The sequence below is a fragment of the Euleptes europaea genome, chromosome 9 (assembly GCF_029931775.1).
Source record: "Euleptes europaea isolate rEulEur1 chromosome 9, rEulEur1.hap1, whole genome shotgun sequence".
NCBI lineage: Eukaryota > Metazoa > Chordata > Lepidosauria > Squamata > Sphaerodactylidae > Euleptes > Euleptes europaea.
The window spans coordinates 45,380,056-45,448,246 of NC_079320.1; the positions used below are offsets into that span (position 1 = coordinate 45,380,056).

General features: G+C 42.2%; 1 protein-coding gene across 2 annotated transcripts; it reads left to right on the forward strand.

Moving 5' to 3' along the window:
• Positions 1–9,794: 9,794 nt before the first annotated feature.
• On the forward strand, positions 9,795–47,830 carry ARFIP1 (ADP ribosylation factor interacting protein 1). Of its 2 annotated transcripts, XM_056855615.1 has the most exons (9): positions 9,795–9,872; positions 16,047–16,148; positions 20,340–20,448; positions 23,088–23,183; positions 25,518–25,630; positions 30,245–30,466; positions 31,009–31,166; positions 32,879–33,053; positions 47,607–47,830. In XM_056855615.1, the coding sequence occupies exons 1-9, from the start codon at positions 9,795–9,797 to the stop codon at positions 47,763–47,765; spliced, it is 1,212 nt and encodes a 403-aa protein (XP_056711593.1). In that variant the 3' UTR covers positions 47,766–47,830. The 2 variants fall into 2 exon arrangements, with proteins under 2 accessions (XP_056711593.1, XP_056711594.1); XM_056855616.1 differs by lacking the exon at positions 23,088–23,183.
• The last annotated feature ends 20,361 nt before the right edge of the window (positions 47,831–68,191 follow it).

Genomic DNA, 68,191 nt, shown 5'->3' on the forward strand with positions numbered 1-68,191 from the left:
TCCTGCTTCCCAAACACTGACCATTTGCCTGTATCTGAATGAGATTATTTCACTGATAAGCTTTCTCTTCTACAAACAATTTCCTTCCTTTGTCACTAAATGAAACTGGTGCTTTAGGACTTCATGGTATTTAACACTTGTATAAGTAAGTGGCTGTATCATGAAGAAAGTTAACATTGAGTCTGTTCTTAAATTTCCTTAAGGTGTTAAAAATGCTGTAACTTTTACATGCATAGTCAGTCTCGTTGATGTCCAACTTACCTATGAACTGGTCATATTACTATTACATATAAAATTTGTACCCCATCTTTCTGCCATCATCAGGGCCACCAACAATGCTAATGAATTAAAAAGATGCATCACAAAAATACACCTTAAAAACATTAAAACCAAACAAAAACACGTGCCTCTTTGCTGATTGTCCTTGTGTCAAGCCCTTCTCAAAATGGAGCGGTTTCTGCATGGTTGAAAAATACACTTTGATCTTTTCTTGTACACAACAGGAGGAAGGTGATTTGCGTATGAATAGTAGTACACCTTGCTTGGGGGCATGTGGTGTTTCTGATTTCAGTGAAGCCACTCAAAAATGTATTGCCTGCAAGCCCCCTCCCCGCTCCAAGCTGTTAGTGTTAGATGTGAGTACACAGGTCGTCCTTCCCAAATTCAGCGTTATTCTTTTACCAAGTTATGTTTTAGTGTGTTTGCCTGGAGAATTGCATAACGACATCACTGTTATATTGTATGGTGTGGTTTTTTTGTATCTCTACTGTGCAACATGCCATTTTGATGCATAAAGACCTCATAGCTTCATGCTTATTACAAAATGTAAGGAACAGTAGTTCCCTTGCATTAGAACTCCCTTGCATTAGAACTTGTTCCTAGCCCGAATACTTGGCATAACTGTTCTGTTTTTTGGAAGACTGAGTTAGGTTGAGCTTGGCAATGCGTACAGGCAAACCATGTATCCTCCCCAAATTCTATAAATGAAGTATTATTGTACTTGCAGTCTTTAATAATAGAATGTGTTCAGCATTGGAATTTTCCTAGTACTAATATGAACAGTGTTAAACACTATTGTGTCATTGGTTCTTGTAGGTTATCCGGGCTGTGTAACCGTGGTCTTGGAATTTTCTTTCCTGACGTTTCGCCAGCAACTGTGGCAGGCATCTTCAGAGTAGTAACACTGAAGGATAGTGTCTCTCAGTGTCAAGGGTGTAGGAAGAGTAATATATAGTCAGAAAGGGGTTGGGTTTGAGCTGAGTATTGTCCTGCACAAGTAATGTGCTAATCATTGTCCTGTAAGTATCAAGATAATGTGCTAATGATGGTATGGTATGTTAATATGGAACCATTGTATCCTGAAGTGATCTGTTAATGTGTATAATCCAAAGCTAATCTGCATGGCTATTGTTGAATGTTGTCTTTGTTAGTCTGGAGGTTTTTTAGAACAGGAAGCCAAGCCTTATTCATTCTTAAACTCTCCTCTTTTCTGTTAAAGTTGTGCTGATGTTTATGAATTTCAATGGCTTCTCTGTGCAATCTGACAAAATAGTTGGTAGAATTGTCCAGTCTTTCAGTGTCTTGGAATAAGACCCTGTGTCCTGTTTGTGTCAGTCCATGTTCAGCCCTGCTGATTTCTCAGGTTGGCCAAGTCTGCAGTATCTTTCATGTTCTTTTATCCTTGTTTGTATGCTGCGTTTTGTGGTCCCGATGTAAACTTCTCCGCAGCTGCAAGGTATACGATATACTCCTGCAGAGGTGAGGGGGTCTCTTTTGTCTTTTGCTGATCGTAGCATTTGTTGTATTTTCTTGGTGGGTTTAAACACTGTTTGTAGGTTATGTTTTTTCAAAAGTTTCTCCATCCTATCAGTGACTCCTTTAATAAATGGCAAGAATACCTTTCCTATGGGAGACTGTTTTTCCTGAGTTTTCTGATTTTTGTTTGGTTTAATGGCCCTTCTGATTTCATTCTTGGAGTAGCCGTTTGCTAGCAGTGCGTGATTTAGATGATTAGTTTCTTCCTTGAGAAACTGTGGTTCACAGATCCGTCTTGCACGGTCCATTAATGTTTTGATTATTCCTCTTTTCTGTCGGGGGTGGTGGTTGGAGTTTTTGTGTAAGTAGCGATCTGTGTGAGTTGGTTTCCGGTAGACCCTTGACACTGAGAGACACTATCCTTCAGTGTTACTACTCTGAAGATGCCTGCCACAGTTGCTGGCGAAACATCAGGAAAGAAAATTCCAAGACCACGGTTACACAGCCCGGATAACCTACAAGAACCAATGAACTCTGACCGTAAAAGCCTTCGACAATACTATTGTGTCACTTTGTTCATAGAGTTGAGAGCAGTGTACATGTGGCTTATCTCATTTTATCCTCACATCAACCTGGTGAAATAGATTAGACTGAGAGATTATGGCTTGACCTGAGTAACTCAGCTGAGACAAATGAAGTTGAACCAAATCTCCTAGATCCATTTCTCAATTTTTGGCATGACATTAGATCTACTAAAGATTGTGTGTGTTAAGTACCTTTCCCCCAGAAATGAGCTAACAAGCTTATACTTGGCAATGGTTAGCCCCTCATTGAGTCTGCGCTTCTTCACCCATGCTTCTATTGTTCTGCTGTGGAACCCAGCTGCTGCTTTCTCAGTATCAACAAATAGGTACTAGGTGGCAGATGTTCTTTCAGTATAATCTCCCTAGTCTTCATGTTTGTCCTGCCACCCCTACTCTAGTTGCTGATGGTCTGTTGGGGTACAGCAGCATGGGATAAATACTTACGGTCATGTGCAGATGCATTTCTTTCCATCATCCAGGTCCATGAACTCTAGCATCAGTGTTTTGCACATCTTGGAGCTACTGTTGGAAGGAGGGGTGGGTGGGAAAGACCAATATCCATATGTGCACACTCCATAGGCTCTAAGCCTCTCTCTTCTTCCCACCTACATCCCCATGGCATAAACTGCCAAAGCTTATGATGGTCCCTCTTTTAGGCCTTGAGGTATATTTATTCATTTAATTGTATGCCTGCTTCTGCTAGATAACTGGGACCCAAAGCAGGTGACAAATAAAACAAGAGAACTATAAAAACATCAAATAAATAACAACAATTTAACAGACCACTACCCCCAAAGTCCCAACAGGCTGCAAGTCTCAAACCTTCTGCAATATTGGGGGTTCTAGTCATTCCTTCTCTGCCCCCCCCCCACCAGATCTGTCACTTTTGTAGCACCGTTTTGTATTTACCCAAGTGGAAAGGTTGCAGAAGTCTACATGACCGAGGCATATAGTTGAAGGCTTCAGTAACAGTGAAGAAAGGATCGATACTAGAGTGGAAAGGTGCAGAATTTACAGTAGCTTTCAGATTTAAAGATGGGTGCCTATATTTCAGACAGTGCCAGAAATATATATGAGCAGCTCTGATTGCATGCCCTATTCAGAAGGTTGCCTTGAGCAAAATAGAAGTGACCCATAGAACTGGTTTTTAAAAAGTGATTATATGGATATCTTTGTTGTAGGGTGAGTTGGTGTGGAGACATTGTGTATAAGTACACAGGGAAAGCAGTCTGGAGTTAAACCTTGACCTCCTATTTTCACTGTTCTAAATATCTATTCTAACTTCCTGCTGTTGGACTAGGAGATAGTACATTATCTAATATCCCCTTATTATATGTTTATTTACTGTATTTGTAGTCCATCTTTCTTTGAGGCTTTAGAAGTAATGGTGACTTCTCAGGGTTTATAAATATCTGGAAGAGGTACTCATTCCTTTTGTGAATGCCGGATAGCAATATTTAGCTCAAGGTAATGTAATCCACATAGTTCAGTTTCACCATCTTCTTTGTACTGTTTGTCTACCGGATGACAGGCCATGTGATGGAATTTCTCTTAATTAAATTCAGTATAAGGAAACATTTTAAACTGGTTTAAGTTTTTGTGTAGTTGATACTGTCTTCTGCAAGAGGCTCTTATTTATTTTTGCTATTTATAATTTGCCTTTCTCACTGAGACTCAAGGTGGATTATGCAGTTAAATCCAAATAACCAACAGGATGAGACATCAAATAAACAGTACAATAAGATTTGGATTGCAGAAATCTGAAACAGAACTGGAAACAAGGTGTAATCATTAACATGATACAGCAACAGAAAGTACATACTATGTGCAGTAGTATAGTCTACAGTCCAAAGTGTCTTTCTGAAGCATTTTGGTTCAGTGCAGCCCTTTTTTTTCCGGCCATCAAGTCACAGCTGTCTTATGGTGATCCCATAGGATTTTTAAGGCGAGAGACTTCAGAGGTAGTTTGCTATTGCCTTCCTTGGCGGTCTCTCATCAAAGTACCAATCAAGGCTTGCCCTTCTTGGCTTCTGAGATATGATGAGATCAGACTAGCCAGGTTAGAGCACAGCCCTATTACCAATGTAGAAATACCCTCCTGAATAATTCTGTTTTGCTTAGTTTTGTGGAATGCCAAGAGGGTGGGGCAACTTCTTGAACTCCTCAGGCAAATCATTCCATAGGGTGGGAGCCACGACAGAGAATGCAGATGTATGGGCAGTTGGTGGTTTTTCCGATTTCCAGGGTGGCACCTGCAGGAGGCCCTGCTCAGATAAGCAAAGGTTTTGTGCTGGATCATGGGGGATATGTGGTTCTGCACATATGGGGGAATCAAGGCCATGAATGGTTTTGTATGTGATAGCCAGTACCTTGTATTGAGCCTTGTAACTGATGGGCAGTCAATTTAGTGACTGAAGAATGGGAGTAATAAGCACGCTTCACCTAGTTCCTGATAATAACCGAGCTGCAACATTCTGTACCAGATAGAGTCTGTGGGTTGACATCTAGGGGAACCCTATGTACAGTGAGTGACAGTAGTCTAAATGTTACTGTGGCATGGATCCAGGTGGCCAGATCAGCCATGTCAAGGTAGGGGGCCATCTTCCAGGCTAGACAGCATTGGAAGAAGGTTTTTCTTTAGAGACATTCAATTGCTTCTCTAGCAGTAACATTGCATCCAGTATAACCCCAGTGCTCTTGACCAAGTCAGCATGGGTCAGCTTTAAAGGTTGGAAGTCAAAGGTCCTTCAAGATCTCCATCTTCCCAATAGCATTGCCTCTGTCTTGTCAGGATTTAGTTTGTCCATTCATAGCCATTTATCATAGCAGACAGGCAGCAATTCCAGGAGATACAGAGCTGGGTGTCATCAGAATATTGATGATGCCCAACCCCAAAACTATGAATGATTTGTCCTGAGGGCTTTGCATAGTGATTGAAAAGTATGGGAATCACACCATGTAAAATCTCACAGAATAGGTCTCACACTGATGACATCTGGTCTCCAACAACAACTCTTTGAGTTCAGACCATGAGGAATGATTTGAGCCAGTCCAGTACGCATCTGATACCCACTTCTGTTTCCAAATGGCTCAACAAGATGGCATGGTCTGCTATATCAGAGGCTGAAGATAGATCCAGTAAGAGCAACAGAGAGCCATGGCCTTTGTCTACATTCAGACGGAGGACATCAGCTAAAGCTACTAGGGCTGTCTCTGTCCCGTGTGTGTGTATAAAGTGCCGTCAAGTCGCAGCCCCCTTTTGGGGTTTTCATGGCAAGAGACTAACTGAGGTAGTTTGCCAGTGCCTTCCTCTGCACAGCAACCCTGGTATTCCTTGGTGGTCTCCCATCCAAATACTAAGCAGGGCTGACCCTGCTTAGCTTCTGAGATCTGACGAGATCAGGCTAGCCTGGGCCATCCAGGTCATAGCCCAGCCTAAAGCCACACTAAAAAGGTCCAGAGCAGATGAGTTATTCAGGAACAGCTGAAGTTGGTCCACTACTACTTTCTCAGTCATTTTGTCCAGAAAGGATAGAATAGAGACTGGGAAATAATTGGCCACGCTGTTATTCAGTAGAGATTTCTTTTTAAGTATTGGACAGATAACCACTTCTTTGAGTAGCTGAGGGAAGGTGCCCTGAGTTAGTGATTGATTTATGATAGACACTATGGGCTTGTTGATGTGGTCCTTACATGATTTTAGTAGTCAGGATGGGCATAAGTAGTGGGCTTCACATATCCCTAAATCCTGTCAACATCCATCATGGTAACTGGGTCAAAATGGTCCATAAATAGACCAAGTGATGTATTAGGCATTTATTCTAACGGATCTGTGTTACAACCAGCATCCAGCTCAGAGTGTATTTCTGATATTTTATTAGCAAAAAATTTGGCATCACAACTAATTATCTGTTCCTGAAACATTAAAGGCTCAGATTTGGGATTAAGCAGATGTCAAGCTACCTTAAACAGTTTGGATGGTCATGAACTAGCTGATCGGTTTTAATTGATGCTCTAGCCTATTTATATATTGTACTGATTTTAAATAGTATAACTAATGTAAGCTGCTCTGAGCCTGGCTTGTCAGGATACAGTGGCCTAAAAATCCAATACATTATTGTTGTTATTTAGCAATCCAGGGCTACAGTCTTTATGTGCGATCAGTAGTGCTGACAAATAGGTGTCAATACTGTTCCTGATCTGCAGGTACCTAACTGTTGTAGCTGCCCCTCTCCCGTACTGGCAGACCTTCTTCTGCTCACTCTGAAATGTCTGGGCATCAGGCTGTTTGCTCTTGCCCTTCAGTGTGTGCCAAGAGGCTTGCACCTTTGGCGTAGGGCTTCTTTTAAATGCAGCAACTCCGTACCTGTTAAAAACATGGAGGCACACCCAATGGGAGTGGTTTTCATCTCAGCATCCCATTCAAGAATACAGAGAAACTCCACACAGTGTGTTTGGCCTAATTGTTCCTAGCTAGGTCTTCTCTGGCATAGGGCTCCTTTTAAATGCATAGCAACCCTGTATCATTTGTATTTTATCTTTTTTCTGCTTCATAATATATTGTTAAACATCTATGATTTTAGTGCTGTATTTAGACCTAGAGAGAAATTCCAGCTTATGGGGGTCTTTGAGATTCATTTATTAAAGGGTGCTGAAAGACTGAAAGGTCACAGTTTTCCCTGTCCTCCTCGTGTTCCACTATAGGAAATTCTGGGCAGATATTTCCCCCAAAGGGAACATTTTAACCAGCTAGAGTAAATTATTGTACTCTGCTTTATCTAGGGTGTAACATAGCTTACCAATTTTCAGAAGTATTGGGAAGAAAAGGAAAAACTAAGGTTAAACTAGTTTGCCATGCATGCAAATTGTTTTCTGAGTTGAACTAGTCCCAGTGGTGAATTAGACGTAGACATTTTAATGCAAATAACTTGTTACATGGAGAGTTTTGAATATAATCCTCAAGGTAAATTGACAAGATAAAATAGATGATTCCCAGCTGTCATGCAATGTCATACAAATAAATACTGACAGGTTTAATAATCCTAATACTGTTTCGTCTGTTATTAAAGAGGTTAATTCCTACTCTTTTAAGATGATAAATTGATCAGTAATTATTTTTAAATGGCCCATACAACAGTTCCTAGAACACAGATATATTAAAATGCATAAAAGTAGACTTCCTATTTTAAAGATACAAATAAATATTGTTGACTATTTTTTGTACAACATGTGCAACTTGCAATAAATTGAAGCATCCTGCAATTAGGATTCGTTTATATTAAAACAGACGAGAAATTATAAAATATACAGCATATTTGGATGTTTTTTTAAGTGCCTAAAATCATGATGTGAGTCATGTGGCATTTTGACATCTAAAGTTGTAGTAGTGTAAGGTTTTGTGACTAGAGTTTGCTTCTTGGGATAGAGTCAGTCCTCCAACCCGAAGAAATTGCTCATCAGAATGGAGTTTGCAGTAGAGGGACATACCCAGACATGAACCTTCAACAATTCCTTACACCAACTCTTTCCCCATATCTACTTGAGTGACATTTTCCCAGGACTGAACAAATCTAGGGCTCATTCACTTGCACTTCTTCTAATGCAATGCCTCAACTAGACTGTACCTGAAGCTGCTGAGTTAGACTTAAGATGCTGACATTGAGTCGTAGTAGTAGTACATTTATTGCAGCATTGCTCCAATAAAGATTAAGAACATAACAGCAATGTTACCACGGGTACATTGATATTACTTAAAAGTTATGTCATATTAAATTGAAAGAGTATATATAATTAAAATAATTTACAGTTAGGTAAAAAATAAACTTTTTGACACATAAAAAAAAAACCTTTCCCCCCCCCCTCTCTTCTTCGTTTTTCGTAATTTCTTTGGATTTTATCGTAAAAGACTTTGGCGAAGTTTATAAATTGGTGCACAGAATTTGGCGACCTCACTAATTTGGTGGGGATTTTCCTCCAAGAGGAGCTTCCTAACCTGAAATTTATCAGAATATCCTGAAATTTTCTCAGACATGGATCGATTCAGCTTAGAACGGGCAACCTTGTAGAATGGGCCTCCAAGAAACATGTGATCCAGTGTTTCAACTTCCCCAGAATTGCATGGACAAAATCTCTCTGAGCTTGGGATCTCATTATACCTTCCCTGTAAGACCGCAGAAGGTAGGGCTGAACATCTGGCTAGAGTGAATGCCCTTCTATGAGTGTGGCTTTCCAAAATGGAAAGGTAGGCAGCTGGGGCCGGAATGTATCTGGTCATAGGGGCGGACATAAATCCGGGTGCCCTCAGCAAGTCAGACTGCCTTTCAATATCATTAACTCTCTAGGTTATAATTTTCTTTGCTTGGTCTCTACCCATCTTCAGCAAAGCCTGGGGGGAGAGACCCAGGCTCTCCAACTTGCTTTTCACGGCCTTTTGCCATTTGGATTCAAAGTTGCCAATTAGAATCAGGGGAAGAAGACCATGGGGATTGAGTTTTATTTTTAACCATAGGAGGAAGGATGATATGCACACTCTTGCTTCTACTCTTAGCATCCCTGTTTCTAGGCGTGCCAAGGGGTTTGATACACATCTAGGGACCTGGAAAACCAGTCTAAGAAACTTACACTGGACTCGTTCCAGTGGTGCAAAACAAGAAGAGGGGGGTCCGAGATGTGTTCCGTAAAGCAGTTGTGCCAGTGTTTTGGCCTGATATAGTTTGAGAGCTGCTGGGATGAAGTGCGCCCCCTTTGTGCAGAGGAATTTGGTTATAGTGTAGATTGATCTATCCCCCAGGCTGGCCACATAGTTACTGTGGGCCTGCTTGCAGCCTGAAGCCTGTAGGACTACTCCCAAATACTTAAAAGATGTTCACCTGCTCCAGCCTATGCCCTTTTAAGTTCCAGACTCTAAGTTTTGGGCTTTTGCCAAAAGCCATTAACTTTGTTTTTTGAAAACTGATGGTTAGTTTTTCATTGTCGCAATATAAGGCGAATCTGGCAAGAGCTCTTTTAAGTCCTATAGGGGTTCTGGATAATATAACTGTGTCATCTGCATACAAAGAACCTGACATTGAGTCATAGCAGCAGAACCTGAGGAGTGAATAACTTGGCAGAAAGCAATCATCCCTCTATAACGGGTGGCTTGGCTATTGAGGCCACTGGGAAGAGCCTTGGGGTCACCCTCCACTGGGACCACCTGGTCCTGGGGCCACCCCAGTGCAAAAAGAGGGATTGATCAAAGCTAGATGGTAATCCTTCTCGTGGAGCCTGTACCTACTGTTTTATTGTACAGTCATGAATGTTGTGAAAGAGTTTCAGGTAGCTTATATTGTGAGGATAATATTTGCTAATTGGTAAATGTACTGAACGTAGGTACATTTGTGAAGAGTCCTAAATGAACTTCCTTAAATAAGCCACTTAGAAAATTTTATTCATGCTTAACTTATTTTATTTTCAGGTATGTCAGAACACATCAAGGATCCCACAACTATTGATGAACCTCACCAGGCTCCAGAAGAAATCCAGTCTGATTCTGAGGTGATTGGTGGTATATAATTGGGGTTCTCCAAAAATCAGCCAATCCAGTAACAGACTCAGACTGGAAGACAACCTTTAAGTGATCTTTTTTAAACTTCATTGTGTAACTGGAAAAAGAAGCAAAAATCAGACTTTGATTAATGGCAAGCTATTTTTCAGTTAACTTGTTTTGCTCACTGTAGTTCTGTTGCCTGAGTTTATATTACATCAGAAAGCAACTTGGAACATGGAGGTGGTGAGGATTTTGTAGATGCCACAGGAAGTATATAGATTCTCCCATAATTTTTTTTTAAAGTTGGCAGACCTGACAATTTTTCAAGTTTAGGTGCATATGTGATTCTATTATGCGCAGAATCCAAGAATCCCTTTGCAAAATCGAAAACTAAGCAGGGCTGGCCCTGGTTAGTATTGGGATGGGAGTGTGTGTATGTGTGTTAAGTGCTGTCAAGTCACTTCCAACCTATGACAACCCTATGAATTAACAACCTCCAAAATATCCTGTCATCAACAGCCTTGCTCAGATCTTGCAAACTGAGGGCTGAGGCTTCCTTTATTGAGTCAATCCATCTCATGTTCTGCTGATGTGGCCTTTGATCCCTGAAGTGGGTGGACGCATCTTAGTCTGGATAGAGTCCTTATGGTATTGCTCTCAGCTTTGCTGACACACACAAACCCCTCACCATGTTAAGGTGTGTGTCCAAGGGGAAGACACCAAGGAGTACGAAGGTTTCTACGCAAAGGCAGGCAATGACAAACCATCTCTGAACTTCTCTTGCTTTGAAAACCCTATGCCATCGCCATAAATCTGCTATGACATGACAGCAACCCCCCCCCCCAAACCGGTACTAACTGGCATATTTATGGAATTTAAAAATATAAATGCCTTAGTTTTCTACAAGCAAAACTGAAAATATACCTAATAATAGAGACAAAGCTACAAACAGCTGTTCCCTATGCAGTGTTTGCACAGGTATCCTAATTTTGAAATCTGATTGAGAAAAAAAATCATAGTTGAAATTAGAAAACAATATTTGACGAAAGGAAATAAAGTGTATTTGGATAGACCATCTCATACAGTCACAATAGGTAAGGCTGCCAGCATGCCTGGAAAGCAAGTTAAACTTTGCAACGTTGAAAGCCCTGAATGCTATTAATTTATTATCAAACACATAGCATGCTAATTGCTAAAATTATTCACACGTAAACGTATGCTTGAAAAATCTGTTGTCTATTTTTATGATATACATAGGAATTATCATTACCTAATGTAGATGGTCTTGCATAATATTTTTCATGTTATACATTTTGAGTGAGCAGAACCTTGTCTTAGAAAGCATTTCACTTGTTCTTCTAAAAGAGAGAAAAATATTTTATAGGCATTTTTCTGAGTGGTCCCCAACACTTCCCAGTTTTGCCATGTGAAAAACTGAAGAAAAATCTTCAGCAAAAAAAAAAAAAAGAAGTCCTGAATTTTTCCAGCCTTCACATGCACATCTTGTTATCTTATATCAGTGTATACAAAGTAGGGCCTGATTTGAAGGATACAACTGGTGTTGGGTTGATACAGGGAGGCGTAGTTTCTAAGATATGTTACTCCCTGTTTTTGCAATGGTTTGAAAAGTATGGATCAGTGTGACAAAATCCTCTGTATCCAGAAAGAGGCAGAACTTGTGAAATAAGTGTTGATAGTTTGAAGTCTGGCTTGTTGGTCTGGGAGTATAATTCTCCCTTTGGGTAAAAGAAGTCTTGGATTCACTTATCAGGCAAGTCCTTGTTCAGAGGAAAGAGAGGGGGTGTATCTTCCAGGTCATCTCAACAGATAACAGGATGCTGGGTTATATTGGCCTGATCTAGCAGGGCTCTCTTGATGGTTTTAAGATAAAAGGTTCAGGATTCTTACAGTAAAATCAACTAAAGACAAATAAAACAACGAATTCCACATAGTGCAAATGCATGCAACTCTTTACCCTGTTCTGTCAGTGCCATCTATGTGGGATCAAAGCTGTTGGGTTTTTTTCCCACTTGTGACTCTCAGGATGATTTAACTGCCACTGGTTTGCGCAAATACAGGTGTAGTTGAGAAGCTGATGCTTAATACCTAATTGCTCTTTCATAGTGAAAGATTAATTCACTACCCTTTTCCTCCTCACTTAATTCTGCTGAGATTGCATCTGCCCATCTGGTTTTTGTCTGCCTTGCTACTCTCTTGGGAGCTGAAAATGCATCGCTAATCTGCATCTAGAGATGGAAAGTGAAAAGTAGTTTCAGGTGTTATGAATAATTGCTCTGCAACGACTGTGAGAAAAACATAAGCAAGCACAACAAGGACACTGTGAGCCAGTGTGGCATGATTAGAGTCTTGGGCTATGGTTAGGTAAAAGGTAAAGGTCCCCTGTGCAAGCACCGGGTCATTCCTGACCCATGGGGTAATGTCACATCCCGACGTTTACTAGGCAACTTTGTTTGCGGGGTGGTTTGCCAGTGCCTTCCCTGGTCATCTTCCCTTTACCCCAGCAAGCCAGTACTCATTTTGCCGACCTCGGAAGGATGGAAGGCTGAGTCAACCTTGAGCCGGCTACCTGAAACCGACTTCCGAACTCAGGTCATGAGCAGAGCTTGGACAGCAGTACTGCAGCTTACCACTCTGCGCCACGGGGCTCTGTAGGTAACCAGGTCCAAATCCCCACTCAGCCATGGAGCTCACTGGATGACCTCGGGCCAGTGACTCTTTCTCAGCCTGACCCTTATTGATGGGATAAAACGAGGGGACACATAGGGAGCTCTGAGCTCCTGGGAGGAGGAGCATGATAAAAATGCAGAGATAAATTTTAATGTGGATTAGCAGTTTGAGGCCCCGTCTGATGCACACAGTGTAATTGTTTATTGTCCAGGGAGCTGTGGTGGGGGGTAATTCAAGCTTATTTGCAGCCCATCTGCCATCACTGTGATTGCATCAGATCTCTTGAACATAATGTGTAAACCAAACCATTGTCCAGTACAACAGGTTCCAGCCTGGAAACAGTATTGAAAAATATTATTAAATATTCAGTAGTATTGAACTAATTTGGTAGATTGACTAGGTCACTTACCATAAAACCTCTTAAAGGTTAAATAGAATACAGTAAAAGAGAAGATACCTTGAGTCTCAGTGAGATAGGTGCACTGTAGATGAAGTTAATAAATGTATGTGAGATTGACTTCTCTGTATGAAATTACATGTCTTTTAGTGAAAGTTGGATAAGGGTTTTAAGTCTCTTCATGATCCTGTCGGTATACAGGAAGAACTGCAAAAGCCTTATTAGTGAATGATACTTTTTTTCTACTTATGGCTGCACACTTTACCACCATCAAAGATTGCTTTGTGCCTACACCCATAGAAAACAGTCTTGTCATCATGCAGCACTGTTTTGTTCAAGTTCAGCAACCCTATTGGGACAGAGTCGCTGCATTAAAAATCAGTTCAGGCAAATGATTAAATAATGGCTGCCACACGAGGGCACTCGAACACTAACTTGTGTAAACCCGTAGTGTAATTTGAACTTCACAAAACTCAAAGTTTTTGCATTTAAACTTTCCAGATGTGCTCTTTCAAATTGTCTAGTGGTAATAATTTAAAATCTCTTGAACATTTCGTGGCATGCAGATTAAATGCTTTCATAAATGCTTGTGGAGGTATTCTTCTCAACTAAATAACTGACAAATTTATGGGTACAAACATTAAACAAGTGCAGCCTTGCAGTTAGCTACTTGTCAAATATTTCCTTCTGGGGGAACAACTTTCCAGACTTGCTGTTTCGAGTTACCCTGTAACTGGTAAACTTTTTTTACCCGTATCTGCAAGACTAGGCAAACATCTAGCTTTTAGTATCATTTTCAACAACTCAAGCATGTCTTTTCTATGAGCTTATGCCACTGTTAGGCACAAAACTAATTTTATCATACTTGTTGAGGTTACTGCAAGTAAAACAGGAGAGAACGATATCTACAGGGGTGGTATATTTAGTGATTTCTAATTTGCAATCCATTCCATTCTGCTTTCAGTTTCCTGAAACTGAACTTCCTTCTTCCATTTTAAAGGGAAGGTGAATGCCCTTGTTGGTTGCAGGATGTAGTGACATGCCGTTCTCTCAAATAGATAGCTGCTGCATTTAGTGTGTTAATCTATATTCAAGGCAAAGAAGGGATAACACTTTTAATTTTGTAGCGTTGGAATACTCATGGCTGTATCTGAGCAGGCTCCTACAGTAGGAAGTCTGAGTGCCCTTTACTTGAGTCTTAGCCTCCTTGCTCTCTCCCACGGCACAAGGCAGAGCAGGCTGCTGCACCTGCTGGCCAGATCTGAGTGAGCAGGCTCTGCGGAGAAAGGACAGGTGCTTTGCCCACTTTCTCCTGTAGTGCCTGCTGAGCACTTAGCCAACCAGTAGTGCAGTGAGCTTCAGATGTCTTCTGAATAGCTACACATTTTCAAAGTGCAATCCTCAGCGTGGTGTTGTGGTTAAGAGCGGTGGTTTGGAGCGGTGGACTCTAATCTGGAGAACCGGGTTTGATTCCCCACTCCTCCACAGGAGCGGCGGAGACTAATCTGGTGAACCGGCTTGGTTTCCCCACTCCTTCACATGAAGCCAGTTGGGTGACCTTGGGCTAGTCACAGCTCTCTCAGCCTCACCTACCTCACAGGGTGTCTGTTGTGGGGAGGGGAAGGCGATTGTAAGCTGGTTTGATTCTTCCTTAAGTGGTAGAGAAAGTTGGCATATAAAAACCAACTCTTCTTCTTCTTCCTATGCACATTTACCAGAGAGTAAGTCCCATTTAAGAAAGTGGGACTTATGCCTGAGTAAACATGCACAGAATCGCACGTGTCTTCATGGTCCCTGTGCTGGGAAGTTTTGGGATGTTTTGAATTTGGTGGCTTCTCAAATTATCCATCCTTCTATCCTGGGTGATAACAAGAGAAGAGAAAGGTACAACAAACTCTTTAGAAACTGGAATAATTCATAATTAACATAGGCCTAAGATAAAATTAACAGTATTGTTTTTAAAACAAACACAACTTGTCCATAATGACTATATCAAAGTTGTGGAGATACAGGGCTTCTGTGTAGAAAAGAGCTAATAGAAATTAACTCATACCCTGCCAGAAATTTTGTTAGTCTTTAAGGTGCTAATGTACTCATGCTCTTTTCTACTGCTAGTAACAGACCGACACAGCTACCCATCATGTTCTGTCTCCATGGAGATGTTCTGTGTATGAGACTGGATCAGCATATGCAGCTGAATGGGGCATACTACTGTTGAATACTACCCATAAAGCAAAACTCCTTGCAAGTAGCAAACTTAGCACTTAGAGAAGCTCTAACTATCCAGTCACCTTCAATTCTAAAGTTCAACTTGAAGGGAATTTTTTAACATAAAGAAGCATTTATGTTTTTAACATGCTGCCTAATAAATAATTTAGGAGATTGAAAATTGGCACTCTGTTCTGTTTCATAAGTCTGACTTGCAAACCTTTCCCCTCACTCTAGATATACAAGGGGAGGCTAAGGTTCAGAAATTGTAGGGAGAGACATTCCTACATGCTGAGAGATACTTTGGTAATTTAAAAGGGTACATAATATTACTAATGTATTATTGTATGTGTGTGTTTGGTGTGCACAGAACATACTACAGTAGACGTGTGGCTCTCAGTTGGTGGTAATTATTCATGTGGATCTTCATGAGCCACAGAGTGAGTACTACTGATGTACAACAAAAATAAACTCTCAGTAAAACTGAAGATGATGTTCAAGGCTGTAAAACAAGTGGCAGATGATTATGTGCTTGGCACTATTTCTTTGAGTACTTTTAGTCCTATTAATGGCCTGTCATATATCAAAATGAATGTAACTGCATTGGTGTTCGGCCATGATAATACTGTCAGAAGCATTTTGTGTTTCATGACTGGCAGAAGTTACTGTGCATGTGCAACTTGGCAATTACTTTGGACTTATGTAACATTGCAGGGAGCTTAACCATAGTCTGGGACAAAGAATACCTACTTGGATTTCTAGAAGACGTAATCACTGACCAAATGATGGCTCATAGTATCAGTACATTGAGATTTCCAAGGTTCAGTTTCCCCAAAGTATTTAGAAGAGTTTACAGTTTTGTTTTTTTAAATCTCTCTTTGTATTGCAGGACTGTTCAATGGCTCAAGAATATCCAAAAAATTCAGCTGCAGAGATTCCAGTGACTAGTAATGGAGAACCTGAAGATACACATGAGCACAGTTTTAATAGGGTATTAATATGTCTTTATTTCTACTCATCTACTCCCCAAATAGTATAATTAGATTAATGCTGAAAAGTATATTACCTAGATTACTTAACCATCTGCTATTTTGAGAAAGTGTGGTTACCCCAGAGATTAATATGAATTTTATGCTTTAAAATGAAAACACAGAAAGGTAAGCTACAAATAACTTCGTAAGAGGTATAAGACACATTGAGAAGAAATGTGTGCATGTTAAACTGTAATGTCTTCACACTGAAACTGTTACTCCCACCAATGCAATTTTGGTGGGTTTTCCTCTCCTCAATTCAAACGTAAGTTTCTTGGTGGTAAGACAGGCTAAAATCCCAGATGACTGTATTACACAGACAAATGTGAAGGAATAAATGCTTGGTGGAATCTGAGACCCTGATTGACTATTATTTGATATTCTTCCCTCAGTTATTATGTCAGAGCTTACCTCCCATTTTAAAATATTAGTGTTCAAAGGAATGCAAAATAATGAGTTATATCCATTTTGGAATGGAACTTTGCTGCCTTACTCCTCTCCCCCCAATCCACTGTTCCCCTCAAGAGACTGTCCTGGGGGTTAAGTGAAGACCTAGCAATAGCACTGGGCAGGATGTGGGGAATGGTAAAATGGGCCTGCACATGCTCTCTCTACCACTGCCTGTTTTGCCTAGGTAATGGTTGCAGATGGAATACTTCAGCCAACCAATATCCTATCACCTATTTCTACTTCATTTTCTGCTGCAACCACACTAAGCTTTCCTTAAAACCATCCCCCTGAGTATGCAGTATCTACTTAAACTTATTGTGAAGTCCCAGTTTTAGGAACAAATTGTTTTTTGTATTGTTCCTTGGTATATGGGTAGTAGGCATAAGAAGTTAGCAAGGTGCTCTGAATCAGTTTCTTTAAAACAAAACCTTACTATGAAAAAAAAACTATAAAACTGTATAACTTTGGGTGAATTATATGAGAAACCCGAAGATGCTATGGAAAGTTATGGTAGAATGTGGAACTGGCTGTAGAATATTCCAAAAATCTCAAAATTCTCAGTAGGCTGTGTGGGGAGTGGCAGTTGTATCTTATCCCTGTATATATATATTGCCTTCAAGTCACATCTGTCTTATGGTGACCCCCTGTTGGGATTTTCAAGGCAAGAGACATTCAGAGGTAGTTTGCCATTGCCTGCCTCTGCATCACGACCCTGGTATTCCTTGGAGGTCTCCCATCCAAATATTTGCCAGGGTCAACCTTGCTTAGTTTCTGAGATCTGATAATATCAGGCTAGCCTAGGCCATCCAGGTCAGGGCATCCCTGCATTTAGCCTATTACAAAATAGCAAGCAAGGACTAAAAAAAAGTGCAAAATAGTGTTCTACATTCTGAACAAAGCAGAGAAGAAAAACAGTGTAGTGGGAAAAATATTTAATACCACACAAAGATTCCTACATGTTTTGCATGCTTCTTCATCAGGAGATCTGTAAAGTAATGGTGGGAACATCTTGAGAGAAGATTACAGATCCTTTGATGAAGCTGCAGCGAAGCGCATAGGCATGTATGGAATACAGTAACATATTTTCCACTCCTGCACCATTGTTTTTCTTCACTGCTTTGTATTGACTCTTTTCTTACCTATATTCTGGACAGCGATGAGAAAAGTGAAGGAAATTGTGCATATTTTCTAAGTCTTTAAAACTGCCAAATGCAAAATGAAAATGTACATAAACTTTTGGCACACATTTTTGCCTGTTATGGTCATTAACGTTGTGATTTTGAAACCAAAGCTGACTGCCTTTCTCAATAAATCTGAATCTGTTGATTAGAGATTAAAGCCATAATCCTTGGTGATTGTTCATTGCTACAAGACTTTGGCGCTTAGTGGAAAAACAAGAAAATGTGTTCCAGAACTTGGGTGTGGTAAGGGGATGAAATAATGACTCCAGGGAGAGAAGGTGTTCAGAGGCCCCACAAAGAGCAGTGCATCCCTCTTGGGCATTGATTGCAGAGACAAAAAGAACAATTCAGTCTTCTTTGTCAACTAGCATAAAGACTAAGCCATTCTGCCTCTGGTGTCCTCCTAACCACCATTCTTCCTTCCTTCCTGTATCCCCAAGGTCCCATGAGAAAAACGCAAATGAAAACTATGGCTCAATTTGAACATCATGCTAAAGTTTGGTTTATGTTAATGATACTTTACATCCCAAGCTCTTTTTATTAGGTTAGAGGTCAAGCTGAACTACACCAGTGTTTTACTCTTAGAAAATATCCAGTGTTTAGGTGAAGGAAAATGGACCAGTGAGTGGCCTGGGAACCCATAGTTGAAGTGTTACTGAAGCTGAGTGGGTGTGAACATAAGTTTCTTGTATTGTAGACCCCTGGGGAAACCCCCGAGCAGGGGTTGTGCCTCACTGGTAGAGCATCTACTTCTCATGCACAAGGTCCCAGGTTGAATGCCCACCATCTCCAATTAAAAGGTCAGGTAGGAAGTTTATATGAAAGATCTCTACCAAAGACCCCGGAGTGCGACTGCCAGAAAAGACAATACTGACCTTGGTAGATCAGTGGTCTGACTCAGTATAAGGCTGCTTCAAGTAGGGGAAATTCTAACTTCTATCTGTCCAGAAAGTAGATGAGTATTAAGGATAGGAACCTCAAGCTGATACCTACAGGGGTGTTTTCAGGCTGTTAATAGAAAGTCAAAGTGTTAAATGTTTGTTCAGGACAACCCATATAAAATCCCCCCCCCAACTGTGAACAGAAGATGGTATCCAGTCGTTCCCCCCCACCCCTGTGTATTCTGTTGCTTCTGGTCAACTATGGCCTTTATTCAGTAAATTGTACCATCACTTAGTTTGGGTGAGGTGATGGGGTCCAGTCCAGATAGGCCTAAACAAGTTGGGCTCATTGTGACTCAGGTCTTGCCAAGTTTGCCCGCTGCTGGTTGTGTTTATTATCCATTGTTTACTAATGTGTTTATCCTGGTTAAATTCCTCCAGCTTTTTGAGGCCTTGCGATAAATACTAATCAGGAGCTGTTATTTCAGGGCTTTTAGCATGTGGATTTTCTTATGTTATATGTTGTATAACACTATGAAATAAAGAAGATTGTGCAGCCTGGAAAACCTTTACGAGTGAGATCAAGAACAGCACAAGACTTTGTTTACTTTTCAATCTGAACTGATCAAACCTGTTTCATAATTCCCTTTTGAATAACAGTTACCCACACTCTACTCTTAACCACTTTGACCAAAGTTCACCTTTTTGTTCGTAAGTGAAAGCCTGGCTCTTATGGTAACTTGCCACTAGCTTGAGGGTGGTGGTGGTTAATTTTCACTAATTCCATTCCCACTGCAGACCACCAATTTGCCCCTCATGCTGTACCTGAGAGGCCTTTGTCTCCCATGAGCAGCATTATGGGAAGCGGTGCCAGTTGCGGCAAGAGTGGGGAAGTCCCATTCTGTATTTGAAATGCCTTCCCTTAGAAGAGATTGACTGCAGATCCAAGCCATAGTAAGAAACTAGTTTGTTCCATGTCTGTGGAAGATAGGACATCTCAGGCAGTGCTCCTTGCTGGTCAGAAAATAACATTTTATCTTAAATGCATTTAGTTAGAATTAAGTTGCATTGACGGGTTGGAAACAGTTCCTGTATTAAGGGCTGCATCTTAAAGCCTTCCCAAATGTAACCAAGATAGCAGGATTGTTGACAATGTGACTATTTCTTAGTTTGAGTGTAAGCAGATCTGAGAAAGAGAATAAGAGAATTGTGGCCTCATAGTATATTTGAAGGTGGTAAAGAAAAACTTACCAGCAGGAAAAATAGATTAGAATATAGCATTGACAACCAACATAAGAGTTGATGCTGATTCTTGACCCAATCAAAGCACATTCTGGGAGGCTGTTTATAGAGGGATGCAGGCTTCTGCCGTCTAATCTTCATGCTTCTCAAGCAGGACCTATCTCACACCTGACAAAATATTGGCATATAACATGTGACTCACAAACGTAAGTGAAATCTGAGGTGCCAGCTTTAAAAATGTATTGCATTGTCATAATGAATGTTATGACACCATAAACCAAATAGCAAGCTGTAGGCTACATTATTCAAAATGCTTCAGATTACTCTGTAAAGCCTAAATGTTGCCTGGGATTGGGATTTTTACATGGATTTCCCTTTTTTTTCCAATATTTCCAAGGACCTGAACCGCTCTATACCAGCTGGACTTGGTCTGTCTGAAACCCAGATTACATCTCATGGCTTTGACAGTACCAAGGAAGGGGTCATTGAAGCAGGACCTTTTCAAGGTAAACGTAACACATCAGAGTTGGGGGGGTGGTATAAACATGTTAATGCCTGAAAAGGAATTATACAGTATTTGGAAATATGAAACGTGTGGAAGAGCATATGTATCAGCAAGTCTTTTCCTGAGCATGTAAAGAACTCTAGTGCTGAGTTTTAAAAATCACTTCATGGAGATGGTAAGAAAACAAAGGCAGTCTTACAGTCCAATCATAAGCATATTTGCTATAAAGTTCTACTACATTAAGTGGGAATGAATGCAAGGGAGTAAATTAAGAATGGCAACTTTAATCTCTTATTAACTTGAATGAAGTATTAAATATGGAAAAACTTAAGAGCTGCAGGTAATATGCGTATAAAATCAACACATCTGACACTTGTTGCCTCCATGTGGGTCCAACTAGCCTTCAACTTTCCTGAGGTTGGTGGGACAGCTGGAGGGGAGGGATTATTGAAAAGATTCCAGATGTCGGGGATGGTATTCACAGATGGCAGGATTTATTTATGTTTAATTTTATATCATTCTTTATTTTATGTCTCTAGAAATAAATGCCTTAATTAAATACTTAGCACTGTGTATTGTCCTTCCTTGCCCTGTGCTGCTTTATGACTGTCAAAATGTATATTAGTCTCTAATTAGTATAGGCATTGTACAAGTAGGATACCTGTGAGGAACTGGGGGGGGGGAGGAATCCCATGCTCCCACTGACACCATCCCTGCCACTTCCTTCCTTCTAGCTCCTACTGCCTTTTCAGAAACATTTATTATGGCTGCCAAGCAAATAGTGGCTGAAAATATTTTTTAAGTTGCTATGACTGTACAAGCACAGATACTGCTTCAGTTGTTTGGGTTTTTTAAAAAAACCATTCACTTCTTTTTTATGTCTGATTCCCCCATCCTTCCAGGTTTGCAGAACTCCCCCCCCCCAATCCTTGGTGGCCCCCCTTGCAGACTTTTTGATCCCCACTGAGAACCAGTGTCGGGTGGTGGTTAAGAGCAGCAGACTCTAATCTGGTGAACCAGGTTTATTTTCCCCCTCCTCCACATGAAGCCTGCTGAGTGACCTTAGGCTAGTCACAGTTCTCTTAGAACTCTCGCAGCCTCTTCTACCTCGCAGCCTCTCCTACCTCACAAGATGTCTGTTGTGAGGAGGGGAAGGGAAGACACTTTGAGACTTCTTATGGTAGAGAAAAAGCAGGGTATAAAAATCAACTCTTCTGGGGTGCAGAAAGAACATGCTCAGGATTAAATTTATGGTGCTTTCTTTTGTTAAGTTATCCTTCCGTTTCCACCTGATGTTTGAAGCTACCGGTCCATTCTGTGTTCTTTTTGTGTTTGTTTGTGAAAAAATACTAACATCTAGTATGTAATATGCATCTGACTGTAATAAGGATTATTGTGTTTATTAAAATAAGTGCATTCTGTAATAAATTATCATTTTGACAAAACAGGCATTGTGTGAAAAATGGAAAGTTCTCTTTTTACCATATAGATAGGGACTGGAAAGCAATAACTAATTTCTGGACTTGGATACACTTGGAAATGAGGAAAAGAACAAACCAAAACCATGTATTGTTCTCCTAAATGTCTACAATAACAGTCCAAATGTTTTGCTCCAGAAAATTATCAATTCATATCTGTAGTACGAAAGGAAATGCACAACACTGGAAACTGTTTGATACTCTCCCATCAATTGTATCAACAGGATTGTGATATTAATCCATAATATCCATAATATGTCAATCCATAAAGTGCTACCTTACCCATCACTGCCAAAGTGAACTGGGTTTGTTTCCCCACTCCATATGAAGTCTGCTGGGTGACCCTGGGTTAGTCACAGTTCTCTCAAGTCTCTCATCCCCACCTACCTCACAAGATGTCTGTTGTGGGGAAAGGAAGGTAATTGTAAGCCACTCCTTAAAGGTAGAGAAAAAACGGGGTATAGAAACCAACTTTTCTAGTTAAACCAGTATTATTTTTACTAAGTGGTATTCCTTTTTCCTTTGGGCTAAATATGAAATTTGGCGGAATACAATGGAAGGCACTTCTGCCTGAGGAGCTGTACACTCTTGCTTCTCCTCCCATTTAGCCCATTGAGCTCTTCTAAATGCTGTTCCTAAGGGACCTTTATGAACAGCATGTGTGAGCGAAGTTGGAATCTGCATGGAGAGGGGACTGTGGAAGAAAGTCACCTCTTCCATTAGTGGAGAATGACTTTGGGATTCAGCCACACTGTTCACAAACACCAAAGTCTCCCATTTTCCAAAAGTTATTTTGGAAAGAAGTCGTACCCTGTATGACTTGCTGCCTGTCAGCTTTAAATTGAAGTAATGTAAATGCTTTGAATGAAGTAGTTCATATAATTCAAGTGATCCTATGACTACCGCTACTAGTTCATTTTGAATGTTGAAATACTTCCTTACTAAGTCTCTTTCTTCCTCTCTATTTGATGTACATACATAAAAATTCTCAACAAAAATATTTTTTACAAGTGTTCTTAAGGATGTTTACTGTCAAGTATTTCTACATCTGACAAGACTAGTCTTTCTTATTCAGAGGAATTTTCTCCAGTATTTAGTCTTTTTGCATAAGAAATGTTGATCCAATACAGATGGATTTTCATGGTATATGTCCCATTTCCAGGTTCCTCAGCACCACCCATGTCACCTGTTATATCTCCTAGCAGTGCAGCAGCTAGCAGACTGGCTGGACAAGGGAGTGATTTAATTGTTCCCACAGGTATTTTGGGGTCTGAGCAGATAACCCCCTTGCTGACACAATACTAACTCCCATCTTCAGTGATGATTTATGATTACTTGCGCTGCTTTTACTAAGAATAACTCTTGCTTTCTTGGTTCTGTCACCTGGCAAATCATCCAAACGTCTTTTTTTCCATACTATTTTCTTCCTTTCCAACGCAATAATGTGTTTCTGCTTCAGAAACACGCACTGTGGGGATTGACAAACCATATTTTAAATTATGTAATTAACCTTGCTACTAGAAGCCTTTTTTACTGTCAGTAAGTAGTAATGTTGTTCTGTGCTCTGTTGCAATACATCATTCTCTGCCAAGTTTAAGCTATTCTATGGATTATGTGACTTTGACCAAATTATTTTACTCTTGGTGACTTGATTTGGAGTATTTACATGGCTACAACCAGGAGTGTTGCACAGGCCTTCATAAAGCTGCAAATATATGCTGGTGGCTAACAGTATGAAGGGATCTCAGAAGGCATCTGAAGCCTCTATATTTTACAGGTTTTTAAAGTCAGATTTGACTAGAACATTGAATGGCTTATGAAGAGCATTGTGTTAACTGCTCCATGTAAATGCATCCTATTTTACAACAATTCAGAATCTGCACGTATATGGTCTGCTGGATGTGGGTCTCAATACAAATCAGATTGGTTGGTTGCTTTTTTCTTGCCCTTTCTTTTAAAAGAACGCTGTCAGTTGCTGTTTAGATTATACCCAAAACATGTTCTTACTAGGTTATTACGTTGTACTTGGCAAACAGTTCAGGTTTTTGGAACAGCAGGTTGCTATGTGTCTCAGCATGCTCTAACCTGTTTACTAAAATAGTATCATCATCATTGGAGTCCATTCAGCCCTGGCAGTTCATCTTTGTTCTAGCAAGGTGTTGCTTGGAACTTAAAAGTTTGCATGAGCACTAATTTGAAAGAACACTGTACAGTTTGCAGAAGTGAGGCATACTGTGATTTACCACAAGAACAAAAATTTTAAAAAATTTCTCTACTTGAATTTTGTATCATTTGGATTAAATAAAGTGTGCTTATCGTGACCTTTCTAAATTGCTGATGTTTTGCTTGCAAGTCTTTTATGAATTTCTGCCTAGGGCTAGGTGCTACTGCTGTTTTCTTGGCTTGAGCGTCGTGGGAAAGATTGATTTCTGCACTTGAGAGACACTAAACTGATATGTTGTGTGAATTTGTTCAGTGGTGCACTGGAAAGAATGAATCTGATATGGCAGCTTATGCACCAATGTAGCTCTTATTACTTGAAGAAATCTGAATATGGCTGCTCCTTCCCTCTGCATTGCAGTGACTTTGCAACAGCCACTAGAGCCACTGTAGATGCAGAATGTTTCCTCAGAACTGCTTCACACACATCTTCCAAAATCAAAACATCTGAAGGGGCAAAGCGTCACATGGTAGACAAATGCAGGGGCTGTGGGGTCAATTGCAGGTCCCCAGCGTGTGTCCCTTTGTGTTCAGATATCTCCGCACTGTACATTAAGTACACATCACAATGCCTGCACCATCTGCTGAACGAAATGTGAAGCTGCCCTTAAATCTTTGCTGGGATTGTAAAGGAGGGTGTTACAGAAGTAGGGGTGGGGCAGGAGAGAGTGCAAATACTCCTTGAGAGTATTTGAACAGCAAACCAGTACAGTTTGTGGATTTTCAAGTTTTAGGAGGAACTTCTATTGTCCTTAACAGTACATTCGCTTTGGGGGAAATTCAACTTTACCTTCGGATGGGACTCCTTTATAAATAAGCAGGCAGTGACATTCTGTGTCCTTGCAACTTGGTCCTGTACTTATTTGCTCTGAAGTCTCCTAGAATTCGCCGTGGCTTGCTTCCAATTAAGCTTTAGTTGGTTTGCAGTCACCATTTAAGAAACAAATGAAAAAAAATTATGGTGAAGGTGTATAATGCTGCATATTTTCCACATGCTTGGGAAAATTTTAATTCTCCAGTATGCTGAGACAAATCTCAATTTCATATTGTGAAAAATGAAGCATGTGGCTAACTGTGTAATGTGTTGGGTCTACTTTGTTTATGAAATGTGCTGTTAACAGAGATGGTATCTTAAATTAGCTTAATTAGAACTCTAGGTTACTAGTAATAACAGACATCAGTACAAATGCCCAAGCAATCTTATTTAGTAAGGTTAATTTACTGCAATACTAAGGCCCAGATTAGTGAACTATTCTCTTCAGAATTATATAGAAAATATTTTACTTTGTAGCTTTTTACTTTAAATATTTCTCCATTGCAATTGCATCAACACTTGAATGTCTGATTTTTTTATTTGTGGCTTCTAAAACAGGCAATCTACGGATGCAGCAAAAGAGTGGACCAGTTGTTCTAGCAGATGAAATGAAGAATCCAGCCATGGAAAAACTGGAGCTTGTGAGAAGGTGGAGCCTAAACACTTACAAGGTTTGTATTCATTTACAAACCATTCACTGCATTCAGTTCAGCATCCTGGTTTTTTTATTTTTTTGCTTCACACATAAAAGGTTTTGGCAGTTTATCAGAAAGAGAAGTGACATATTTTGTTTTGTTTTTATTTTAATCTTCTGGTACACTGCCCTTTTTGGAGATGAAGGAAGGTTATGAAAGAGGAACATACAATAAGGAACATAATCTGTTTTTAAAGTTTGTAAACGATGTTGAGTGTCAACTTGTCTTGAGTTAAAATGAGGCGGTAATCATTCAAAACAGTAATATAGCCTAAATGCTGAGTTTGGGATGAATTGCATCACTAATAACACTTCTGTCTGTAAGATGTAACAATGGAACTTAAGATCTTATTGTGAACATCTCAATGTTTTGAGTTTGTGGATTTCAAATTGTAAAGCGGGAGACAATTCATGTTTCAGTGGTGCTGTTTTTTGATCAGGGTGGAGACTTTCTTATGTCACCTTTCAGCAGGTTTCTCGGTGCAGTTAATTGCCACTCCCTTAATCTGTGAAATAGTAAGGAGTTATGTCAGGACTCTCCCACCCATCAGTGCCGCTCATACTATTACAGCTACATCACTTCTTCTAATAGTGAACTCAGTGCCCTCAGTGCCCTACCAGTAGGGCAGCAAAATGGGGCTGCTGTCAAAAAGATAAAGTTATGTACTTACTTGGGGAGGACTTCTCAGCTGTGTAGAAATGTATTGATTTGTCAATTTTAAAAAGCCTCCAAATATTGTCCGATGAGGGCTGAGTATGTTTATTATCCTTCAGGAATCATATAAACATTGTAAGCAGTGGTGGGTGGTGGGCAATATTAGGCCTTTTTGAGACTGTAGCAGAACTTGCAATCTTTTTGAAGTAGGGCCCATTTCTAAATGCATTGTACTTTCCGGGACTTGCTTGCAAAATAATCCCAGACTACTTTTTCCCTCTTCGAACATAAAAATGCAGTAATCCAAGGCCAGTTTACACGAAACAAGTTTATATTTTTAATGTTTGTTTATAAACATATAGCATTTCTGTGCAGCAGACAATATTTCATGGCCATTTTGTACAATGTTTGGGTTCCAGCTTGGTTTGAAAACCACTGGTTCATAGTTTATCCTGGGGGGAAAGGAGGGTTGAAGGACACATGCCAGGAGGCATGCATCCCTCACTCCTGATTCCCCGGTATAATATAACTGAGTTCCAAATCTAATTCAGTAACCAGGAAAGGATATGTTAGGATACCAAACCTTGCTGGGTACCCAAAAGGTTGGGTGAACTCAAATCAAACACTGACATATATTTATTCGAAGGCAAATGCCTTATGGCTACAGATACAGGGTTAAGAACATAAAAAAGCCATGCTGGATCAGACCAAGGTCCATGAAGTCCAGCAGTCTGTTCACACAGTGGCCAACCAGGTACCTCTAGGAAGTCCACAAGCAAGACAACCGCAGCAGCATCCTGCCCGTGTTCCATAGCACCTAATATAATAGGCACACTTCTCTGATCCTGGAGAGAATAGGTATGCCTCATGACTAGTATCCATTTTTACTAGTAGTCATGAATACCCCTCTCCTCCATGAACATGTCCACTTCCCTCTTAAAGCCTTCCAAGTCGGCAGTCATCCTGGGGCAGGGAGTTCACGATTTAAGTATGCGTTGTGTGATGAAATACTTCCTTTTATCAGTTTTGAATCTCTCATCCTGCAGCTTCAGCAGATGACCCTGCATTCATACTACCTGCTGACTGTTCATTGGATGTCCCGTTTCTCATTGGATGTCCCATCCTGCTGATTGTACAAGATTTACACTATGTAATCTGCCCTGAGTCACAGCAAGGAAGTTGGACTATAAATAACATAATAATAATAAATAATAATGTGTGCCTGCACAGAAGACCACATGATGAACAAAACTTGCCTATCAAATGTCTATGAAACAGATCTGCATTGCCTATACTCTCAGACACATACACACATCTCAGAAGATTGAAGGATCGGGTTATATGAATTGCCACCCTGGAACACAAGCAGGTTCCTATTAGAGTAACACTATTAGCAATGTTGTACGGTAATATCCATGAACTGAACTGAAATGACACTTGTGATTGTATTCAGGTTCATTGAACAATATGTGATTGAAGAGGAATGGGAATGAATGGAAATGAAGACAGTCAAGTCTTAATTGTTCCCTTATCCCCCTTTTCCAGAGCTTATGTTTGTTTGAAATAAGGGTTGAATTAATGAAGTATATTTCATTTAAAAAAACTAATGGTTTACGCTTTCACATTCTTTGTATCCTACTGCTTGGGTTATTCCTCAAACACTGGTAAACTTAACTAAGTTCTACATGCTTTTGATTTAGGTGTACTCAGAAGAACAAGTAATACTGAAGTCATCTGGTCTCCTATTTTCAGGATGACTTGAAATCTTTTTAATGAGTTCTTTGCTCCTTGACTGTCCACATAGCAGCAGTAACCCAAAATGACATTTTTAGCCTTTAACCAGAAAAATATGCATGTTCTTTGCAGAGGAAACCATTTTTAAATTTAACTAACTTGCCCTAATGGGCCTTTCACAGAGGATCATTTGTACAAATCAGTGCAATGTTGCAAAGCCTCTGTTTAAAATTCTGTATTTTGAATCTTTGGTATGGTACATCTTAAGGTAACTTTTAAGCTCCCAAATCAGGACTCTGTTACCTTAAATGTAGACACAGTCTTGTAGATACTGCAAATATAAGGTACTTAGGGTAAAACTCCAACCATATTTTAGCAACATACATATATAGTCCATTTGTTGCAATTTCATTTTTGGCTGCACTCCCTGACAAGTCAGGGCATATGGGCACAACTTGTCAGGATGGCTGAGCTGTTCTAAGGCGCTGCATTCAGGTCGCAGTCTCCTCTGGAGGTGAGGGTTCGAATCCCACTTCTGGCACATTCAGCTTTGAGGAGGGGCTATGGCTCAGTGGTAGAGCATCTGCTTGGCATGCAGAAGGTCCCAGGTTCAATCCCCGGCATCTCCAGTTAAAGGGACTAGGCAAGTAGTTGATGTGAAAGACCTCTGCCTGAGACCCTGTAGAGCTGCTGCCGGTCTGAGTAGACAATACTGACTTTGATGGACCAAGGGTCTGATTCAGTATAAGGCAGCTTAATGTGTTTCATGTGTTTTACAATATTTGTATAGGGGACTTGCAACTTGTGGCCTGTGGGCAGTATCTGGCTGCCAGCTGGCCTCTGGCAGAATGTTTCTGCCTCTTAGTTCATGTGACAGTCACAGTGATAGTGTGGCAAGATAAAATGAGTTTAAAACAGTGGCAAGAAAAGGAGCAGCAGCTCCTGATAACCTTCCCTCCTGGAATGTGTCTTACAGACGCTAGGTGGCCTGGGTCTAGATTGGTTGCTAACTGGAGATGTAGAGGTTGACCCAGTCTTCAGTCATCATATATCTCACAAGCTTCCAATGGACATATTCATAGCCCTGCCATCTGTCCTTTCAGTTTATTGAGCAGTGGATACTGATTTGCAGTATCTACTGCAGATGTAGAGGGCACTGCCTGATCTTTTGGCACAGCCCATGTGATTACTTTTATACAGAATTTCTTGACTTGAAGTGCTAATGACACTTTTCTCCTTAGCGATTTTATAATTTAAAAAAATTAAACAGCAGACATCAACTTGTGTGAATTTCTTTCTGTAGTCTTGTGTTGGAATGCCTGTGTTGGTTGTCGGTTAACTTTTTTGTTTACAGCTGTTTTACACCAAGCTGAAAATTCAATAATAGATTGGTATTTGGCAGTGTATCCTTAGTGTAGGAAAATACATGCTTTCCTGTCTTCCTTGTTCCCTTATCTCTGTCTTTGGGGAAAACTCCCAGAGTTTAATCTTGTGAAATAATCTCCCTTGCTGTAATTAGGTTCTATCTTAGTGGCCCTTTTTCATTACTTCATATTACTTGAAGTATAATGCCTATTCCAGATTCTTCGCTTGAATACTTTCATGCCAAGTGTACTTTTTCTTGAAAAATTAATTGAGCATGCAATCCCACCATCTTCACTCCCTTACTGGAGAATATCTGTTATTAATCAATGTTTACATTCTTTGATGTGCTTTTAACACTGTTTATGGAGGTTTTTTTTTTAATTGCTCGGGGTTTTGTGCCATAGGTTTTTTTCTGTTTTAAAAGTAATCTAAACAGTTGTCTACTCCATTGTCAACTAGATAAATGAGAACCTAAATAATGAGTCATAAAGTGAGATATCCACATTTGGAAACTTCTGGAGCTTAAATGGAAGGGGGTAACTACTGAGAGCCCTTCATCCATGCAGAAAAATGTTAGGGCTTGTAATGAATCCTGCTTTCCTTCCATTGGGGACCAAATGCCATGTATGGCATTCTTTCAAGGAATATCATGCAGCTGGAAACCCCTAGTTGTCTGTGGGGGTGAGTCACAGTGGCTGAAAAGAAACAAGAAGCCTGGTAAGGGAGGAGGTTGGAATTGGACGCATAAGCTATACCGCACATCATCCAAACTGTACTGAGCATCAACTTCAGTGTCATTTGCTTAATTTTAAACTCTTGTTTTTCAAAAATTTACAGTGCACTCGTCAGATAATCTCTGAGAAACTGGGCCGAGGTTCACGAACAGTAGATCTGGAGTTGGAAGCTCAAATAGAAATCCTGAGGGATAACAAAAAGAAATACGAAAACGTCCTGAAACTGGCACAGACCTTGTCCACACAGCTTTTCCAGATGATGCATACCCAAAGACAACTTGGTGATGCGTTTGCAGACCTCAGTTTGAAGTCATTAGAACTCCATGTAAGATTTTAATTGCATCAGCAGTAGCCAGTTTACAGAAATGCAGGCTGTGTTGATATTCCTAAAGCTGTTTCATTCAGTGTTCAGTAAGATTGGCTACTACCTGATGGCTTCTTTGAAATAAAGAAAATGTGTATAGAATTAATTATTGTTAAACTAATTTATAGCTAACATCTGCCAATTCTTTGTTTTTATAATAATCTAGTAGAAGGTATAGGGGTATATGTTCAAAGGTTCCCCCTTCCCCCAGCATATGCAGCAGCAGTGTACACTGGTTTCACATCTAGTATACCTATCTAAAACAATGATGCCACTCTTAAAATGGTATATATGGGTCTTTGTACACAACCTGCTTATTTAAAGGAACCTTTGCCTTGAATGGGGAAAGAAACTTAATGAAGGTTAGGAAGTGTTGGCTATATATGTTATGGCTGAGGTTAGAAATCTTTTGCCTGATGTGATAGTAAATATGGTTTGGTATGTAATGAATAGCTGAGAATCATTAAAAAAAAACACTGATGTGCCTTTGCTCTCTTTAACAGGAAGAGTTTGGATATAATGCTGATACTCAGAAACTTCTTGCTAAAAATGGTGAAACTCTTCTTGGAGCAATTAACTTTTTTATTGCCAGTGTGAACACTTTGGTGAATAAAACTATTGAGGATACATTAATGACTGTAAAACAGTATGAAAGTGCCAGGTAATAGTTTATCCAGTATTATCTATTATTGTTAAGAAAATGGTTTTGAGATGCAAGTAATCCTTTCATTGAACAGTGATATGAACTAAATTTGACATGTTGGATTGAATTTTAGCAACTGTTCCACTGGTACAGGAGGGAGGCCCGTTTTGACTTCTGAAAGGGCTATGCTGGAGATTTTGGGACTTGAGTGGGCAAAAAAGCCACATGGAAAGAGAACTGCACTGAAGAAGGTAATTGGGTGAAATCACCTTCCTCCCTCTTGTACCAGTAGAAAAGCTGGTAAGAACCAAGTCTTTGAGTGTGTACCCTATTAAGATGCATACTGTACAAGAAACAAATTATAATATTGAATATAGATGCTGCGATCTCAACGGTGTCTTTAGAAGCCTGTAATGGAACCGTGTGTGCAGCCATGTTTTTCTTCAGTGTTCCCCTATCATGGTTCCTGTTCTGCCGTTCAGTTTAAAAATAACTTGCTTTGTTGAAAGTAGGAACTGCTGTGGGGAACACTTGCAAAGAAATTCTGGCTGTTCAGTCAATTCCCTTACTTGCATGTAAATGGTATCTACAGATTGTGGTCATTAACTTTCCACTTTACAGTAATTAAACAGTAGGCCTTTATATTTTGAAGGTAGAATTGGCACAGAGAATTGGGTTTTTCATGTTTTGTACAATAATATTGCAGTGAAAATAGGTGTGATGTAATGTCTGACCTCCTACATTAAACTCGCTAGATAAAATGGAATTATCTATATCTGACTATAAAGCTGTCTTTATGGAAGCAGAACTGTTTAGGAATGAGGGGGGAGAAGATCATGCAGTTGGCAAAATGAAACTGAAAAAATAAAATAATGGTGATAATTTAACAGCAACACCACTGAGTTTTTGAATAAGGTGGCATTCTTTGTAGCAACATAAATGCCGAGGTGATGTTTAGAGGTGTATATCTTGGTTTGAAGAACTATAGAACATAATTGTTGCAGACTTCATTCAAGAGGGTAGAATACAGAAATGACTTTGCATGTGCTCTAATGACTTTGCATGTGCTATAACAAGCAGTATCATCCATGAACACTGTTGCTGTGTGTAACAAGAGTTTGTCCAACTCCAACAATCGATCCCAGTCTGGAGGACAGGGAGGATTATGTAAAGATGGGATTGTCTTGGCTTCTTTTCTGACAGGCTTCAGAAAACATGGAAGGGTCTTTGCTTCTACTTACTTACCTTGCTTTGTCTTCTGCTCAAACCATGAATAAGAGCTGCCAGTCTTACAATAGGGGAGGGCAACAAGGAAGTATTGTGCCTCCCTCCATAGTTTCACATTCTTCAATGGAATCAGTAAACGTCAAAAGCTCAATGTATATTTCTTCTGGAGAGGTCTATTGCATTCATGACTGAATTATGAGCTCCTTTGGGAAAGGTTATTTGCACTGGAAAAAAATATAAGATGCTCTGAGCTTATGAGAGAATGTGTTAGCGTGTGCATGTTCATGGGCACAGAGTAGTTTACATGTATATAGTATGTAGACAAGCCCATGTTGCATACCCAAACTGGAGTTGCTTTCAAGTTGTACAAAATGCAGACTGGGATACAAGAATTCAGGGGGAAATAAAATGTGATGTCTAAGCATATACACAAATGGATTTTAAAGAAATAGGACTGGATGGCTCTACAAATTGTGCAGATCATGTTAACTTTTTCTTCCCAGGGTCGAATATGATGCTTATCGCACAGATCTGGAAGAATTGAATCTTGGCCCACGTGATGCAAATACTTTGCCAAAGATCGAACAGTCACAACAGCAATTTCAGATATATAAAGAAAAATATGATAAAATGCGTAATGACATATCTGTTAAATTGAAGTTTTTGGAGGAAAACAAGGTAATTATTATTTGCTTGTTAAAGTTCAACTTGAGGTAAAATGCCTACCAAAATATTATCTAATCTTTAGATCATATTGCAGTCTTTTGGGTTCTTTTTTATTTAATTCTGATGGGTCACAGGTAAAGTCATTTTGAATGTGTATGTTAAAGCCAGCTTTTCATTTCAACTTTCTAATTTTACTTCCTTGTTATATACAACCATCTTCTAACAATTACATCACCATGTTTAGAACAATATTGGCAGTCATTGTTAATGTGCCATTTATTTAGTTACTGAAAATTTTATATAACCCCCCCCCTTCTCCCAGTGGTCTAAAGGGGCTTCCACAAAGTCAGATTTTTTTTTTAATGAAAATACTTTTTAAAATACAACAAAATCACCTGCAGAGCACCACAGTCAATAACATTTTCAGTCATATCCTCTACAGTACAACACAGGCTTGCTCAGTTGTTGAAAGGGCAGTTCAGACTTCCTTCAGAAATCTGTTTCAAAGGATAGAGGCCATTACAGTAAAAGCATATACTGAAACCACTTGCCCTTGGCAAAAGATAGGATTGTCAGAAGAAATGTGTTAGCTGAGCTAAGGCGGTGAAACTGAATATCTTTCAAGTATCTGAAAATAATATATGTAACAGAATTGAGGGTAATGATTCACAGCTGGAAAAGGAGTTGGGGAAGGGACAATTGAACACTGCAGCAAGTAAATTTTAGCCGCTTGGCTGTAAGAAACAGGGACAAACTTTTAAACAGCTGCCATGGATATTCAGGAGTGTTTCCTGACCCTCCACTATAGAAAGTGACAAAATAGTTAAAACTTGTTCTCCTAGGAGATGCTTGACAGACATGGCAGTTGGCATTGATAGTGCTAACTCCTTTAACTGAGAAAAGCAGTTGCGTTTGGTAGAACAAGGAAGCACACTCTGAATGATAAATCCTGCCGCTGCTATTCTTTCCCCACTAATAACTGATTTATTAGAGCTCTTTCAAAAATCAGGCAGCAGTGACATTTCTGAGTGTAGTTTAGAACCAAAGTGTACTTTCCCTTGCCTAGTGCTGGATGCTGAACATGCAGCTTAGCATGATAGACTAGTGTACATTGGTCAATGCCATCATCATGTTAGTAGAAGTACAGCCATCATTTGATATGTTGATTAAATATCTGATGCTATTTGGTTGAATATGTGGAAAGTAACATATCCCTGTCCACTTTGGTTAAAATTTCATTTTTTAAAAAAATTGGAATTTGAAATCAATGAACTATATAACAGGACACTGCTCTCCTTTTCTCCCCACTAGAGAAGGGTAGTTGACTGTAGGCTTGGACAAGGAAAGAGAGACCAAATATAGAACAAAGAGAAGCTGCAAACTAAGCCTCAGCCCTCCCCAAAGGGCCCTGTCTGAACTAGCTTGGAGCTTCCAGCACTCTCCCACGAGCCAAGTGTCCAAGAGCCAACTGGGAAAGAAGCAGGGAAGAGCAAGTTGCATAGGAGAAGACCTTTCCCATCCCCAAATCTTCATACTGGGGGTTGAGGTCATCAACACAAGGCTCCCTCAAACCATTCATCAGCAACTGGGAAAGGTGGTATTTACTTGCTACTTCCAAGTTAGTGAGACCTGATTTCTCCAGGTTTAGTTTGCTTTTGGCAGTAGATCCTAAAACAAGTGGGATCAAGAGACCCTCATATGGGTGGAGTGGTAGCTGGCAGTAGGTCATTAATTCCCTTCTTGCACAAAAAAGGGATTCTGTTCAAAGTACTGCAAGTTAAATTTCAATACCTTTATTGGCATACCATCAAGCAGTCGATCAAATAAAACCAACCCTCTAAACATCATTTAACCTCCGCCTCTTAACAATTTCATCAAAAAATTTAGCCACAGATACAATAGTCTCAGAATATCGGGACGATAACAACAGTTTGATCTTACTATCATCTGCTTGATCTACATGATTTGAGAGAAAGGGATCTAAAAGGACCGCACAAATTTCACAGTAAAATGGACAATACAAGAGCATATGGTCAGTACTTTCAATCTCCCCCAGGGCACATTTACACACCCTGGCAGAGTATGGGATTTTCTTATATAGTACTGCAAGTCAAACAGAGTGGGATTTTTCTCCCACTCTCTGTCACTGCAGGCCACTGAACACCCTAAAATTCTGTTCCTGTAGCCTCAAGACAGCCTCACAAATAATGTGGGGATGAAATGGAGTTCTGCAATTGGAGGGGGCAATTGGCAAAAAAATGGCGCTCTCCTCCAGCAAAAAAAGTGCCATTCCTTTGTAGTTAGGGTCATTACACCTTTGGATCTAGCCCAAGGCTTGCTTTTGTCAGCTAATGATTTTGGGGTATGACTACTGGGTCCCTGTATAAATTCCATGGGAAGATGCAAGGGGATATCGTGAAGGCATATAGGGAAAAGGAGGGAAGCTCTTTCCTCACTCCCTCTGCTTAACCTCTTATACACACAATGAATTATGAAGCTACCTTTTGTTTCTGCCTTATCTCCAAATCAGTGGTATGTTGAGTCCCATCTATTGGAACTCATGCAGTGTTTGAAAGTCCATAGTTTATGGATCTGCAGAGGGGTGAAAGTCCAAAATGGTTACTCATGTATTTTTATCACAGTTCCCTGTTCCATCAGTTGAGTTTTCACTTTGTGTGGAATCCATGGCCATAACCACAAGACAGAATGGGGTGGGGTGGGTCAGGAGAAATTCCCCTCAGATTAAGGTGAGGAGTTTTAATTTTGGGGTTTTTCTCTGATACAAGAAGTCTTCTAACTTCATGAAAATTCCCCCCTTCAGTTCTTTTACAAAAACTGTGATAGTCATTTGAGGGTTTGTGTTGCTACAGTTGCTTTCCCTTGAATACTGTTACTATTACCTCATTCCCTGTAGATGCCCTGAGGGGAAGGTGGTTTGGCAGCTTCAGATGTTAAGATAAATTATTTGAGATCTGTCTTTCTGTCTTCACAATGAGTAAAAGGTGTACTGATTGTGCACTAATAGTCTGCAAAATGTCAAGAATCCTTGACAGTTGGTAGCACTGCCTGTTACACCAGCCCAGTCTGTGTTTGCACAGATGGTGCTCCATGAAATTCAACCAGTCAGATCCACATTATTGCAGATGGCTACATATTTTAAGTGGCAACTATGAGAGATTGGAATTTTCTGAAATAACATATCTCTACATTTGGAGTAAATATACAACTCTTCAATAAATCGTAGGTGACATGAAATCCTTAAAATTTATGCAGCATGAGAAACTAAACAGTATGGACAGTAGACTTCTAACTGACCTCATGTCAAATATGAGTGCTGTGAAATATTAGTTATTAATGGGAATGCCACCCAAGCTGAAATTCAGACCAGATCTTCAAGTTTTACCCCTAGTGGGTTTTCAGCAGGGGCTTGGTATAATCTGTGACGGGCCTGAAAGGTCTTCTACCTTACTAAGTACTCCTAGACTTGGAGAAAGATTTTGAAGCGCCTGTGAATGCTGGTTATGTTGTTAGCATAGTGTTGCCTTTAAGCATCTATCCAGCCCCACAAAGCATCCAAGGATTTGAAGAGAATAACTCGTTCTCATAAGCTCCCTTTGGTTTTGAGGCACATCATGATGGAAATCCAGAAACTCTGCATTCAGATGTGTGGATTTCTCAGTTAAACGTTACAGATTTTGTTTCTCTGTAATCTTGGGAGTTGCTTTCAACTTTTTTCTCCCAGCCTGGTTGACTTACCATGTCAGGGCCTACCCAGCAGAACTATTTTTCAGGTAGACAAGTTCAATCGGGTAAGCTGTGGGGTGACTTTCTAATGTACCCTAGTTTCTTTACAAACACCCCTCCCTTTTGCATGTGAACAGCCGGACTCGGGTGTACCAGGTCCTTCCTTGGCTGTAAAGTATAGAGTGCTAAAAGAATATAGCATCCTAAATCTGTGGATCCCTGTTGCTTAGAGATGATCTAATCTTTTGACATCACTAATTCCTCTTACATTTCCTGTGTTTATATGTTCATTATTATCATGAGGCGGGAGGAGCCTTTGCCCTAATCTCCATTTGAAACATGTAAGATATATACAAATGGGCCTTATTGAGACCATATCTTAATATTTACAATTTGAAAATTACTGCAGATGAGCTTGAACAGCAGAAAGATAGGAAGTGATGATCTCAATGTGTAGATGGCTGAGACAAATTGTGTTCATTCCCAAGCAGCCTCTCACTGGAGCCACTTTGCATATTGGGGTTTCTATTCATAGGTGTGTTCTGAACAAGTCACTCAGATGGAATTCAGTCATGGGAATGCAATGCAGCTAACAAATTATAATATGGGATGTAGTCCCAACTAAGGTTCTTGTGCCAGCATGTATGCTACTTGGCTATTCAAAATATGCTGATGGATCCTCTATATGTGTCAGTAGCAAAAAGCAGAAGGGGGGAAAGGAAAGCTATTGGTTTCCTGTTTAGTATGGAATTGTGGCCCTCAGTATGGGATTATGGCTTACTTCCTAGTTCGTAGGGAAGGACAGCTTTCCCGAACATGGAAGAGTGTTTGATGCTTTATTGTACACTGATTGGCCCAACAAAATTCTCTCAGTGTACAAGGAAGGTTGTTGACAGCCTTAGGAAGGTGGGTGACAGTACTTTGCGTCCTGCGCTGTTGAGTATAAACTGTCAACTTCATTTGAGGTGCTGATGACAGTAGGGTATGGAAAGTCCACGGTTGTAAAAGGTTCTTTCTCTAGTGCAAAGAAACTAGGCTCATGGCGTGCAGAATGGGTACTAACAGGCAGAGACACTGATACTTTATGCTTGTAGGTTGGGTGGAGATCATGATTGCTTCTTTCTATGTATGTGTATAAAATTTCCTGTCCTCAAAAGCCAGGTGTTGTAAAAAAAAAGTCAAGCCTAGCCTTCCCTGACATGTTCATTTTCTGTGTGTAGAAGGATTGTTTAATGTGCCAGATATTTGTCACATGAGCCTCACTTACAGGGCATAATCCAACCATAGCACTGGACTACTATTTTGAAAGCTAGGTGTCCCAGAAGTCAGAAGAAAATTGAAGAAGCAATGACTGAGCCCTTAGATTCTTGATATTGAATGACACAGAAGTAATAAAAATGGTGGGCTGTTTAAAAATAACTTTGCTCTCCTCCAATTTGAAAAAAAAAAGCTTTTCTAAGTGGTTCTCTTTCTGATACTGCAAGGGAGTCCACTTACAGTGCAATCCTATGCAGTATTACTCAAGTCTCATTCCACTGAAATCAGTGTGCTTATACTGGAGTACGTCTGCATAAGATTGCACTGTTAGTCTTTGAAATGACGTCAGGGAAATTGCAGTATTGTGTTTTGAACTGTGTTAATCTTAAAGGGCAGATAGGAGGGAAGGAAGCCTATCGTTATTTCCCTAAGTCACTGGTTTCTATACTCTGCACTGCTTTAAAGCAGCTCTCTCTGTCCCTTTCTGGAAGTAGAATTAAATCTTAAGTGAGACTGCTGAAGGATTCTTCATCTCAGGAAAGTTTATAGTATGTCATGTTCCTTTGTAGCATGACACAATTCTTTTCTGGGTTGCAGAACAACAATCAGTATCCATTTCAGTAGCTTCATGGTCTTTCTATACTGACTGTAAACAATGAGCTGCACTTCTCTAAGAATTCATGCATGATGATGTATTTTAGAAATCTCTGTTCCATACATTATGAACTTTTATACCGGATAGTTTGTAGATATGCTGTTTTTAAGTGGTGATGCTTTCTACAAGCATTCCTTGCTGCTACTACAGATGCCACTTCTCCTAACCCAATTTTGAAGATACAGTGGGGGCCCTGTACCTCCGCATTGCATCCCATGTGCAGAATGAGTTTCTTATGCTGAAATTATGGCCTCGTTTAGAGTACAAGGTTTTCTTCCAGTTTTCATGCAAGGTAGAAATGTCGAGACCTTTTTTGTAAATATGTATGTCTTAATTTCAGGCCACCAAGAAAGCAAACTGCCCTTAGCCATTTTGAGGTACATTTTGAGGTTTACACTTTGAGAGAGGTGTCCAGTTTTTTGTAATAATTAAATGATTTGAGGCTACCTGTGTAAGAGATTTCAAGACCATCAATAATCTTAAATTTAAATAAGCAAAATTGTTGGTAAGTTGCACCTTAAAGATGTGTGCCTTAAAATACAACTGTTCAGACCTAAAGAAAGTTAATGTTCACAAAAAAAGAGGCATCTGCACTGAAGTATCCCACCTGTGTGTCATGGAAATACCCAATTCTGTCTTTTCTGGGCTTGCAAATGATTACAGTGCTTAACAAGCTGCTCACTGCCTCACAGTCACAAGGCCTTGCCAGTATTGTGGTTTGGAATGCCCATTATAAGCTTCAGCATGCCATTTCCTGTGCCTTGTTTGTTTCCAGAAATGCTTTTTGAATGACTCCTTTAACTGAGAAAAATGCCAGAGTAAGTGTTGATCAGTGGCAAGAACAGAGCTAGCTCCCTGAAAACTCTCCACATATGTAACAGACCATTTTACAATCTTTTTGGCATTCCGTAGAGCCATGGAAAATGGTGAAGAACAAAGTAGTATCATAGAAAGGTATTTCCAGGACCGTCATCTGTCCCAGCAGAACATTGTCAAATGTCTGCTAGCAAATGCAGTATGGAGGGCTTTAATGGTGAGCCCCAACAACTTGAATTGGACCCAGAAACCAAGTGAGAGCCTTTGAAGGGACCTCAGAATAGGAGTGACACGGTCCCTCCAGCTAGCCCCAGATAACAACCAGGCTGCCATATTTTGTACCTGCTGCAGTTTCCAAATTGTCTTCAAGGGCACCCCCATACAGATTGTGTTACAGTAATCTGGCCTGAAGGTTACTGAAGCTTGGGTCAGAATGGCCAAATCAGGAGCCAGCTTCCTAGCTAGATGTAGCTGGAAGCAATTTTCATTGTCGTGTACCTGTTTTCTGACAAGTAAACAGGATCCAGCAAGACTCCCAAGCTCTTAACATGGTTTTTCAATTAAAGCCACACACCATTGATGGTAGGCAGACCAATCCTATTTAAAGCAATAGTCCATTTAGGCCAATACTTAAAGAAGTAGCAGAAGTTTTGGTGCAAATTGAATGTGTGTAATTTGGGGTACAGTATATCACTAACATGTCTTTCATTTCATTTCCTATTCCTGTTTGCCTAGGTTTCTAATAGCGCCTTTACTCTTTTTCCACCACCCAGTCAATATTATGGAGATACCAATTCTGGCTGTCTAAATGAAACTTCATCAAGCCCTTTTTAGTTTTATATACTGGCATACCTTGTTTTATTGAACTTTGCTTTATTGCGCTTCGCAGATATTGCGTTTTTGAGCAAGTCTATCTGCACCATTTTTCCAACAGCATGTGCTCCATATCTCTGTGTCACATTTTGGTAGTTCTCCCAATATTTCCTACTTTTCCATTATTATTACAATTTTTTTTTTAGAAATAATGCTATTGGACACTTCATAGTCTACAGTATAGTGTAAACATAGCTTTTATATGCACTGGGAAACAAAACTTTGAGTGACTTGCTGTATTGCGGTTTCCTCTTTACTGCAGTGGTCTGGAACCGAATCTGCAATATCTCCGAGGTATACTTGACAAGTTTTTTGTTTTTAATTTTCAGGTGTTGCTCTATTATGGACTGTCTGAATAAATCTGTAGTACACTACAAGTAAATATATACGTCTGAATCGACAATTTAAAGTCAGTAAAACATAATGACATTGCCTAGGTGTGCTATCTGCGTATTAGAATCATTTGTTCATATTATTTGAACACTGCATTCATCCCACCTAGTTCACTTACAGGTATACTTCCCAGCCTTTAGTTACAAATGCCCAGAGGACTGGAAATAGATAAGGTAATGGAAGAGGCGGTAGTAAACAATGACAAATTGCAGCCGCAACACTGCTTTTTTTTCACATATTTTATTTAAATGTGTGTTGCATGACTGCCAGAGTACATATTGGCTTATAGAAGAAAAGAAATATTATCTAAAGTCATGTTTATTTAATGTGTAATCCAACCAACTGTAAAAGTTCAGGTAGCTATCAGTGTTGCATGAACTTGAAATAGCAACACCTAACATAGTTCATGACTGTGAACTATGTTAGGTGTTGCTATTTCAAGTTCATACAACACTGATAGCTCCCTGAACTTTTACAGTCATGATAGGAAAAGTTGAGGGCAGCAGGAAAAGAGGAAGACCCAACAAGAGATGGATTGACTCAATAAAGGAAGCCACAGCCTTCAGTTTGCAAGATCTGAGCAAGGCTGTCAAAGATAGGACATTTTGGAGGACTTTCATTCATAGGGTCGCCATGAGTCGGAAGCGACTTGACGGCACTTAACACACACACACAACATAGTTCAAGCAACTCAGTTGCTTTTATCTAACCACAAGAAAGGGGGCGTCAAGATTTCTTAAGAGGGGGCTGCAGTCCACCAGATTGTCCCCTACCACAGTTTGTTCCGGGGGGTCAGTGGGCCCTTAGGAACAGCAGTAGAAGTCTATTGTGGGAGCGGGAACTGGGTGGAGATTGCTGCCTCCTCTTAAGAAAACGTCAGTCTTCAGAATGTGGTTATATACAGTAGACCATTGTTCTTCAATATAAATTGAAGATATTGTATCTCCGTACTTACTTTAAACACTTACATGGGAGAGAAGGCCAGAAAATGGAAGGAGGCATGGCTTTAGTGTTGTTAGTGCAGTTGCATGTTCAGCAGACAATGCCTCTCTTCACAATCATATTTTAGTTTACACCAGTTCAATTTTTGCTACTTTTTGGCTGCTTCCCTGCGTATTTAGGTTAAGCAAAAGAAGGTTAGAAAATATATTGTCAAAGGCTTTCACGGTCAGAGTTCATTTGTTCTTGTAGGTTATCCGGGCTGTGTGACCGGGGTCTTGGTATTTTCTTTCCTGACGTTTCGCCAGCAGCTGTGGCAGGCATCTTCAGAGGAGTAACACTGAAGGACACCTTCAGTGTTACTCCTCTGAAGATGACTGCCACAGCTGCTGGTGAAACGTCAGGAAAGAAAATACCAAGACCACGGTCACACAGCCCGGATAACCTACAAGAAGTTAGGAAATATGTTGGAATCAGCCCACTGTTTTTCTATGCAGCTATTTGTTCATGGTCACTTATTTCCCAAGTTATCCAGGATCCTTAGGTGGCTTACTTGTTACCTGTATTGTGAGTTATATCAACAACGTTGTCTTGAGCACTTTTAGAGTAGTTCCGTCTGTAATCAGGAAGATGCCTGTATGGTAGACATATGTCAGTGTGAATAAGGACCACTTTCTAATTTGGCCAAAGCCACATTAAAAGTAGCCTGAGCAGTAGGAAGAAACTTTCCTTCTGCTGCTTTGCTAAAGGAGCTGTTGGTTTAGGCCAAAGGAGCTTCCTCAGGTTGGGCATCGACAAAGCGGTGATACTTCCTTGGGAGGATTACCGGTAGTCAAGATAGAGTTAATTGAGGGGACTAGCACAAGCAGTTGATCTAGACTCATTAGCAAACTCAAGCAATCACAATAATATCAAGTATACAGCACTAATACCTGTCACTAGAATGTGTACACATAAACATACAAGAGAGAGAGCCAGCGTGGTGTAGTGGTTAAGAGCAGTGGACTCTAATCTGGAGACCCGGGTTTGATTCCCCACTCCTCCACATGAGCGGCGGAGGCTAATTGGTGAGCCGGGTTGGTTTCCCTACTCCTACACATGAAGCCTGCTGGGTGACCTTGGGCTAGTCACAGCTCTGTTAGAGCTCTCTCAGCATCACCTACCTCACAGGGTTTCTGTTGTGGGGAGAGGAAAGGAAGGTGATTGTAAGTCGGTTTGAGATTCCTTAAAGGTGGAGAAAATCGGCATATAAAAACCAACTCTTCTTCTTCTACCAATCCATGTCATTCAAGCAAAGGTCAGATTCTCAAGGCAGGAGTCTGAGGCTGCTTTTGCACATAGGTGGGGGCAGCAGCTGAGTGGGATGGAGGTGGACAGGGGCAGCATCTGCATGCCTCTTCATTATGTCAGCAGTGCTAATATTGTTCCTGCAGCCTAGCAACCTCCCCTTCCCCCCACAGTTAAAGGGGCACAATGGCTTCAATGTGAACTGGGAGGGGAAAGCCATAGGACTAAGTGGGGGATGTAGAGTTCGGCTCTGCCCCGCTTTCTGTATTGGCTGTGGGTGAAGAGTCCACAACCGATACTACAGTTAAACCTCACTTCTTACTTTGAGCTGGTTCAAAGGAGAAAGTCCCAGGACCACTCCAAGTCATTCTCAGAGTGTCACTTCATGTGGAAGTGTCCCAAAATGGCGGGGCATCCAGCACAGGGAAATACTCCTGTATGGAAGCAGTTTGAGCATTCAGCAGTAAATAATGCAAAGGGAAAAGAAATGGCTCTAGAACTAATGCCTCACAGCTACACAAACATGGATGGTTAATTGTCAGCCGAAGTGTACTTGGGGACAGATCCTGGCCCTAATTATAGGGCCAAAGGTTTGATCCTTTTCTCTCTAGGCTTGGAAAGATAGAGGCAGTCGCGGTGAGCACACAGGTAGGCTACCTTGGCTGAAGGATAAAAGAAGGGTGGTTGAAGATAAAAGAAGTCCCAGGGTCCTGGGAAGAGGATGGACGTACATGTAAGGGGAGAGGAGCTGTGTTTGGAGGCAGTCCTGATTACCTCACAGAGCTGGGCTTTAGGCAGAAAATGGAAACTGTTCCAATTTAAATCGGTCTGAATGGAGAATCTGTAATGGAGAAATGTTAATGTGGACACAGTTATTTCTTTTGAAAAGGTGGTAACGGCAGAATTCTTTTTCAGCTTAATGCCCTGATTAATTGCTAAGAGGCCTTGAACAAGCTGATGGCTCTCTGGAGTTGCTGTGTATCCTCAGTGTGTGTGATGAGATTAGGTGCAGTCCTTACCCTCCTTATTTTCAGTCAACTGAGGTATTAATGGCCAGACATTCTCTTTTTTTTTTTTTCTTGACCTCATGTAACTAGCAGGCAGAAGCTGGTCCCATGTTGAAATGGAGAGTGGAACAAAGATGAAAAATATCAGTATTATTTTGCATGCACACTGCCTGTTATCTGAGTTACGCATGAAGACATGGGTTGATGATAATATAGAGGAGGATAGTGATGGCTTCTTGGCCACCTCCAATGAAATTGTGTCTCTTTTCCACCTTCTCCACTGCTCTGGGGGACCCCGGAAGAATAAAGCTTCAAGGGAAGAGAAATTCAAGCTTGGGTATAAAAACCACTAGTACTAATTGTGAGGTAAACTGACAAGATTATTCTGGTTCAGTTTTTTAAAAGAATACAAGTTTTGTTTCAAATATCACAAACTGAAATAAATATAAACAGTGAGCATAGAGAAGTAGGATGGCAGGTTTTAAATAGTACCAGGGAGTGTTTTTCAGGCAAGTTGTTCACTATGTATGCTCCTGTTAAAATGTTACACTTAATCCATAGCGCCGTGCTATAAATCAGTAATTTTCAGTTCAAGGATTCTGGCTTGGATGTACTGGAAGGTTTTCACAGGTGGAAGGGATTTCCATGAATGAAGCATGACTTCCCTGCCTCCTCTCTCCTGCAGTCCAAAATGCCCTGTGAAATGCTGCTCATGCAGGATCTCTGGTGGATCCAACCCTCTATCCTTAGCCTGCTCTCCCGTTAACTGACCCTTTCGCCAGATTCTTCCGTCAGTATCGCCCTGCTTTCTCTGACTCCTCTGTTGCTGGGTGTTTTTTTGTTCTCCCTCTGGCACAAGGCCATTTTGAAAGTCACACTTGGGGAAGGGCTTCTTGTCTATAAAAATGCAACTACCAGTGATACCTTAAGAAACTGGAGATAGCAACATTTACCATTCAAATGAAAATACTTGTTAGTGCTGAGAGGTGTAGAAGGAACAGGAGGTGAGCCCGAAAAAAACCAGCTTTCTTCAAGGGAGGGGGAAAGAACCTGGGCACAACTGTGCACGTTTCAGATTTCTGGTTGGTTCTGAATTTCTACAGTCGTAATCCTACTGCACTGATTATTGGATGTCCCATCCTGTTAATTTTATTGATGTGCTGTGTGCAATCCGACATTGAGTCCCAGTGAGAAAGGCGGAATATAAATAACGTAAATAAATATGCAATTGAGCCTATGCCTCTCTGCCTTGCCCTGCCTGTTGAAGTTCTGAAGATGTGAATGGTAGCTACATTCTGTGAGATTTCTTTATAACAAATTATATGACTCAAGTGGGAACCCACAAGGACCTGTGATGTGGCACCCCTACCCACACCACCTCCTCTTTCCCTCCTCCAGGCAGCCCCCGTATCCTCTCCCTTTCCCTGCCTTATTCTCTCTTCACCCATTCACCAACCTACCCTACATCTGCCTCCCATCTTCAGCTAGGTTTATTGTGTATTTACTTCATTTATACACCACCTTACATTATTCTTCTCTCCTTTTTACCTGCGCAACAGCCCTGTGAGGTAGGTTAGGCTCAAAGTATGTGACTAGTCCAAAATCACCCAGTGAGCTTCCACAGTAAGATAGGGATTCAAACCTGGGTCTCCCAGACCCTTCTCTGAAACTAACTGCTACATCACAGTACCTTTCATAGGGTGGCTGCTGTTGAACAGTAACAAGCAGCCCAGCCCAGTTGAGCCATGCAAGCTGGGTGGTATCAAGTCACTCAGAGGCTGCTGCTAGGACCTGGAGATCTCCCAGAATTACAACTGAACTCCAGATGACAGAGATCTGCCCCCTTGGACAAAATGATTCCTTTGGAGGTTAGACTTAATGGCATTATATTTGGCTGTGGCCTCTCCCCAACCCAAATCCTGCCCTCCTCAGACTCCACCACAAAATCTCCAGGAATATCCCAACCTGGAGCTGGCAACCCTGGTCAGGCCTGGCCCCAATGAGTCATTGTGGGATCCTGTATGGCGGGGGGAGGATTGGGGTCACTGGGGATGTGGGGGGAGGCATTCTGCAGGGGGTTGGACTAGATGACCCTGGTAGTCCCTTCCAACTCTATGATTCTATGAGTCCTCCCTCAAAGACCAAGCTAGTCCTGGAAAGGGCCTTGCCTCCTCCCCCTGTCTTTTACTGACAGAACCAAGCCTGGAATCTGTGGTTGCCTAGCAATGGCTACTGAGGGAATCTGTTGCTTAAAAGTGCTCCATTTATCATTTTGGGGGGGTTTAAACCCCCCAGTGTATTATTATTTTTTTAGATTTCCCTTTTTTCTGCAAACCTGGGGCCATTTTCATGTTTGTAGAAAGATCTGTCTTGCATGTTCACAGCAACAGTCACCAGTTAAGTATCATCAAATTTGGCTATTTTCACGATTGTATATAGAAAAGTGGGACCCACAAAAGTCATGGGAATCCCATTATCCCCCCCATCGCAGCTGTAGGCTTCTTCGCCTGCCCCACTCTTTTGCTGGCTCACCTGGTGTTGCTCCAGGGTGAGTGTGGCAAGGCCTCCACCTACCCCCTAGCCCCACTGTCTTGCCTACCGCTGCTCTGAGCTGTTCTTCCTCCCCCCCCAGGCCCCTCTCTCTTGCCAGCTTGTACGGGGATCCCATCCCCCCCAACCACTTACCTAAAAACCTGAAGTGTCTCCAGGTAAAGTGTAGACGACTGGGGAAAGAAATGGCAAGCCTAGTAAAAGCCGTGATATGACATCACCCCATGGGTCAGTAATGACCTGGTGCTTGCACACCTTTACCTTTATACAATGCTTGCATGTTCTTGGGCTATAGAAGATTTTTATTCGATTTAACAGACTTGGGCAGACTTCTATTACTATGTAGAGCCTCTCTGCTGAAGAACATTTTGGTCTTCCACACTTGTGGGTTTGAGCAGATGTTCAGCTATGAATAAGTCCACTCCACTAGATGTAAAGTTGTATTTTTCATTATATGTGTGTGTGTGTGTGTGTAAAGTGCCATCAAGTCGCAGCCGACTTAGGGCGACCCCTTTTGGGGTTTTCATGGCAAGAGACTAACAGAGGTGGTTTGCCAGTGCCTTCCTCTGCACAGCAACCCTGGTATTCCTTGGTGGTCTCCCATCCAAATACTAACCAGGGCCGACCCTGCTTAGCTTCTGAGATCTGACGAGATCAGGCTAGCCATCCAGGTCAGGGCAATTCTAGTACATTCTAGCTGTATCTGAAGAAGTAAGCTGTGGCTCACGAAAGCTCATACCCTGCCAGAAAATATTTTTGTTAGTCTTTAAGGTGCTACTGGACTCTTGCTCTTTTCTACTACTTTGATGGACCAAGGGTCTGATTCAGTATAAGGCAGCTTCATGTGTTCAACACATTTACCTTCTTGCATGAGACCACTGATTCCTGATATGCTCTGCTGGGGCTATATTGAATGTGAAGTATGTAGGTTCCATATAAATGGGAAAATAAATATCAGTGGAACATTTGAGAGATATTTTAATACTGTTCTAATACTCAGTGACTAATCTCCCATCTTTAACCTTGCCTGTCTTTGTCTAACAGGTCAAGGTACTGCACAATCAGCTTGTTCTGTTCCACAATGCTGTCGCAGCATACTTTGCAGGGAATCAGAAGCAGCTTGAACAGACACTTAAACTATTCCATATCAAATTGAAAACACCTGGAGTAGATGCACCATCTTGGCTTGAAGAGCAGCAATAAACCTTGGCATGAAGATCCATGGTCATCTTAGAATCTTGAGGATCAAGGAACTTGGATAAAGAGAACCTTTTGAATAATACACGCTCAAGTGGCTTTAATTTCTTTCCCCTTGGTAAAGAATACTGTTGTAATTGGGGGGGGGGGTTAATGTAACCAAATGCAATTTGTCATTTCAAAAACAAATATTTTTATGTGAAGGTGATGGTTATTTCTGTAGTAGGGAAATAGAGATTTGCACTGACAAATGTTTTTGGTCTCTGGTAATTATGGTGGCTAGATGAGAAATACCTAAAGGCAGAAGATCCTGATTTGTATCAACATCTGATATTTTATATAAATGTATTAAACTTCTCTAAATGTTCTTTTTTCATGTAATTGTGTTTTTTGGGGGAAATAAATATTTTGCAGAATAATATAAAGCCTTCACGCAGCATCCACAAAGTATCAGCTGCCTGGCTGATATGTGGAATTGCAGCAAATACCTTTTTAAAAGTTAGATTTCTCCATTGTATGTTCAGAAGCATAAATGCAGACTTCTTTCTTACCTTCTTGGTCTAAAATGTTGAACATACAGTTTAGCAGTCCAATGATGACCTGCCAGGGAAGTAGACTTTTCCATACTAACTCCGTTTTTAACTTTCTATTTAAAAATACCATAGTTGCCTTAAAATCAGAAGTGCCTTTTCCAGCTTTCCTTTGACAACAGTGTGAATAATCTGTAGGAAGTCCTCTTTGGTTTTCTTTAAAAAACAAAACAAAATACAGACTAAGATCAGTCAGAGACATATGTGCTTGTTTGAACTGCAGTCTATGTCACAGTGTGTAATGTGACTTGTTCTGTTCCTTCCTTTCTTTTTTGGTCAATTGTATAACCTTTATTAAATGTACAATTCTTTTTACTCTTCTAGGCTTTAAAAATTATTCTTTTGGAGCATCCTCATTTGCACATGGTCTACTGCTCTTTGTGTTTATATGACGAACTACTTAAAATAACTTATCACAGCTTTATATGGATTGTATAATTATGTATTATATGTTGAAATAGATTCTGTTGCTTCATAAAATGATTGTGTTTCAGTCTTAATGTAAAGTGTGTATCAGTTACATTTGAAATCATTCCTTATTATTTTACTGCCTCAGATTTTCATGATTTTTTTTGCTGTTTAGATGTTTTCTCTTACAATAACTTTGTTACCGTTCCTGAGAGTGTGTCTTTATTAACTTTGTATTCGTACTAAAGGTGTTTGCTGCAGTTGGTTTCATTGATTTTATTGGATTTGTGCATTAAAGTCCTTCACAAACTTTCTTTTCCTGCTCAGTAGCCCTGAGACTTGTATCAGCATCCATCCTAGGGAATAAGATTAAAAGGTGCAAGGGGAAGTCTGCTGTGTAGGCCTGTCTTCCTTTTCCTATAGTGGCTCTAATGACTAATAGCTGAAGTCGGGCTCCACCAAAAATCAAGATATTCACTGGAAATTCACTCCTTTCCACGTGTTTGCCCACTTTCCTATCAACAGTACTCCTTGCTCCCGTGAAGGCCTATGACCAGAAATTGGGAGGGGGGAGGTGCCTCTGAGGTGATTTTTAGTTAGTGGTTGCAAGATGTTACAGTCTAATTAGCAATACTTTAATAACGATTCTGTTATGCCACATTTAACAAAGAGGCATACTCTTCATTAACAACAGAAAAGAGCAAGAGTCCAGTAGCACCTTGAAGACTAACAAAATTTCTGGCAGAGTATAAGCTTTCGTGAGTCTCTGAAGAAGTGAGCTGTGACTCATGCAAGCTCATACCCTGCCAGAAATTTTGTTAGTCTGCAAGGTACTACTGGACTCTTGTTCTTTTCTACTGTTACAGATGGCTACCCATCGTGATCTATCTTCATTAACAAGCCCTTTATATGCTCTTGATAGTGAAGTGCAGTTAATGGCTGGACTGAAATTTTGTGCATCTAATCTTAGCTATGAAATTTAACATTTTATTTACCTTGAACTCTGGTTTTGTTTTTTTTTGTTTTTTTAACTTCCAGAAAGCACATACCAGTATTCTAAGAACAACCTAACAGCCTCCCATTGCACAAGGGGGGTTTGGATTTCATTTTCTTGAACGTCAGCCCCCATGCTGTAGGGGAAGCTGCTTTTGATACTGAGGGGGAGTACGCAAAAGAACTAAGTGTTGCCTACTGAGAACTGCGTAGTGCGGAGTCTGAGCAAGAACCAAAAACATTAAAATCCACAAACCAAGTGGAAAACTTTTTTTGTGCAAGGTTTGTATTCACCCTTTTATTTTTATGCCAGCATGCTCATTTGTGCTACACTAATTAGAAGGAAGGGACTGGAGTTCTAGCAGAGTGAATATTTGTATTGATGATTAGTGACAATCACACTTTATTCATGCTTAAGAAACTGCAGGATGTAAATGGAAATAGATTTCTTCTTATGACCTCGACTCTGACTTTGCAACTTCTTGGAATCACGAGCGGTGTAAGCTATGGAGCAGTCGGGAGCTGCCTTGGGCCCCGTGCTGGGGGACGTGGAGCTGCACTGGATAGTCCCCTGGTTGCCTTTCAGTTGCCCTCTCTGCTGGAGCAGCAACTCGAGAGGCAATAGTGAGGGACAGAGGCTGTTTGCCCCTTCAGGTGGCAACTGAATCAAGGCATGGGCAGAACATGTGTTTTGAAGCGCCTCCTCGTCCTCTGTGTGCCAGTCCTGTCTTGTTGATGGCAGCCAGCTGCCCTGGCTGACTGGCATACCAGGCTATAGCTGTGCAGGGGAAAGGCCATATACATGGAACGAGCGTATCACGTGCTCCTTCTTGCAACCATCCTCACACTGCATGCTGTCTGGGACTGCTGTCACCGTTGTCACAAACAACTCACTGGTGAGTGAGGTGTGTGATGGGATAAAAGAGATGTGGGAGATCCCATCCTTGACTTTTGCTCAGGGGCCCAGAATCGCTAAGACTGCCCCTGCTTAGAATGTCCTTTATAGTTGAACCTGGTCTCTCTTGTGCATTCCTGAAAGATGTCACCAGCTAGTTGTTGGTCTGAATTAAATTATGAGTGGTAATAGGATTAAATAAAACGTGATCTAACCAAAGCAGAGCAATTTTAAGTCTCCATTGAAATAATTCTTCAGTATCAATGCACATGTTCTGAACTTCAACTCCTGTACTCTTTTTTTAAAAAAATTTCTAAGGTTTACTCTTTCCCTTGTCCTCTGCTAGATCTCTAACTATTTATTTTTAGCCTATTTTCAACACAAAATAAAGGCTCCTCAACGCAGTTTACAGAAGTTGAAAATAATACAAAAAACATTGAAAATGAGGTATTACTCCATACATGAGAGAAAGGGGCTTGGAGGCTGCTGCTTTCCCCTCTGCCTTTGCTGATGCACATGCTGTCTGGTAGGAGGGGGCTTTATGCTAGAACTGGATCCAGACCAGATGGTAGAATTTTTGTCAGGGTAGGAAAAATTTTTAATGGACTCATTGTGGAGTCACAAATTCAGAGTGTGCCAGGCATGAGCAACTGGTAACATTTTCCTGATGGAGTAGGAGGAAATTAGAACAGCGGCACTATGGTTTAAACTAAACCACAATCACTGTTTCATATAGTTTGGTAATACTGATCTATGAGCCTGAATTGCTTTGAAGTTCACTCTGAGAAGCCCAGTCCAGAGCTGATTTGGTGTAGCGGGAGACCAGTGTTCAAATTCCCACTTTGCCATAGAAGCTTGCTGGGTGACCTCGGAACAGTCATTCACTCTCAGCCTAAATTACCTCACAGGATTGTTGTAGGAATACAGTAGAGGAGAAGAGAATTATGTAAGGCACTTGGGTCCCTATTGGGGACAAACTTGGGGTGTTTATTTATTTATTTAGTCAAACTTATAACCCACTCTACCCCAGCATGCCAGGCTCAGAGTGGTTCACATAATCTATGAAATATACAATACAATAATAAAATCAGATAAAACAATACATGAAAACAGCCCTAAATGGATTAAAATCACAAATTCTAATTCCTAATGGCGCTTGGGAATTGTAGTATACGGCCACAGTTTTTATTCCGCAGCGGTGGAAAGGACAGGGAAGCCAGCATTTATAGCACAACTGTAGCTGGCCTCAACCATATGATGGTGGAACAATTCTGTTTTATAGGCCCTGCGGAATTCCATAAGGTCCCGCCGGGCCCTGGTGTCATCAGAAAGATTGTTCCACCAGGCAGGAAATAAATAAAACGGTGCCAGTGTGCCGTGCAGCCAGGGAAACAATGGTGCCCTTGAGACATGGTCTGGCACTCTTCAGCTGGAGCCGTTCTGCTTATATTCAGAAAATAAATAAGCACTTCTCACTTAAACTTCCCTCTAGTCCTTCCAAGAATGGCTTGCGGGGGTGGGTGGGTGGGGGACCAGGTGGGTAAAATTTTGGATGCCCTGGGAGCCCAAGTATGTGAGCTAGAAGAAGAGTTAGTTTATATACGCCAACTTTTTCTACCACTTAAGGAAGAATCAAACCGGCTTACAATTACCTTCCCCTCCCCACAACAGATACCCTGTGAGGTAGGTGGGGCTGAGAGAGCATGGCTAGCCCAAGGTCACCCAGCAGGCTTCATGTGTAGGAGTGGTGAAACAAATCCAGTTCTCCAGATTAGCCTCCACCACTCATGTGGAGGAGTGGGGAATCAAACCCGGTTCTCCAGATCAGAGACCACCGCTTCAAACCACTACAGCACACTGGCTCTAGCAGTGGTTTGTTTTTCTATGCTATTTAGGTTGGGTGGTGTGGAGGGGCAGAAGAGAGTCTTGGGGGTGGCATTGTGGCTCTCAACAGCCCTGTCTCCAAACAGATGGTTCTGAGCTATTTTGAGGCCAATCTTAGTTTCTACACTGGCAGTAAGGATGCACTAATTCCCAGTTTCTCCCAGGTTTATTGGAAATTGCTAGGATGTAATGTCTACATGCCCTGACCTGGATAGCCCAGCTAGCCTGATCTTGTCAGATCTCAGAGGCTAAGTAGAATCATAGAGTTGGAAGGGACCACCAGGGTCATCTAGTCCAACCCCCTGCACAATGCAGGAAATTAACAACTACCTCCCCCCCCACATCCCCAGTGACCCCAACCCTCGCCCCGCAATGCAGGATCCCACAATCAAAGCACTTCCAACAGATGGCCATTCTAGCCTCTGCTTAAAGACCTCCAAAGACGGGGACTCCACCACCCTCCGAGGCAGTGCATTCCACCATTGAACAGCCCTCACCGTCAGAAAGTTCTTCCTAATGTTTAGGTGGAATTGCTTTTCTATTAGTTTAAATCCATTACTCCGTGTCCTAGTCTCTGGAGCAACAGAGAACAAGCTGGTTCCCTCATCAATATGGCATCCCTTCAAATATTTAACATGGCTATCATGTCTCCCCTCAACCTTCTCTTCTCCAAACTAAACAAACCCAACTCCCTAAGTCTCTCCTTATAGGACATGGATTCCAGACCTCTGACCATTCTGGTCGCCCTCCTCTGGACATGCTCCAACTTGTCAACATCCTTCTTAAATTGTGGAGCCCAAAACTGGACACAGTATTCCAAGTGAAGTCTGACCAATGCAGAATACAATGGTAGTATTACTTCCCTTGATCTAGACACAATGCTCCTATTGGTGCAGCCCAGAATTGCATTGGCCTTCTTAGCCGCCATATCACACTGTTGACTCATGTTCAATTTGTGGTCCATTAAGACTCCCAGATCTCTTTCACATGTACTGTTGTCAAGCCAACTATCTCCCATCCTGTACCTGTGCCTTATGTTGTTTCTGCCTAGGTGAAGTACCTTACACTTCTCCCTATTGAAATCCATTTTATTACTTATGGCCCAGCTCTCCAGTCTATCAAGTTCATTCTAAACTCTGACCCTATCCTCCGGGGTATTAACTACCCCTCCTAACTTGGTGTCATCTGCAAATTTGATTAGCATGCTCTCTATTCCATCATCCAAGTCATTTATAAAAATATTAAATAGTACCGATCCCAGGACAGACCCCTGTAGTACCCCACTAGTCACTCCTCTCCAGGATTAAGTTGTGCCATTTATGAGCATCCTTTGGGTGCGGTTGGTCAACCAATTACCAATCCACCTAACAGTAGCAGTGTCCAGCCCACATTTTACTAGTTTTGTTTCAAGAAGATCATGGGGGACTTTATTAAAGGCTGTACTGAAATCAAGGTACACTACATCTACAGCATTCCCTTCATCTACCATACTTGTCACTCTATCAAAAAAAGATATGAGATTCGTTTGGCATGACCTGTTTTTGAGAAACCCATGTTGACTGTCAGTGATCACGGTATTTCTTTCTAAGTGTTTACAGACTGTTTAATTATCTGCTCTAGTATTTTACCTGGTATTGATGTCAGGCTGACTGGGCGATAATTGTTTGGGATTTCTTTCCTCTCCTTTTTAAAGATGGGGACCACATTAGCCCTCCTCCAGTCTGCTGGAACCTCTCCTGTTCTCCATGAATTCTCAAAGATTATTGCCAGTGGTTCTGAAATCACTTCAGCCAGTTCTTTTAACATCCTTGGATGCAGTTCGTCCGGCCCCGGAGACTTGAATTCATCAAGAGTAGCCAGCTATTCCCGTACTATCTCAGTGTCTATACTATGCTGTAATTCCCCTATTGCATCCTCTGCTCCATTATTCCCAGGTTGAGCACTATTCCCCTTTTGGGAGAAGACTGATACAAAAAAGGATTTAAGTAATTCTGCCTTTTCTGCCTCCCCTGTTAATAACTCACCATCCTCTCCACGCAATGACCCGATCGTTACCTTGATCTTCCTTTTGTTATGGACATAAGCAAGAAACCTTTTTTTGTTGTTTTTAACTTCCCTGGCTAGTGGGAGCTCATTCTGCACTTTAGCCTTCCTGACTTTCTCCCTACATGTGTTGGCTACTTTTTTGAATTCCTCTTTGTTTATTTCTCCCTTTTTCCATTTCTTGTACATGCCCTTCTTAAATCCTATCTCAACCAAAAGTTCTTTAGACATCCACCCTGGTTTCTTCAAACCTCTACCTTTTTTTTCTCCTTTTGGGAATTGATTTAAATTGCGCCTTCAATATCTCCCTTTGAAGAATTTCCCATCCTTCATGTACTCCCTTCTCATTCAATATTCTCACCCACGGGATCACACCCAGTAGTTCCCTAAATTTATTGAAATCAGCATTCCTAAAGTCTAGAATACATGTTTGACTATTTCTTGCTTCTCCTTTCTGCTGTATAACAAACTCCAGGAGAACATGGTCACTCCCACCTAAAGATCCCACTCCTTCTACCCTATAAACCAAGTCATCATTATTGGTTAAGATCAGATCCAAAATGGCTGTTCCCCTTGTCGCTTCTTCCACTTTTTGGACTATGAAGTTGTCTGCAAGGGAAGTGAGGAATTTGTCGGATCTAGTTGTTTTGGCAGAGTTAGCCTTCCAACAGATGTCAGGATAATTGAAATCTCTCATTACTACTACATCTCTCTTTTTTGAATGTTTGGACATCTGTTCCAGGAAAGCATCATCTAACTCCTCAGTCTGGCTTGGGGGTTTATAATATACCCCCACAATGAAAATCACTATTTTTCTCCCCCTTAATTTTTACTCAGATGGTTTCAAGCTGGGTTCCAGTGTCTAAGACCTGGATCTCCTCGCAGGTGTAATCATCCCTAACGTATAATGCTACTTCTCCCTCCTTCCGATTTGGTCTATTTCTCCGAAATAGGTTATACTTTTCAATTAATACATTCTAATCATAAGACTCATCCCACCAGGTTTCCTTAATGCCTATTATATCATATTTGCTTTGTACTATTAAAAGTTCTAGTTCATCCTGCTTATTTCCCATGCTCTGTGCATTAGTGTAGAGACACCTTAGACCACGGGTCCTTCCTCTTGGCATCTTATTTAAGATTGTTTCCCTCCCATTGTTAAGTTTTTGAACTGTTTTCCCTTGCATATGTGCTACCCTCTGCAATTTGTTCCTATCTATATTTGCAGTTATTGTCCTCACTTGAGGCTTTAAATTAATGTCTCGCTCCCCCGGAAGATTTAGTTTAAAGCCCTCCTTATCAGGCTTGCAAGGCTGTGGCCAAACACATTTTTACCCACCTTTGTGAGGTGCAAGCCATCTCCCAATAGAAGAGCATTATCCAGGTAGCGTAAGCTATGGTCCAAAAAACCAAACCTTTCCTGGTGACACCATTGACGCAGCCACTCATTTATTTCCAGAATTTTTCATTCTCTTCCCAATCCACAGCCTACTACAGGAAGAACCGATGAAAACACAACCTGTAGGGTCGACCCTGGCAAGTATTTGGATGGAAGACCTCCAAGGAATACCAGGGTCAACGTAGAGACAGGCAATGGCAAACCACCTCTGAATGTCTCTTCTTGAAAATCCCACCATGGATTGCCATAAGTCATATGTGACTTTATGACAAAAAAAAAAGTCTTTATGGGGCCAAGGCATGCAGTAACTAGTTCAGTGTTTACTGCCCCTTAAGAACACAGTTTATTCCATTTATTGTGCAACAGGCAAAATGTTTTCTGCTGAAATGTAACCAACAAAGTATTGAGTTGTGTAGAAAACAAGAAAATTGCTGCAAAAATAAACAGCAGTTCTGAATAGGCTTCTTAACTCTTTACCCTCACCAAATGCACAAGGAAAACTCGTGTTTTCTGCTTGAATGAATCCAAAATACTATCCCCCAGCTCCATACTCACAACCAAAGATATATTTTTTCAATTGACGTAACAGCTAAGGAAAGCTACCTGTACCTGAACCTACATTAAAATCTGTATCTACACAAAAAACATCTTGTGGTGCTGTTCTTTACTATACACAGAAGGGTACTTTGTGTAAGAGAGCATCTCTGGATTGAGGCCAATGTGTATTAAAATGTTTACAAATTCTTATTAGTTATAACGTAAGTTTTAATGTGCAAACTGCTTTACCATCTTCATTCATACAACAGTTCTGGTGAGGTAGGTCCCTCATGTTCTGTTTTGCACGTGGGGAAATTCAGACTTGAGGCCTCCTTACCTGACCAAAGTGACCCATAATATCAGGGCTGGGTAGAGATTTTAAATTACCCTTTGGATTGTTCAATAAAATGAGCCTTGATTCATGAACATTTATGCCTGGATAAACCATTTAGGGGCGATTGGAATTCTGTTTTATTTGGGTCATAGACATTTATTTTGAAGACAAAGACTTTATTTTAGGAATGAAGGACAGTATTTGCAGTGTCAGCTGAACCAGAGTTATGCCCTTCTAAATGCATTCTGGGATTTAGGTTAATGGGTTTAATCAAGAGTCCCCGTCTACCTCTCATAATTCAAACTCTGTCTTGTTTTCTTCAATTTTTTTCTTTCCTGTTTACTTTTAGCGCTGTAACCAATACCTGTCCCAGGACAGAATCCCATATGCATTCTGATATGAACAGGGTTTCTGCCCTTGCAACAGTGTAGGTGACTGTTCATGTTGACTATGAACATAAATGAATGGGAAAACATATGAATGTGGGTGTGAGACAGCGGATGTGTCCAATGTGTGCAAAATCACAATAAACTGATGGTTGGAGGTGGCTATCTTCAGGTTTTTGAAACACTAGGGGTGTAGTTTGTTTGCAGCAGCAGGTGTTGCCCTCCCAATCTGAATCAGGTGGAGCATGTTTTTGTCTTACTGCCATCTCAAGCAGTAATTGCAATCCCACCCTTGTCTACCCACACAGAGAGCTTTGGTCTGTATAGAGCACAGGATTTTCTAGTGCTGCTGCTTTGGGCTTGTTTCAGCAAGACCTTTTATATGTTCAAAATACTTTTTAAACAGTATTGTTGGGGTTTTTTAAGTGTGAGGGAGATGTGTGGATGGCGGCCCAGAACTTTTCTCACCACTGTAGTGGGGTGTTGTTGCTTTTTTGGCAATTCGACCTCTCTGTCCTCCTCCTGTGAGTTGTAGTAGCAGTCGGCCACAGACAGTGTTGTTACTTTGCTGTGGAGCTGCACAGGCCCTGGAGATTCACATTTTTACTACGGCTTGTTCCTCCTGTATGCAAAAAAAGCCACTTGAAGAGGGATTCAATCAAAGGCCTTTTCCCTAAGGACCTCTGAGCCTCCTTCTAGATAATTTGATCTCAACCAACAACACAGATCTCCAAAGCAATAAGCAATGGGCTGATTCCAGCAAATTCCCAGCTATGTAAACTACTGGACAGGAAGGTTCCAGTACTTCCTCAGTCATGACAAGTATCCGACCATAGATCTAACTTCTCAATCTCCCCAAGGGAATGTTTTGATACTTCCATACACAAAGGGAAAATTCCCCTCTGCCATATAGACCAAAGAGTTCTTTTCAGGCTGGCTCATCTTTGAAAGATTGTATTTTTATTATCCCCACATTCCAATACCAACACCTCTTCTCCTCCTCATCCCAGGCAAAAAAATATAAGAAGTTCCCCCTTCAGCCCCAATCTTTGTAGCTAGTGTAGGAACCTGTTACCTCAACCTTATGGTTGTCCTTTCATGTCTCTGATCTCAACTGTTTGCTCCACAGACTTTGCAGGCACTTCCCTCCCTCCCTGGTCAGTTTCAGCCCCAAAGCAGTATCTTTACTGGGGAAGACAACTCTCCCCTTTACCCCTGCTTGTGTCCCTAGCAGTGAAGGGGCGAAGAGACAGCGAGGCACCCCCACCCCAGCAAACACATGCAACGACACCACAACCTTTGAGGATGAAAATGGCCACAACTTTATTGGCACAGCATGGGGCAATGGGTCCATGCATCGGCCAACCCACCTGCCATCCAATGTATTTCCCCCCTGCCCCAGCCCACCTGCTGGGTAGGGTGATACCATGGGATGGTAGTTTGCAAGATTCTGCTTGGGCAGCTGCCACTGCGTGGTATCCCCTACCACTTGAAAGTGAGGGTGCCTTGACAGCCCCCAACTGGGCATGTCCCCCGTAAGCCCTCACCCCCAAAATCCTTAAGGGGATCCCCAAAGATGGGGAAAATATGCATGCAAGCCACTTCCCTCCTCTGCCATGGATCAGCCCCCATGTTGATCTGCCCCCAATGCAGTTGTGACAAGACAGAAAAAACTCAAAAGTCATGAAATGCAATAGCAACCTGACACAACAAACCCCCAAAGCGTTCTGCAAAAAAAGGGTAGAATGGGTGGGAAAAGCCACAAGGCCGACTGAGGCTTGGCAATGTGACAGGAGCAATATCTGATCTCAGTAAGGCTGGAAAGCCAACCCCCTCCTGTGAGGTCAGCTAGCCCTGCCCAGGCCAGAACAAGCCTGGCTGGTTGAGGAGAGGAGGCTGGGCGGAGGCCAACGAGGCAGTCAGGGCAACTCACATGTGTTCAAAGGCCTCTCTAGCCGCTTCCAAGCCACCCCACTGGGCCCAGCAGACCAGCCTCATCTCTCTTGTCACCCCCGTGGGGCTGCAAAACAGGCCCCAGGTAAGTCTGTGGCCCAACGGCTTCTCTGCAGGAACAGGCGCTTCTCTTTTATTTCCTTTTAGGCAGCCAGTTTTCTAGGAAAAGGTTTTTGTGTGTAATTTACTATGTTGCTTTCTTTTCCATTCTGTAATTTTAATCGCTGCCAGTGTGGTATAGTGGTTAAGAGAAGTGGTTTGGAGCAGTGGACTTAGCGGTGCCAACTTCCAGGTACCAGCTGAAGATCTCCTGCTATTACAACTGAACTCCAGCCGATAGAGATCAGTTCACCTGGAGAAAATGGCCGCTTTGGCAATTGGATTCTATGGCATTGTCCCCTCCCCAAACTCCGCCCTCCTCAGGCTCTGCCCCCAAAGCCTCCCACTGGTAATGAAGAGGGACCTGGCAACCCTAGGTGGACTCTAATCTGGAGAACCGGGTTTGATTCCCCACTCCTCCACATCAGCGGCAGAGGCTAATCTTGTGAACTGGATTTGTTTCCCCACTTCTACACATGAAGCCAGCTGGGTGACCTTGGGCTAGTCACAGCTCTCTCGGTCCCAGCTACCTCACAGGGTGTCTGTTGGGATGGGAAGGGAATGTGATTGTACGCTGGTTTGATTCTTCCTTAAGTGGTAAAGAATGTCAGCTTATAAAAACAAACGCTTCTTCTATATTGCAAAGATTAATTTGGTCTCTTTTTTGCCCATACAATAAAACCGCTTTTGTTTTAAGAGTATTTTTCCTTGTTTTTCCAAGTGTTGATCTGAATCTGGACCTTGGTATACGTAGGCTAAGATTCCAAGTATGTAGGTGCTCAAAATACACGTGTCTGTTCCTTGCAAACAAGGGGATGCCTTTGCACATTACAACCCTGACACATGTATACTAATTTGGGTACCAGCTGCCTGGCTGTTAATGGCTTCCTTCCAGTTGCAGCAAGCAACATAGTTGCTTCAAGGCTGGCAGTTGTTTGCAGCAGCTGAGGGCAGGTCCTTCAATATGAGTTGTTTATATTGCATCAGGAAAGAGTGAAGTGAAGGAGACCTATACTTGGCATGGGTTGCCAGCTTTGAGTAGAAAAATTCCTAGAGTTTCAGGAGTACAGCCTGAGAAGGATAGGGGTTGGGGAGGAGAGGACCTCAGCAGGGTATAATGTCACACCGTCCATTTTCTCCAGGTGAACGGATCTACGTTCATAAATAAATGTACTATATGGCAGTCCCAAGCTCTGCTCACGACCTGAGTTCGATCCCAACGGAAGTCGGTTTCAGGTAGCCAGCTCAAGGTTGACTCAGCCTTCCATCCTTCCGAGGTCGGTAAAATGAGTACCCAGCTTGCTGGGACTAAAGGGAAGATGACTGGGGAAGGCACTGGCAAACCACCCCGTAAACAAAGTCTGCCTAGTAAACGTCGGGATGTGACGTCACCCCATGGGTCAGGAATGACCTGGTGCTTGCACAGGGGACCTTTACCTTTTTTTATATGGCATACCCTGCATCTTGACTGCTTTGAAGAAGATGGAGGTCAGCTGGAAAATGAAGCAATGAGGTCAAGTTGCACCAAAACAATGCTCCATGTCTGTAAGAATGGCTGGACAACTATAATGAAAGAACGTTACCTAGACAAGGCATCTCCTGTCCCTGGGGTTTGTCAGGATATGAGATGACCATCTATTATTGGAATTTCTGTGGTAGGTTATTCAGTGACTGCAGCGACTTGGACTCTATGGTCCTCGAGGCCTTGTTTTTAATTCTCTGATAAAATGCTTTATTCTTAGCGTACAACTCCTAGGCTTCAAAGGAATTGTCTCTTCATAAGCATCTGAGCAGCTGATTACGATGTGTAGAATGTCAGGAATGTGTGTTAATTGATATTTAAATAGTTATTCAGCTAGCAAGCAACTAAGTATCCAAAGGCATCTTTTATTTTCTTCACATTAAGTAACACATTCTTATTCCTTTGTTTAGTTCTTATTTATAGCCTACCACTCTTCTGCTTGTTTGTTTTAATCCTAAATTTCCACCTTTTGGGATTTCTTGCTCTCTGTGCATGTGTGGGGTTGTTCTCAGAGCCTTTCCACATTGTATTTTATGGTGTGTCTCCTTTCTGGTGCTTCCCAAACATCTACAAGTGCATTAGAGAAAAGCCATCAATGAAATAAGAAGTAGGCAATTTTCAGGGTCTACTTGGAAGTAAGTCCCATTTTATTCTATGGAGCTTACTCCCAGGAAATGGTTCTTAACCTTGAAGCCTAATAATAGGAAAGAAGAAATTACACATAGTCGTATAACCAGGGGTTCTGCAACAATTCTACAAACCCCCCAAAGAATCTGGAGTCTTAAAGTATGCAGAATTCCTGGTAGTGGTTTTACCTCCCTATTACAAACTGTTGTGTTAAACCAAGTACTAGTAGATGCTTACTGGGTGTTAACAATGGTGTAATGTCCAATTCTTCCATGCAGAATAATAGGAGTGAATAGTTAGTGTAAATGGGTTTGCCATTACAGTGCTTTCTAAATGGTTTTTTTTAAAGAAGCCAATTAATAAAATAAAGTCTGTCAAAGCTAATCTGATCTCAAATATTATATTCCCTTAGATTTGTCACAGTTGCTGATATCCAGGCAGACTTCTCAGTGGGCTCCCATGACCCCTTGGGATTATGGATTTACCTACTTACATTTTTATTCTTCCCTCTCTCCAAGCTCAGGGTGGCATACAGTATTTACTCAAATGCAAGACTAGGGTTTTTTCTCCACAGGAATGCCATCAAAAAGGGGAATCATCGTACATTTACACAGATGTTAGAGTCATGTCCAATAAAAAAAATTGTGTGTGAACAACATTTCAAGGGGTCATAAGGGTTATCTTCCACTCAAGTAATTATGGTACTCCCCCCCTCACTTTATCCTCACAACTTTAAGGTTGACAATAAAGACATTTAAATTATTAAAGGTTTTCTATGCCTTGGCTCCATCATCAACCAAAAGGGAGACTGTAATCAAGAAATCAGAAGGAGATTGAGACTGGGAAGGGCAGCCATGAAAGAGCTAGAATAGATTCTTAAGGGTAAGGGTGTGTCACTGGTGACCAAGTTCAAGATAATTCATACCACGGTATTCCCCATTACTGTGGATGGGTGAGAATGAAGAACCCTAACAGGAAAAAAGCTGATTTATTTGAAATGTGGTGTTGGAAGAAAGTTTTATGGATAACATGGACCACCAGAAAGAGAAATAAGTGGGTTCTACATCAAATCAAGCCTGAATTCTCCCTAGAAGCGAACATGGCTAATGCTGATTTCTCCAGGCCTACTATCACTCTGCATATCACACCTACTAATGTAATTTACTTGCTTTTGACATTTACATTGCCATTGTGTGTCTAATTCACTCAGCTCTACTTAAGGATAGATGGAATCACATTCTAGCTGTATCTGAAGAAGTGAGCTGTGGCTCACGAAAGATATACCCTACCAGAAATTTTGTTAGTCTTTAAGGTGCTACTGGACTCTTGCTCTTTTCTAATGACTAAACTGAGGCTATCGTGCTTTAGTTACATCATGGTAAGACAAGACTCACTGGAAAAGACAGCAATGGTAGAAAAAGTTGATGGCAGCAGGAAAAGAGGAAGACCCAAAATGAGATGGATTGACTCAATAAAGGATGCCTCTGCCCTCAGTTGCAAGGCTGCTAATGGTAGGACATTTGGAGGTCATTAAGTCAAAGGGTCGCCGTAAATCAGACGCTTGACAGCACTTAAGACCCACACAGAGTAGGCAGAGAAACTGTGAATGGCCTAAGGTCACCCACTGAGCTTCATGTCTGAGATGAAATTTGAAGCTGGATCTCCCCAGGCTAGTCTAACACTCTAAGCATTATACCACACTGACCATCATGCGGATCCTGACTTGCCTCTTCACAATCCATGTGCCAATGGTTTGGTAAAATTGTCAGTATAACTCTTCGCAGTCCTTATCACAGTCACCTTTGCAAGAACACTATAAGATAGGTCTTTAATTCTGCCATTTTCAGCAGAGGAACTGTGCATGAAAGACAGTGACTTTAGCCACCTAGTCAATCAAAAACCGAGTAGAGGTTTTAAACTAGTGAGACTGCCTAAATTAATGAGTACTCAAGATGTCAACATGGTTAAGGATTAACACCATTCAAATACCTGTGTGTATATGGTATTGTCAAGTCTCAGCCGACTTTTGGTGACTCCATAGGGTTTTCCAGTCAAGAGACTAACACAGGTGGTTTGCCATAGTCTTCCTCTGCATAACAACCCTGGAATTCCTTGGCAGTCTCCCATCCAAACACTAACCAGGTCTGACCCTGCTTAGCTGCTGAGATCTGACGAAATCGGGCTAGTCTGGGCCATCCAACTACCCTTATGTATTCACAAATCAGTGTGATTAAAGCAACAAAAGAGCATATTTCTTCTTGTTCTACAAATAAAATCATGGATTTGCTTTAGAGTTTATTTTCAGTACTGGGTTTGTGGACAGTAATGTTAATAAACAGAAAAGCAATAATCATTTGAAGGAGCCGAGGGGACCTTGATGATAATGACCAACATGTTCGTAGTGGCTGTGGAAGTTTACGCTGCCACAAATCTGGTACTCTTTAAGGTGACACCAAGACACTTCTCTGATTTTTCTAAGTTGGTTGAAATAACTGTAACACAATCTTCACCGGATTTGGTGAAGAGGGCCCTCTCACACTGCTACCAGACCCAAACACCCAGGGTGTAAGGAGAACATTTTAAATACCGCTATGACATGGATGCGTATAGACAGGCCAGGAATTCCATTATTACTGAGTTCAACTGGAGCAAGGAACTTTTATTTATCATGTTTTTACAACTGGGGAAGGCAGTGGTAAACTACCCCATAATCATATTCTGCCCAGTAAATGTCGAACATATGAACACATGAAGCTGCCTTATACTGAATCGGACCCTTGGGCTATCAAAGTCAGTATTGCCTACTCAGACAGGCAGCAGCTCTCCAGGGTTCCAGGCAGAGGTCATTCACATCACCTACTTGCCTTTATCTGGAGATGCCGGGGATTGAACCTGGGACCTTCTGCATGCCAAGCAGATGCTCTACCACTGAGCCACAGCCCCTCGTGATGTGATATCACCCCATGGGTCAGTACTGACCCAGTGCTTGCACCAGGGACTACCTTTACCTTTTATACCCCCTATCTCCAAACAGCTCACAGTAGTGTATCTGTGTGCAGTGTCACAACAGCCCTGTGGGGTAGGCTCAACTTGGTTCAAATGCTGGTCTCTCCAAAGCTTGGCTATCCAGTACAAGGTGGAACAGCAGAGTGCAGAATTCTAATTCCTCTTGGAAACCATGCAGACGTCCATAGAAGCCTTAAGGGCTCCAAGGCTAACACTAAGCCCCTCTTTCCTCTCCTTCTCCCACAGGGCAAAGCCATTAAGGTGGCCTTGTTTCTACCCCCTCCCCTGGTTTCTCCCCACTGGCTTGGTTACCTTGACCCAAGTCCTATGAGGAAAGGTTGAAGGAGCTGGGTATGTTTAGCCTGAAGAGGAGAAGACTGAGAGGGGATATGATAACCATCTTCAAGTACTTGAAGGGCTGTCATATATAGGAGGGTGCTGAGTTGTTTTCTATTGCCCCAGGTCAGAGCAGAACCAACGGGCTGAAATTAAATCAAAAGAGTTTCCGTCTAGGAAGAATTTTCTAACAGTTAGAGCGGTTCCTCAGTGGAACAGGCTTCCTCTGGAGGTGGTAAGCTCTCCTTCCCTGGAGGTTTTTAAGCAGAGGCTAGATGGCCATCTGTCAGCAATGCTGATTCTATGACCTTAGGCAGATGTTGAGAGGCAGGGCATCTTGGCCATCTTCTGGGCATGGAGTAGGAGTAACCGTGTGTGTGTATGGGGGGGGAGGTAGTCGTGAATTTCCTGCATTGTGCGGGGGGTTGGACTAGATGACCCCGGTGATCCCTTCCAACGCAATGATTCTATGACCCCACTGGGTCGCCCTGCCCAGGGCGTGGCAAGCAGCAGGTATTGTTGCCAAGGAGGCGGGCAGCCTGGGCTCTTGCGCCGCTCAACTCACAGAGGTGGCTTGCCAGTGCCTTCCTCTGCATAACGACCCTGGTATTCCTTGGTGGTCTCCCATCCAAACAATAACCCGGCCTGACCCTGCTTAGCTGCCGAGATCTGACGAAATCGGGCTAATCTGGGCCATCCCACTACCCTTATGTACCCACAAACCAAAGCAACGAGAGCGTATATCTACAAATAAAATGATGGCACTCTTTGCCGTTCATAAATAAAAACTCTTTGCCGTAAGAACAGAAGAAAGGCCCTGCTGGATCAGACCGAGGCCCATCAAGTCCAGCAGTCTGCTCACACAGTGGCCAACCAGGTGCCTTTAGGAAGCCCACAAACAAGACGAGTGCAGCAGCACCCTCCTGCCTGTGCTCCACAGCACCTAAGATAATAGGCATGCTCCTCTGATCCTGGAGAGAATAGGGATGCAGCCCTCATCGCCGTTCCTTTCAACCGCGGCGCGCTCCAAGCGAGGACTCGGGATCCGCACCGTGGCCGCCAGGACCGAAAGCCTCCTTCCAACAGGTGCTGCACGACAGGCTGCCGGGGTTACCTGAACTTGAAGCAGCCCCGCCTAAAGCCGCGCCTGCGCGCTGCCTCCCCCTGCGCCTCTGCCGCTGGGTCCTCACCGCGGCGAGGAGGAGGCGGCGGCATAAGGAGTCGGGCAGCCAGCCGGCGCGGCATCTGCTCTGGGCGCCGGGGATCGTCGGAAGGAGCCGAGGGCCGCCCGAGGCCCCCCACCCCACCCCACCCCACGCAGCGGACAGGAGGGTCAGTGAGCGGCTCGGTCTGGAAAGGCGGCGCGTGGCTGGGACAGACCCGGGGTGGGGAGGGAGCGCCCACCCAGCCCGCTGGTTCTCCGATGCAAAATGCCCCTTGTTTTGCGGCTGGGATCAGGCCGGGGGGGGAGGGGCTTGAATGCTCGCCGGGGGGCTCCAGCAGTCCAAGCTGCCCCCCCCCCCGGCCTCCTTCCTTGAAAGGGCGGCTCTCTCTGCCCGGGGCTTCGCCCGGCATCCTTAGTCACTCCATCTGGGAAAGCCTCGGAGCGGTAGGTGGCCGGCGAGGCAAGGACCGGGCTGGCTGCCTCCCGCGAATCCAAGCAGCCAGGGCAACGCGGCTGTTCCGTGGCTTTTCCTCCCGAAAATTGGGTTTTTCCGTCTCGTTGAAATTGGGTTTTTCCGTCTCAGCCCCAGGCCCCCTGCAGCCATCCCTTCCCCAACCCCGACCGCCGTGGCGCTGGCTGTTCTTCCCTTATGTGCTGTCCCGTCCCTTTAACTCGTTCCGGTTGCCGCGTGTTCTTCGATCCCTGGAAGAAATGTTGGCCAGATCGGTCTCTGTGTGTTGTGTGTGTGTGTTTTTTTGCCTTGTGACATTTTAAGTGCTTTTGAACGTTGAGACTTCGGGCGCTTTTCACACATGCCGAATAACGCGCTTTCAGCCCACTTTCAATGCACGTCGCGGCTGGACTGGACTGCGTGAAACGGCAACATCCCCTTGCAAGGTGCATTCAGAGGGGACTGAGAGTGTATTATTCAGGATGTGGGCAAATGCCCTTTGCTTTAGATGCCGGCCTGGGTTCCTTGGCCGCTGTTGAATTCGCGACCCGATCCGGCGCAGGAGGAGAGAGGGGAGGCCGCCCCTCCCCTCCCCATCCCGGCGGGGCGCCTCGACGGGAGTTCGTGTGACTTTTCCTTCCAAAAAGGCGAGTTCCTGCTGAAGTCGAGTGCTGCGGCTTCCTTTTCCCTAAAGATAATGGGAGCTGGAGGCGGAATTGGGGGGGGGGGGGAGAGAGAGATTTTTCTTCAACTCCCCCCCCCCCGCGCCGTCTCTTTGCAAAAGAAACCCCTCGGGAAAACAAGGCGCCCACTGATGGCTCTTTGATTTCGGGCGGGCGGGCCTCTCCCCCCTTGCCCTTTCCTGGTGACCCAGGCTGGAAGCCGAGCTGGGGCTAGCTGTTCTTTCTTACCCCTCTTGGGAGCCGTAAAGTGGGGAGAGAAAGCGCACGTGAAAAGGCCGGCTCGTACTTGGCTGGCCGGCGGTGGGTGGGTGCGTGGGTGAGTGAGGGGGGGGGGAAGAGAGAGAGTCTCTGGCTGGGTGTCTTGGGGAAGTCGACCTCCACACGTTTCCCTGGCGGGGGGGGGGGTGTTTGGAGAAGGAGAGCCTTTTCTGCTTAACGAAGCGCTGAGGGCCACCTGGGAGCCGACCCAGCTGCTTTCCCCGCGCCCCCCTCCTCCCGGGAGGCGTTGCAAGGTGCCCAAAGCCCTCTGGGGACTCCTATATGCAGGGGAGGGAGGCCGGGCCCCTTGTGCGCACAGTCGAGCCGCCAAAACAATGGGGGGGGGGTTTCTTGGCGGAGAAACTTCGCTGGCGGCTGCGGGGGGGGAAGACGAGGGGAGGAAGACGAGGGGGGGAAGACGAGGCGCCAACTCTGCGGGCTGCGAGGGCCCCATTCCGCCCTCGAGCGCGCGGGGCTTCCCAGGCTCCGCGTGGCTCGGGCTGTGGCTTCGTCCCCCCTTTGGGGCAGGGGCGACCCCCGCGCCGCCTCGCCCTACCCAAATCCACTTCATCGCGCTTGGTCTCGCCCTGCCGGGGGGAGGGGAGCTGTTGTTGTTGTTTTTTTAACGGCCCCCTCCCCTTTTTCAGGACCCGCCCAGAGACGAAACAAACAGTTGAAACAACAATTGGGAGGAGAGGGTTGATGAGGCGAGGGCGTTGGGCCCTTTTGTGGTTTTTGATCTGAGGGATGGCCGGGGAGGGGGGGGGAGAGTCTCCCATGGGGGTATTTTCCGGCTTGGGATTATTCGGTGTCGTTATCCCGAACAAAGCTCCAGTGGGAAGCCAGCGCTAAGAATGGAGCTG

Coding starts and splice junctions, on each gene's coding strand:
- ARFIP1 (XM_056855615.1), top strand. CDS start 9,795: ATGTCAGAACACATCAAGGATCCCACAACTATTGATGAACCTCACCAG. Junction 9,873..16,046: donor AAATCCAGTCTGATTCTGAG/GTGATTGGTGGT, acceptor TTTGTATTGCAG/GACTGTTCAATGGCTCAAGA. Junction 20,449..23,087: donor TGAAGCAGGACCTTTTCAAG/GTAAACGTAACA, acceptor TCCCATTTCCAG/GTTCCTCAGCACCACCCATG.